Raw genomic sequence first — 69,245 nt, 5'->3', positions numbered from 1 at the left:
AAACAAAACTTGAATTTTGGATCCCAGTTTGACCTGACAGGTTGCTATTAAATGAAAATCATCCCTTCCCTACTGACCTCTCTGGTCCGTGGTATCAGTGCAAAACCCTTTCTTCCCATGCTCTGCATGTCTGTTTTGCATTGAAAAACAAAGACCAATATTCTGCCGTCCTTAATCAAACCAAACTTCCACTGATGTTAACAAGGACCCTTCTCTTACTGGAGTCAAGGGCCAAGTGTGATACACTTATTTTAAGGCCCTGATCCTGCTCCATCAAAGTCAATGGGAGTCTTGCCACAGGGAACAAGCTTTGGCACTAAAGGCCTGAAGCCGCAGGTGGGGCCTGATTCTTTGTTGTCCTGCATGTTGTGTGCTCGTTTACATGAATGCAAATATTGCTGAACAGACTGGCAGTGACTTTACATGCTTTAAATAACTGCACATCATGCAGGATGATGAAGAAGAATGATCAGGACATTTCTTCACACGTGACTAGGAGGCAGCAAGGAACCTGGACTTGGGCATTTATTTATCCTCAAGAGTTTCCTAATGAGCAGAAGCAACGGGGGCAAATCAAATGCAAAAGAGAGACCTGGAACAGTCTTAGACAGGATAAAATAATCCTGAAAAACAACCATCTCATTCAATGCTGCAGAAGTCTGGTGGCTTTCTCTACTCTGCCAAATCCTCTCGTGGCTGAGAGTTCTGGCAAAGGCCATTTCTCTTTTACTTCCTGGCTGTTTTAGAGAACTGGGTCCTGGTCCTCCATCACTTGAGTGCCCCAAATTCCCATGGAGGTTTGGGGTGTGCAAGAAATGAAGGCTCTGTGGATTTTTTTTATTTTATTTTTTTAAGGCACAAGCAAAAAAAAAAATGGCAGAATGGGTAAGGAGGAGGGAATCTTTTCAAATGCTTTGCTGAATGAACTCACTCAGTCATCATACATTTGGAAAAGATCACCTTTTGGCAAAGAGGGGGAAAAAAGCACAGGACTTATCGCAAGAATCTGGCTCAGTTTTCCAATAACTTGATTTTTAAATAAGTAAAATTCTAGCTCCTGCACAAACTATGGATTTCACAGCTGGCCTGTTGAAAACAACCGCTCTGATGGAATAGCTGGGCTATTCTGATGTTGTTGTTACCTAAATTTTTTTTTTTTAAGCAAGAAATGCATTACGTATAAAAAGGTATCACTGTGCTAAAGAAACTTAGCAATGGGAAGCCATAGCGCTAGCTATCTGGTGGATCCCTCTTACAGTAAATCCAAATACACTGAAATGTATTTATCATAATAATCTCTGCTGTACTGAGACACTGTTGTAGAGAATTTACGATTATATTCTGCTGTGCAAAAGGTTTTATGGGGGGTGGGGGAGTGTCTGTGGAACAGTTGTAGAGAAACATCCTTCTCTCTCTTACACACCTTAGCTTTTCCTACACAGTTGTGTGTGTTGAAAATAAAATAAAAGTCAAAGATTTTGTCTGACTACTTGAATGAAAATAGAGACTCTCATGTTTTGTGATGTGGAAGGTTGGAATGTCCCTTTGTGTGTGTCTCTCTTCCACCACCCCCTCCTTAAAAAATAAAATCTAACTCTGTTCCATAACTTTCAATTCCTACTATGAAATATTAATACAGAACATAAGATGCCCAGGCGTATGAAAAAGGTGGCATTCTCATGCATGAAAGATTCATCATCTCAGCTTCCCCTACCTGCTACCCACTGCAGATTGACCCACAAACTAATTGGTCTGGTAAATCTAAATTAAATCAAGGACTGTGCTTTTTGACTGGCATAGGCTGTAAAAGGGAGGCTGCTATGCAGGGTAGCCTTCTAGACCAGAGCAAATACAGTAGAACCTCAGAGTTACAAACATCTTGGGAATGGAGGTAAGAAAAATACTGGGTTTTTTTTTTTTTTTTTTTTAGTAGTTTACATTATGATTTAACACAGTACTGTACTGAATTTGTTTCTTTTTTGGTCTCTGCTGCTGCCTGATTGCGTACTTCCAGTTCCAAATGAGGTGTGTGGTTGACTGATCAGTTTGTAACTCTCTGAGATTCTACTGTATAACAATCTTGAAGACCACTCCTTGTTCATTTCCTGTTATTAGTTTAGTAGTGGAACCATTAACCATGCTAACAATATAAAACCACAGTTATTATCAACAAAAAGGCTCAATGCCCTATTGCTGAGCGGCAACCTAATAGTTCTGAAGTGAGTTGTTCCAATGGTGAAATACCCACAGTGTTAAAAATTTGCAACTTATTTCTAGTCTGATACACAATGGGATTTCGGTAGATGATAAATGGAGCAGCATGTTGCTAATTCCTACCTAAGGCAGTTGCATCAGATATGGAGGTAGGTGGGGAATCAGATTAATAAAAAGAAGTGCCATAAAATAACATCTAGACCTTCAAACCATTTTGTTCTCTTCCCAGCAGCAAACATTTCCTGCTTTATCATATTAGCATCCACTTCCCCTGTTGGATTTTTGAAAGATGTGATCTATCAAGCAGAACACATTTGCATGCAATGTTTTTTAACAAATATGCCTTGAAAAGTCTAGTATGTTGGCTGTGAATTACTGGAGCTGATTAACTGCATGCAGTTAATGGACCCCCTAAACCAGGGGTAGGCAACCTATAGCATGGATGCCGAAGGCGGCACACGAGCTGATTCTTCAGTGGCACTCACACTGCCCAGGTCCTGGCCACCAGTCCGGAGGGCTCTGCATTTTAATTTAATTTTAAGTGAAACCTCTTTAAACGTTTAAAAAAACCTTATTTACTTTACATATAACAATAGTTTACTTATATATTATAGACTTATAGAAAGAGACCTTCTAAAAACATTAAAATATATGACCGGCATGCAAAACCTTACATCAGAGTGAATAAATCAAAACTCCAGCACAGCACTTCTGAAAGGTTGCTGACCCCTGCCCTAAACTCTTTATACTGCCAGCTAAAATCAAGGTGAGGTCAGAATTAGGTCCTTGATCTATTAAGAGAGGATTAAAATGTTTGTGATAACCTGTGCCATATTCAACTGTGCTTTCTCTTTACTTTTATGGTTAATAGGTCTGGACTATTAACGCTTTACCAACAGCAATGATACTGGCATGCTTGAAACTTAAAGTGACAATGGTCAAGTTAAGGAGCTCCAAAATTTGACCTTTTGCCTTATACTTAAATTTGATACCAAGAACTCAGGAGCAGCCCTATAACAACACTTCCATTGATGGTTCTGTGTTGTGTTGATGCAACTGGCAGTAACTTACCTGTGTTCAAGTCACAAAATACTTTGATCTCAGCTTTTATAGCTTTAAAAAGAAATCTATTACTAGCTGTTATGTTCGCTATAAACAAAATCAATTTTGTTCAGGCAGCGGACCAGACTAGATGGTCTAAAAGGGCTTTTTCAGATCTACCTGCTGAAAACTTTTGACCTTTAGCAACTACCTATTTCAAAGCAAGAGGGAAGACTACCTTTGCCTGTGTTCTAGCTTAGCTACGGTATCTGAGCACCTCACACTGTTTAATGTGTTTATCCTCACACCACCCTATGAGGTAGGGCAATCCCATTGTACAAATGGGGAACTGAGGTACAGAGAGGCTAAGGGCATGTCTGTAGAAGACCTATCTTCAAGTCCCTCCTTTGCCAAGTCCTAGTCTAGCACCCTATGCGCTGCCCCAGCTGTGTTCTCTCTTGGGGGGTGAGGAAAGCAATTGGGGTACAGTGGCACTACCAACCTCCCTTTGTCCAGGTCATCCTCGTGCCTCAGAACAGGGGCTGAAATGACTCACCTTTAGAAACAATGGACTTTCCCACTAAAGCACAGGAGTAGATACTGATTTGTAAAGAGCATTTACTATAAATTTCATTGGAGGCACTGGTGTGATTAATTGCTTTTGCCAACTGCTGATAACAGAGACTGCAGCTGCTTAACCTTGAATATGGAGTTCATCTTCAGCTGTGCTCCTAGAGAGAAAAGAAAATCAATTAAACAGCATTAACTTAGATTGCTAATGGCCAAAACTATATATGTTTTACTGCCATAGAATAATAAGAACAGCCATGCTGGATCAGACCAATGGTCCATCTAGCCCACTATCCTGTCTTCCAACAGTGGCTCAGTGGCTGCTAGCAGATGCTTCAGAGGAAATGAACAGATCAGGGCAAGTTTGAGTGATTCATCCCTGACATTGGGTGCCAGCTTCTGGCAGTTGGAGATTTAGGAGCACCTGGAGGATGGGGTTGCATCCCCCCTGACCATCTTGACCAAACAGCTAAGTTTATGGAGGAGAGGTTTATCAGTGGCCAATTCTTTTTTGAACCCAGTTGTACTTTTGGCCTTTACATCATCATCTGGCACCAATATTTAATTCACATATAAATACTATCTCTGCCCATCACAGGTGCATGTTCGTATAAAAAATTCAGAAAGGCTTGAGTCTCATTTAACTAAGGTCCATTTGTATCCCTCTAGCAGTGCAAATGGGCTTTAAAGGAGTTGTAAATCAGGCCCTAACTGTGTGTTCATAGCCACACCATTTGGTGCCCCTTTCACTTTACACAATAACAATATTAGATTCTAAACTTCTTAAACAGCTTAAAGTCTGCATGCCTACAACAGTCTAGGAGGTGGAACACAGAAATACCTGATCACTAGAGTCAGCAAATTTTGGCGAGTTTTAATAAAAAAAGACATTGTCCAGAGATTATGTAATGGCCATGTTCAGAAATTTAAAAATAAATAGGCCCTGATCCTGAAAACATTCATGCTGGTTGTCCTGTTAAACAAATACATAATGTTTCTAGGGTGAGGCCTGCAGCATCTCAGAAATGTGTTTTGCAGAAACTTATGCCCATTATAAGTAGCTTCAACTTTACTCTGCCCCTGTTCCTGCAGACACCCACCAACATGAAAAATGATTAACCGCCTACAATCAGGCCTATTACTATTAACAACTCAAAGAATATTGATTCCACCTATTGCCTGTACTGTACAGAATGTACTGACAGTCATTATAGCAAAGGAGGCTAATGCCTGGTGATCTCGCTGGTTAACCATTAAAGTAGTTGAATCCACCATTGGACCTCGTAGAAATTCTTGTTTCAAACTGTCTTTTTCCCTCTATTTTAAATGTGTCACGGTAATTATGTGTCATTTGTTCAGCATGCTGATGTACTCATGGCTGCACAGTACACAAGCACCCCTTACCTCAAAGCACTTATGTAACACACTGAGGGTATGGCTACACTTGAAATTTCAAAGCACTGCCGCAGGAGCACTGCCGCGGCAGCACTTTGAAGTGTGAGTGTGGTCCCAGCGCTGCACATATTCCACCTCCTCATGGGGATTAGCTTGCAAGCACTGCGGCACTGTTTACACTGGCACTTTACAGTGCTGTATCTTGCAGCACTCAGGAGGGTGTTTTTTTTCACACTCCTGAGCGAGAAAGTTGCAGCGCTGTAAAACGCCAGTGTAGCCATGGCCTAGCAAGAGTAGCATGTCATACTCCCTCTAGTGGATGATCCCCTAGAGCAGTATTTCCCAAACTTGGGACAGCGCTTGTATAAGGAAAGGCCCTGGCGGGCCAGGATGGTTTGTTTACCTGCCGCGTCCGCAGGTTCGGCCGATCGCGGCTCCCACTGGCTGTGGTTCACTGCTCCAGGCTACTGGGAGCTGCTGAAAGCAGCGGCCAGTATATCCCTCGGCCCATGCCGCTTCCAGCAGCTCCCATTGGCCTGGAGCAGCAAACCGTGGCCCATGCCACTTCCAGCAGCTCCCATTGGCCTGGAGCAGTGAACCGCAGCCAGTGGGAGCCGCGATCGGCCGAACCTGCGGACATGGCAGGTAAACAAACCATCCTGGCCCGCCAGGGCCTTTCCCTATACAAAGGGCATCCCAAGTTTGGGAAACACTGCCCTAGAGGATAGCAGCATACTACTGCTACTAGCTAATGGGTTAGCTCAGGGAGATATATGCCGAAGTGCTGAAGCCTGCTAATCACTCATGTGTGGGGGTAGGGTCATTTACACTTAGAATCTGAAAGATTCAGGGATGATAGGATGCACTGGGAAACCTAGAGGTGGAAATATTTTAGCAGGTTGATTAAAAGATGCTTTAGTGCCCATAAAATGCCTTGTAAGATATGCATCCTGACACCCAGAATCCCAGTCCATGCATCCCTAGACTCTGTGGCTGTGTGCTCCCAAACTCCCAGCACATGCCTCCTGGATATCCTGCCTGTGCTTCCCTGCACTCCCAGACCATGCAGCCTGTATACCTTGTCCATGACTCTCCATTCCACACCTGTCCTATGGGCATGTGGCAGCCCCAGCCCATCCTCACCTCAAGCTGGGCGGCCTTTCGGATGCTCTTCCATAGCCCCTTGAGCTCCATGCGGACTCGTATCCAGAAGCGCCGAGCCTGGCGGTACCGGGCCCGCCGGATGTCCCTGACAGCACACAGGTAGGGATTGGGGGCATCGCAGGTCACCTTGGCATGGTCACACTCACGGTGCTTGTGGCTGCACTTGCAGTGGCCATAGCTGCAAGCCACACGCTGGAAGCGCAGGGCATTGTAGTTGTCCAGATCCAGCTGCAGGCCAGGCACCGTGTAGACAATGTCCCGCACCCTGGACATGCTACCCATCTCACAGTTGCAATACCACTTGCTCCATGCCAGCCACTTGTAGCGGGTGTCTCCCACGCCGATCACTCCAGAGCCCGTGGTGTTGCCCAGGATATCGTTGCCCATGGTGACCTCATACCCTCCGTTGCTGCCAGTGATGACCTCATACTCTACACCGTTGGCTGTGGTGAACTCATAACCTACACCGTTGCCCGGGGTGACCACTTTCTTGCTTGAGACCTCCAAGGTGGTGGCCCTAGCCAAGGCGTCAGAGAGTGTCGCCATGGCGGTCGGGGCTGTCATGCCATTGATCATGGTGGAGGAAGAGTGGGCGGTGGCTTTCTGGGGCTGGTCGTGCCCCCCTAGGACTTCAGCCAGGGCCATGGCCACATGCAGGGCAAGGAGCAGCGCCAGGGCATGAGGGAGAGGCCCCATTGTCATGTGGGGGGGGGAACCCCCCCTTTCCACAGGCTCCTCTGGGAGGGGACTGGAGTACCTCACAGGGGATGGGGAGACCCCAGGCTCCTAGGAGACTTATGGGCCGGTGGGCAGAGACTCTCTGGCGTGCGGCTCCCCAAGCCTCTGGGAGGGGTTGGGGGGGGGCAGAATATCACTCAGAAGGGCTCAGGCAGGTGGGGGGTGTGTGCAAGTGATCCCAGATTCTGGGGGTGGGGTGAGCTCTCTCAGGGGGCTCAGGTAGCTGGTGGGACGGAGGGGAGGCCAGGCCCCTGTAGGAGGCAGTAGCACTCTCGGGAGAGGGGGCTCAGGTAGCTGGGGGGGGAGCAGGGGAGATCCTAGGCCCCTGTGGGGGGGGGAACAGAGTCTCGGGGGGGCTCAGGTAGCTGGGGGGGGCGCAGGGGAGATCCCAGGCCCCTGTGGGGGGGGGAACAGAGCCTTGGGGGGGCTCAGGTAGCTGGGGGGGCGCAGGGGAGACCCCAGGCCCCCGAGGGGGGGCAGAGTCTCGGGGGGGCGCAGGGGAGACCCCCAGACCCCTGTGGGGGGAAGTCGCTCTCGGGAGGGGGCCGGACTCCCACAAGCTGTTGCGAGGGGGGCGGGGCGGCCGCCGCCTTCCCAGGCTCCCGAGCGTCGGTCGAACTGCGGAGGGGGCGCGAGCCTAACCCCGGGGGGCGGCGCGCGCCTGCGTCGCAGCGACGTTGCAAACCCTGGTGCAGCGGGCAGAGGCTCGCGCCGCGCCGAACGCTGGGGAGGAGGAGGCGGGTGACCGTGTTGTGTATGTGGGCGGGTTGCGTGGTGCTGGCTCAGCCCGGCAGCGCTGAGGAGGAACCGGCTGTGCAGGGCACGGACGGGTTGGTTGCATTTTGCAGGGCAGCACCCGGGGGGGGCGGGGGTGACACACGTTTAGCCCGCTGCTCTGCCAGGGACCATGCATAATGCATTACCCCAGATGCAGGGTTGGCTTGGAGCCTGGACCAGAACTGGGGGCGGGGGGAGGATGGCGTTTGGTCTGGAAGCGGGGCGGCTGGGAATCTGTGGCTTTACCGGAAGGCCTGGGAGGGGCGTGGTGGATTTTTTCAAGAGTCTCCGGCTGGGGGCGGGGCGGGGAGGGAGGCAGATTTTCAAGGGGGCCTGGCGGAGCTCGGTAATGTAACTGCAGCTGTAGTGGAGGCCCTGGGGGAGAAGGGGGTGCTGGCTTTGTTCACTTTGTTCTAACAGAGCTCGGCGTTCCAGAGGTGGACAGTGCGTTTTGTGACAAAAAATACGTTCTTGTGTTTGCTTTAACCCTGCTCACTATTAGTTTCATTTGGTGGCCCTTTGTTCTTATGAGGAGTAAATAACACAACACTTCCTTATTTACTTTCCCTATATCACTCCTGATTTTATAGCCCTCTCTTATATTCCCCTTAGTTGCTTCTTTTCCAAGCAAAAAGTCCTAGTGTTGTTATTCTCTCCTCATACGGAAGCCGTTCCATACCCCTAATCATTTTTGTTGCCCTTTTCTGAACCTTTTCCAGTTCCAAAATATCTTTTTTGAGATGGGGCGACCACATCTGCACACAGTATTCAAGGTGTGGGCGTACCACGGATTTTTATACAGAAGCAATATGATATTTTCTGTCTTCTCATCTATCCCTTTCTTGATGATGCCCAACATTCTGTTCGCTTTTATGACTGCCACTGCACATTGAGCAGATGTTTTCAGAGAATTAACCACAATGACTGCAAGATCTCTTTCTGGAGTGATAACTGCTAATTTTGCAGCCATCTATTTTTGCAGAATGAAGGCCTGCTTCAGGTATGTTTCAAATCCAGGCTGATTTCACCCAGCATCGCAGCAAATTATGCTCAGCATTTGAGCTGCTCTGCACAGAGCACATAGATGGACAAAAACATACGTGCATGTTACACTACATTCAAACAGAAACAGCCCTATTCAAGCATCAGTGCTGTCTGCCTGTGATAAGGGAGTATCACCATCTCATTGAGGTTTTTGCCTACACTAGACAGACTTTCTTAGTATCGCTGTCTCACAAACCCTCCTAGCGATGATGCAGCTTATACTTCTGCTGGTATAGTTTATAGCAGTTTCCTGAAGGGAATAAGCTATACAGGCACAAGGACTTGGTCTATCTGCGTTTTGACTAGGGCTTTGGCTGGCAGAGCTGTGTCGGTTGGGGTGTAGTATTTTTCCCTGCACTCCTGACATTAGCTACGCTGGGAAAAATTTAAAGTGGAAACCAGGCCTTAATGGGTTTTTCAAAAAACACAGTGAAGAGCAGCAGAGAGACCCTGGGGAGAATGAGTGCAGAGCAGGGTAGTGGGGGAACAGGAGGCAGATTGGGGGGGCAGAAGGCAGGAAGCCAACAGAAGTAGACCTGTGGTGAAATCCCAACATAGAGAGGACAGCTGTCTTGCCTCCGATAGGTTAATGTAATTTATTATGTATGGAGTGCAGTAAGATGCAGATCTCTGTCCCTAGTAGCTTGCAATTTAAGGCCTGGGGTGCACAGAGGTTTTGTGCTGATAATATTATGTCAGGAGTGTAATTTTTTTTACTGATATCATTATACTAGTACAAGCCATAGTGTGGCCACAGGCATACTGGTATAGAGCTGCCGTATACAGAGATAGTGTATTCCCCTTCCTGCACAGGAATGAGGCCAGGTCTACAGTCAAAGTTAAGTCACCCGCAGCTCTATCGCTCAGGGGCATGAAAAATCCACCTCGCTGAGTGGCGTAGTTAAGCTGACGTAGCCCCAGCTGTAGATGGCTTTAGGGCAAGAGAAAAACTCCTGCATAGACTTAGCTATTGCCTCTCTCAGGGATGAGAATTAACTGCGCCACCGAGAGAACCTCTCCTGTCACTGTAGCGTCTACACTGAAGTGCTCCACAAAGCATTTGTGGAGTAGACAAGCCCCCTTCCGGGATAGTTAAAGCGCTACAACTTATGTTTCTCTACAAAGGTACCAGTCCCAGAATGACCTCTGCAAGGCCAGACCCACACAGTGCCCCATTGACTGGGGGCTCTGCACAGAGCTCATTGCAGGACTGGTATCTAAGGCCTCAGCCCTGCAAACGCTAATGAACACAGTTAATCTAACATAAGAACAGCCCTACTGGATCAGACCAAAGGTCCATCTAGCCCAGTATCCTGTCTTCTGACAGTGGCCAATGCCAGGTGCCCCAGAGGGAATGAACAGGTAATCATCAAGTGATCCATCCCATCACCCATTCCCAGCTTCCAGCAACAATTGCAGTTGTCAGCAGTTGCTGTTGTGATGGCAGGGAGGATGCCTGGGTTTTAAGTCCACCTCGCCATGTGCTCTGAGGAAGAGGAGCCAGGACATTTGGGTCTGCACAGTTTTGATTTTTAGGAGTCAGCAAAGTCCCCCGCTGTTGCATAAGAAACACAGAGTTCAGAACAGGTATGACGGCTGGCCACTCTCTACAAGACCCCAAGGAGTTGGGATACACCTGTTGATCACTTCTGCCTGTGGCCCAGAGCTTTGAAAATGCCACCTGGCCACCGGTGTTGACAGAGAAACTGGGCCAAGGAGCCAGACATGCGTCCAGTCACTTTACAACAATGAAACAAACATCCAAACTTGGTACAATAAATACAGTGCCCATAGCGTTGGCGCTAAAATGCGTCCGCGTTGAACGTGCAAAAAGTGCAAGCACCAGGCTGTGCAAGAGCCTTTTCAAAATAGTTACTGCAGTGCCACGGGGGCTGTCCAGCTGTGCAGCATGTGTCTGCCATGCTCTGGGAGGGATAGGATGGGAGGGATGGTACCCAGACTCTCAGGGGAAGGGAGTGCTATCCGCCGTGCTCAGGAAACCCCCTCCAGCTTACCCCAGACAATAGGTACATCTACACTGCAATAGGTATGTCTACACTGCAAAATAACCTCCAGATTGGCTGATTCAGGTTCAGGGAGTTAAAAATTGCAGGGTAGATGTGTGAGCGTGGACTAGAGCCTGGGCTCCAAGACCCCCATGCAGGTCCAATCAGGCCTATCGAGAAATTTGGGGCCCCATCCCCTCCCATTTCACCTCAGTTACAGACATTTTAGGAGTCCCCCTGAGCCCCTTTTCTCCCCTCATGTCATCCTTGATGTGTACAGTGGTTGGGCCTAGCAGCCTGGGACCCCATAGTGCTGGCGCTGCAGAAACAGAACAAATAGTCCCTGCCCCAAAGAGCTTCCAGTCTAAGGCATAGTTCAGCAGCTGCTATATTTACATCAAAGAACACAGCTGGGGTTTAGATCAAGGGTAACATTTTCAAAAGCCCCCTAAATGACTTAGGAGCCTTGGGGCATTTTTAAAGGTACTTAGGTGCCTAAACGTGCAGATAGGGACCCTCGTGGGAGTTTCAGAAGCACCTAGGTGTCTCAACTCTAGACCAATGGGAATTAGGCACTTTTGAACCTTCCCCAGCACTTCTGTGCACCTTTTGGCTCCCAAGTACCTTTAAAAATCTGCCCCTCAAATCCCATTTTCAAAAGAGACTAAGGCACTTAGGAGCCTAAATGTCATGGACTTTATCTGAGACTTAGGCTGGGATTTTGAAATTTGAGTGGCTCGTTTGGCGGAGGGGGGGACGACAACAGCTTGAGATACTTAAAGGCCCCTGCTTTTCATAAAGAGCCAAGCACCCACCCTCAGAAAATCAGGCCCCCTCAAATCGGATCCCCAAAATCACCAGCCCCTTTTGAAAATGTTGCCTAAGTCACTTTTCAAAATAGAACTTGGGGTAAATTTTCAAAACCATCTAAGCAACAGGAGCCAAAGTCCCATTGCTTTTCAGTGAGATCGAGGCTCCTCAGACCCAGCGTCTCAGAGATATTTAGTGCCCAGCTTCCAGTGATATGCAGAGAGAGTTATGCACCTAAGCACCTTTGAGGGTCTGGTCTTAAGGCACTTGAAAATGCGTCTTAAGTCCTTTTGGTGCTTATGAAAATTTGACCCCTTTGCAGTACTGGGAACCCAAACACAGCAGCATCAACCAGAAAGTGAACCTGCTTGGTACAGACCCTCTGCCTCAACCAAAGTGAAAGGCAAAACAAAAGAGAACAGCAAGGAGGTGAAAAGTGACATGCTAAAGCCACCCAGGGCTGTTGGGCACCCAGTGAAAGTCAGTGGCACCTGGGGAGCGAATTGCCAGCTGTGCCTTGGAAAATCTCCCTCTCAGCTCTGAAAACTTCCTGCAGCTTTGACAGCCTGGGGGTTTGTTGGTAATGTGGCAGGCCATTTGTTGCTTAAAAATGTCTGAGTAACATGGGATTAACTCTGGCAGCTTCCTCGCCCCCATGCGTGCAGTAGGGCGACCAGAAGAGACATGTGAAATATCGGGACAGGGGAAGGGGGGAGTGCTGGCGGAGGGGAAAAAACCCCAAGAGCCGCTGGAGCATAGGAAAAATTGGTGGGGGCTGAGCACCCACCGGCAGCTCCATGCCCGGCCCCCCCCCCCCCCCCCCCCCCCCCCCCCCCCCCCCCCCCCCCCCCCCCCCCACGAGCTCGCCCTTCACTCTGCCTCCACCTCCCCTGAGCTGACTGCTGGATCCTGCTTCTCCGCTCTCCCTCCAGCGCTTGCGCCGCCATACAGCTGATTAGCGCAAGTCTGGGAGGGAAGGGTGAGGAGGAGGAATGTGGCATGCTTGGGGAAGAGGCGGGGCCAGGGCGGGGATTTGGGGAGGGATCTAATAGGGAGGTGAGGGGGCAGGGCCAGGGAGGCGATTTGGGGAGGGACGGGCAGGGCCGGGGTGGAGTTGGGGCGGGGTGCGTGTGAGCCCCCTCTGCGTGTGCTCTGGAGGGCAAAATATCGGGACAATTCACATCCCGACTGATGTTTGTCCCGCATCCCGATCGAACAAATAAATATCGGGACAGTCCCGATAAAATTGAGACATCTGGTCACCCTAGCATGCAGGGTGGGGGGCAATGATATGCAGGGCTGAGGTCACACACCCAAGGGATCTTACATGAATTGAGGACTAAGGATGCATGCCTGGACAGCAGACAGAGACAAACAGCAAGGAAGTGTAGCCTGCGAAAGCTAACTGCAAGGTTATAATGGGCCTGGGTGTTGGGAGAGCTGGTTAGTTTCCTGCGTCAGACTCCTGACAGTAAACACTTGGGAGAAAAACGCTCTCTGTGAAATACATTCACCCTTGTCCCACTACCCAGCTTGCAGCATCCCGTCACTGCCTAGGGGGAGCTATGGCAGGATGCAGAGTGAAGTCTTTTGACACTGGTCACGGTATTTCCAGCCACCTATGTCTTGGCTGCTCTGGTGCCATTTGCAAATGAAGACACTTTCCTTGAAAGGTGCCAGGAATTAACAAAGCTAATGGTGCCACACTGCTTTCCCCAGCGGGTCCCCGTTCTCCCCTCTCCCTTCCAGGCTAACCTGGAGCTGGTCAGCATACAAACTGGAGCATCACTTTTCCAGCTGCCAGGACCTGGACGTTATATGCATCTTGGGAACAGAATTCTGCAGCTGGAGCCGAAGTGCCGATCCCACAAGAATGCAGGAGGCAGAACAGAATCCAGCGCCTTCTTCCAGAGCTGGATCAGCTCTTTGGGGCTCAAAGGAACTTCTGCTCCTTTGGCCAGTGCTGCGCTAAGGCAAAATTAGTCCCTCTCCCAAAGCTGTAGCAGCTGTGCAGGCAAAAAAAACCCTTATTTCCTTCCATAAAGCCAGCTGGGATCAGTCCGAGTGAGACCAACCGCTACTCTGGTTTTAGATCCACAGGGGTACGTCTACACTGCGATAAAAGCCCTGCAGCTGGTCTGGGTCAGCTGACTCGGACTGCGGAACTATAAAATTGTAGTGTAGACACTCAGGCTCTGAGGGATTGCAAGACCAAAAGGGACAGTTAGATCATCTGGTCTGACCTCCTGTCTCACAGGCCAGAGGACCCCGTACTGAGCCCAATAAGGCATATGCTCCTACGGTCCCGTTTCTAACTGTAATGGCATTCACATAAAAACCTGTGTAAGCCAAGTCCTCCATTTAAGTCAGCCTAACCTTAGAAGCCCCCCAGTGTTTAAACCAATGCATCCATTTAAGCTGGACCTATTTACAAAGCCCCGGCGGCAAGCTCCTTTCCCAAACCCGGTCGCTTCGGTTTCTCCTTTAAAAGGAACACTGGTGGGAAGAAGTAACGAAGTTACAGAACTAACCAGCGCGACTGCCCCCTACTGGCGCTGGGGGCTGCTGCTGTGCAGTATCACCGCTTTGTGTCCCTGGAGCCGTTCCAGCTATGATCCAGTCTAGGGGAGAAAAGAGGAGACATAAAGGCACTGATGTGGCCATTGGCCCAGATTTTGTCCTCTGCTCCAGCCCCTGGGCCAGGGGAGAATTCCCCCTAAAGTAGGCCCAGTGTACCTAGTGACCCCGCATATGGGGCATGCCAGCGGTGGCGATCCAACCCATAGGCAGCTGGGATGGGCCAGGATGCTCTATGTTACACCAAGGGGGTGTTCTGGCTCTAGGGTGACCAGATGTCCCAATTTTATAGGGACAGTCCCGATTTTTGGGTCTTTTTCTTATCTAGGCTCCTATTACCCCTCACCCCGTGTCCCGATTTTTCACACTTGCTGTCTGGTCGCCCTCTCAGGCACCTGGAGCAGTGCAGAATGCAGCAGGAGCAGTGGCAGTGTAAAGTGGTGCCATGCTTCTTGGGCCTGCAACACAACATGGGACCCAGACCTGAGATGAGAGGTTGGCTCAAAAGGGGAACAGGGATGATTTTCCTTTGTAAACTCTGGCCTTGTCTGCATCAACGCGGTTTTGCATGGGGGTGACATGCACCAGTGCAAGTCGCCGGCACAGGCATCTGCATGACTGGTCTGAACTGGGGCAGCTACACCCGCGCAAGCCCTCTCGTGGTGTAGCACTGGGAGCCAGGTTCTATTCCTAACTCACTTCCCTTCCCTGTATAAGGGGGTAATAATACTGACCTACCTACATGTGAAGAGTTAATAGCCTCCCTGGGGTGGGGGGCATGGCAAATATTTTGGTGTGGAGGAATAAAAAGGGGAAGAAGGTGACTTGGGGGTGGGGGGAGGATTTTAAAGGCTTCCACTTAGTCCTCACTCCCCTGGAGGCGGGTGGATCCAGAGCCCCTTCCCAGCCTAGTCGAACCCGCCGCACCTCACAACCAGCCCAAGGGGCGCCAGCCCTCGACGCGAGACAGGAAGGACGCTCAACTCACTGTTGGACGCAGTCAGGGATGTGCACTTGCTCAAGAGGAATCTGTTGCGACAGCTCCCACAGGCTGTCCACGAACTGCACTTTCCTGCCAAACTTGGAGCTAGGAGAGGAGGCAGAAGAGGGGGTAGGTTATTCAGGTCGCTCGAGTGGTCGTTTTCCCATCAGAGTGTCTCGCAGGGCACCAGGATGACAGCCCTCTAGTCTGGTCTGTTCTACCCAGGTTCCTAGCCCGCCCCCAGCACCGGGGCACCTTCCACAAATGTGTTAAGCAACATGACTTACATCTCACTAGCCACCCAGCCATGCCCACTGCCTGCCCAGTGTCCCATCTCCAGATGTGGCCAACCTCTGCTGTGGCAGAAAAAAAACAACCACATCCCCAAAACACATCCGGCCAAAATTCCTTCCTGACCCCTGCAGGCCAACAGCTGAAGCCCTGAAACATGAGCTTCCCCATGCATGCTAGGGAAAGCTCAGTGGGTTTAGGGGTTGATATGCTGTAGCTGTCTATGGAATCTCCCTGGGCTCCCCCCCGCGGCCACGGCTGATACATTATTGCCAGTTAGTCCAAGTGCTGAGTCCTAACAGCTGATTGCACACAGGCCAACAAACAGCCATGGATCCCAAGCTGGATTGGCACCAGCAACCTGTCGGCAAAAGGCACTCTGGTGTGGTGCAAATGAGTGTAAGCTCACGGAGCTATGCCAGTTTACACCAGGCAAGAATCTGGCCCTTTTATCTCATCCCCAACCCCTCGTGAGCCAGGTCGGCACTTTTGTGTGGCGCATTCGTTTCACACACTACGAGGGAAGGGTCTCCTTATGATGCATTATGGCTAGGCATTCTAAAGAAACGTTACAAGTTAAATACCACCTCGCAGCACTGCTACCACCACAGTAAAGCTTTCAGGGGGCGAGAGTGAGGAAAAAAAGCCTGTAAAGACCTTTGAGAAGGGCATTCGGCTGCAGGAATTAGTCATGCCTTTGAAAGCCACACCCCCCCCCCCCCCCCGAGCCAGCTGCAGTCCGTGCTGGACCAAATCGAATTAGTTCTACGTTGATCGAAAATGCTCTGTGCAGGAAGGCACATGGGTTTTTCTGTTTTGTTCACACTTGGTGCAAATAGTGCAAGCTCACACACAAATAGGTTAAGGTCAGGACTCACATGCATACACACACAGAGATAGGTTAAGGTTAGGACTCGCATACACACACACAAACAGGTTAAGGTTAGGACTTTTGAAACTGACTAGTAATTTGAGGTGTCTGTTTCTGGGGGCCCCACTTGACACCCCTGAAAGAGACCTGATTTTCAGAGGGTTGGGGCAGCGTTGCCAACTCCAGGCATTCCACAGTCATGTTAGGCCTCAAATCCTGAGATTAGCTTAAAAATCATGAGATTTAAAAACAAACAAACAAGTTCCTTTTTCTTTGTTGTCTGGTCTGTGAGCCTTTACTCTGCACTGGGTCACATGCCAAGCTTTCTTCTCCAGCCACGAGGGCAGAAAACGCCTTTCTTTTCCCAAATGAAAGCCAAGATTTTTCCTGTCATCACCTAACTCTGGGAGCTGGGGCTTTAAGACAAACATCAAACACAGAGAGAGTTGGCAGCTCTGCTAGTGCTCGATGCGTTCTTAAAACAGGCTCTTTTTGGATGCCTCAAATTGGGCCCCTGAATCACAAAATCATTGACCTGAATTCTGCAGCTAGCATGTATCCACCCCTAGTGGCTGCATGGCAAGGGGCCTGTATCTGACTTCCAGCTGTTAGCCTTGCAATCTCAGCTATGCTCCCTCCTGCTGCTGTTCTCTGCAGGGACTGGAATACGAACTGGTACCTGTAATGTACAGCGCTGCCCTCTGCTGAACAGCATGTGTCAGGCTGGCTTCTGTTTACTGGCACCTCACTTTGCTCTTGGTGGGCACTTCCCCAGACTGCAGAGCTGCTTCCTAGGTAAAGGCCTGAGTTTCTTGGGTAGGGGGGACAGGGAACCACTATGACACAGCTGCCGCTGGCAGGCGAAATCCAGGTCTTTACACGATGCCCATTTTCGTGGTATCTGGGCACCTAGGGAATGCTGGCAGAGTGCATCCAAAAAATCCTGGGCTAGCCTCTTACGCTGTGCCTGCCCCCATGGTGTCTGGATGCATAGCGGATGCCTGCTCCATGCACCCGTGTAGCTAACAGCGCTGTTCTCTGGCCTGCAGAGTCCTGGCCTGCACTGCTAGCAGCTGCGTGGAGGCCCAGGCTCAGGGAGGAAATATTGCTGAAGGCATAAAAAGCTCTCCGCATGGAACAGCCTGTGGGGGAGGCAGGGCTCTAGCCTCTCCAGCCAGCGAGGTGTTAAGATGCTCAGGTCCTGAGAGCAAGGGGACGCACCAGACACTGTGGCTGTTCCTAGTGCCCTCTAAGGGTAGCAGTTGCTCTTGCAGACACTGGCTCAGAATATTGGAGTGTGGTGAGGCTCAAGGATGATCTGATGCTAACAACATGCATCCCACCGGGCTTATGAGCGGTCTGGACACGATCTCCAGGGGTGCTCTGATACTGCAGGCTGGGTGGCCGCCAACCCCCTCAAGCACACATAATGCACACGCACCCCTCTGTTAGTAGCCTCCCCCCAGGCCAAGTAAAGCATCCAGCTCACATTACCTGAGGAAGGGGCGGAAAACGGCCATCAGCACCTTGACGTACCAGGTGGGATGGACAATAATCATGGCCTTCAGGTTCTTCCGGAGCCTGAAACGATGCAAAGAACACAGGACATGAGGTACCGATTAGCCAGTGGAACTCACCGCCACAAGATATCCCTGAAGCCAAGAGTTTAGCAGGATTGAAAATAGGGTCAGACGTTGATCTGGCTAACGAGACTCCCTCCCTTGTTACAGTCGTCAGTGCTGAGGCCGGCGCTGAAGGAGGCTAAGGGGAGTCAAGGAATCCCACTAGGGTTCAACCGGAGCCTTTGAAAATCCTAGCTTTAAAAAAACCAGGGCTTGCAAGGGCTATAAACCATCCTGCTTCATGGCATTAGCCAACATCTAACTATTGAGAGCCAGTAGGAGGTTTCTGGACGGGGCCCCAGGTCCAAGGAAGGGCCTCTGAAGTCCTGGAGTTTTTCTCCTTTAAAGGTAGCTAAGGGCTTGTCTACATGGGGAAACTGACCAGGGTAGCTCCCCATATGGATACTCCATTCTGGAATAAAAAAAGCCCTTGATCCTGGACTAAATCCTGTGCTTACAAAGCCCAGAGGCTGGGAGATGTGGTGCCAGAGAGAGCCGTAGGGTCTGCCTCTGTCCAACAACCTCATTAGACAATTCCCCGCCCCTTTATACTCAGCACAGCCCAGCGCAGTCCCTTCTTCCAGCCCCTCCAAGGGAGGCTGCAGTTTCCATCTTCACCCAGGCTGGGATTTTTATTCATGGCCCAGCCTGTATCACAGTGTCAGCTTCACTGGCCTTCACACTGTGCGAGCCAGGTAGGAAGCAGATGTTTCCCTGTTGCCAGTGACTATGGAGTGCAGATTCTGGCTGGGATCGGGGGTATGTGTAGGGAAAAGGGTTGAAATTGCAGCCAGCCAGAGCCACCGCTGAACTGAACAGGAAACCCACCCAGTCCCAAGTCCTCCATATGGGCGACAAAGCAGCCCTGGATGGGGAGCGGAGTCTGTGAGTGCAGATGGCTCAGTATGAAAACCCCTGTGTTCTAGTTCCCCCTCCGGGAGGGAAGGTATTTAGGACTCCTGGGGTCTGTCCACACCTGTGGTGACATGTGGGGCTGGACTCCGGAGTTCTATTCCCCACCCCCGAGGAGAGAGGGCTCTAGTGATTAGAGCAGGGTGGTTGGGAATTCGGACTCGTATGTTCCGTTCCCAGCTCCTCTGCAGGCTCCGCATAAAGTCCTGGCTCACCAGCGGTTAGAGTAAGCGGGGGAACGGAAGGGGGATAGGGCTAACAGCGAAGAGCGAGCACCCCCTTTGTGGGCTGGGGAAGCAGCGGTCCCCTGCTGTGTCGTACCGCCGGTCGATGGTCCGGTAGCATTGCTTTATCCAGCTGAATGATGGGACCTGGCTGCGGAGCGTGGCACCGTTCAGACACACCAGGATGTAGCTTTCTGCCACCATCACCTCCAGGGTCCCGATGATGTACCTGCCGGGATAGCAGAGAGGAGGCCTGGAGCTAGCCCTCCTCTAGGCACAAAGCGCCTCCACACTACCGTCTTGGATTTAGCTTCACATCACGTGCGCCCTTCCCCCCTCGCCCTCTGCAGTGAGGTAGATTGTCTTACTCCCCATCCCTAGTTCACAGATGGGAAACTGAGGCACAGAGAAGGGCTGTGACTAGCCTACAGTCACACAATGAATAGGGAATAGAATGCAGGAGTCCTGACCCCCTGTCGCTTGTGCTAATCAATAGCCCACATTCCCCACCCAGAGCTTGGCAGAGAACCCGGGAGTGCTGCCCCCAACCCTCCCTCCCCTAACCACTAGACCGCACTTCTCTCCCTGCTGCAGAGCTGCGTAGAGAACCCAGGAGTCCTGATGCCCAGTCACCAGCACTAACTACTAGCCCATATTCTATATTAGGCATTCACAGAGCTCCCATTGCTGTAGCATTTAATCCTTCTGGTGCCAGCAGCTTCCCCATCCTGACTAGTGCACTGACACTCCTTGTTTACAGAAGAGACTGAGTGAGTTCAGAAGGGGAACAGCCCATGTTCCTGTTGGCAGCGCTGCCGGCAGCCAGGCAGGGCTGAGGAGACTGTTATGAAAGAGAGGCTTGTTTTAAAAGATGGTTTGGGCACTTTAAAGGTCGATTTACCAGGACAGCAAAGGGTCAGAGAAACAGTTGCGATGGCATCCCAGTCCCTCCTGATGTTTATGGGGAGATTCCAAGAAGCCCAGGGCAAAGGCACCCCCCCACTTACCCACAATGGACTTCAGGCCTATTCAGGGGTTTATCCATTCCCGCTGCTCTCGGCACTACGGCCGATCTCCAGTTACTCTGTCCCTGAACTCAGGGTGAGGATGGTTTTAAGCCACCTTTGGCTCCCGCATATTCCGGTGCCGTGGAGCAAGTCAGAGGAGCCTTGGGAATTCTACCTGGAGCAGGGAACAGCCAGAGTGCACTGTGCTCCGGCCACACGCCCAATCTGACCGCGATGCCAGGGCAGGGTACAGGGCCCTTACATCGGGGACGTTTGCACCCACTTTAAGGCTCCTTTATGCTGCCAGGACAGCCTGAACATACTGAGCATCTGACGCCGGCTCCCCTGCCCCTCTGTGCTGCGCTGAGCCCCAGAGGAATTGAGACCAGGGTGGGGGGAAGCCCAGCCCGGCCTGGGAATGTACCTGATGCAGAGGCTTAAGGAGGCAACATCCCTTCTGCCCCCTCCAGTGACTGCAGCTTTATGTCGGTGTCACTTTCCAGTGGGGGGCCCAGAGCCACCCCCAGCCCACGGCCCGCTCCTCCCCTCCCAGGCTGTTACCCATGTGGTTTGTCCATTAGCCAGCAGGGGGCAGCATGCTCACCTGAACAGGTGCTCCATCACGTACTCATAGTCAGGGATGCTGCTGTGGGGCAGGTAACAGGAGGCAAAGAGGATGATGGCGTTGAGGCCTTCCCCGTAGTACCCTGGAGCAGCAGAGCAGAGCAAGTGGGTCCAGCTGGCACAGGCCCGCCCCCTTACACCTTGGCACACCTGTGTTCCTCCATGGGGAAGCTCCGTGATTGGCCCAGACCAGGTCGATTTTGCTGCTTTGCTTGGCACCCGACCCATATGGACGGTGCTGCCATTGTGAACGGCGTCCCATGGTGCTCTGGGGGGCACAGACTGAGCAGAACTGGGTTTAGAACAGCAGGCTCAGACGCCGGGGTCCCGTAGGGCTGGGGTCGTGGATTTCTTGGGGTAGGAGCTTCCTCCAATTGGCTGTGTTTGCCATGCCCCATAAAGTGCCTGAGGTACTGATGGGCACCATGTAAATCATAACTCTGGGACCCTACTCCCAGGAGAACCCAGGAGCCCTGACTCCCAGTCCCCTTGCACCAAATTCCCCTCCCAGAGCTGGGAATAGAACCCAGGAGCCCTGACTCCCAGCACCACCTGCCCCCATCTAACCACTAGACACCACTCCCCTGCAAAAGTCAAGACTAGAACCCAGGAATCCTGCTGCCTCCCATTCTAAGCACCAGAACCCCAGGGCTACGCGCTCCCCCATTACCCCCATGGGAGATGACCCTCTTGTAGGGCTCGACGACGCTCAGATCCACTTTCTGTTCCCGCTCGTCTGTCAGGAAGATCCTCCACTTCCGTCCATCCTTGTCCTCGACGTCCACAACGCGCCCCTCGCCAAGTTTCTCCTCGAGCAGGCTGCTGTCGAGGCGCCGGGCCCTGGGCAGTTCGTCTGCGGAGGGGAAGGGATGGGAGGGGGGGTAGTATTAGGAAAGGCTCCTGGGCTCTTTTCTGCCCTTTTACCAATAACCAAAGAGAACCTGGGCCCTGCCTTGTGTTCTGCAATGCATGGCCCCCGCAGGGCACTGGGGTGCCCATGAGACGGGTGTCAGTGGGTGTGGGAGAATGAGGCCAGGAAAAGGAGAATAACCCCCCAAATGACCCAGTTCCTTCCCAAACCTTCCCCCCAAGTCCAGCTCCCCTGGAACCGTCCAACCAAACATTCACCCCAAACTGCAACCAACCACCCTGACCCATCACCCCCCAACCATCTCCCAATTCTCACCCCAACCAGCCCTCAACCCTCCAACCCCTCAACCACCCATCAAAACCAACCCCTCACCCCACCAACCATCCCCCAACTCCATCAAACAAACAACCCTTCACCCCAACCAGCCTTCGACTCTCCAACCCCTCACCAGAACTAACTCCTCGACCCCTCACCCCAACCAACCTGCCCCTCGACCCCCCCAACCCCTCACCCTAACCAATCCCTCAACCCTCCAACCATCCCCCAACTCAATCAACCAACCAACCCTCAACTCTCCAATCCCTCGCCATAACCAACCCTCAACCCCCAACCCCTCACCCCAACAAACCCGCCCCCAATCCCACACCACAACCTACTCTCCAACCCCTCAATCCAACCAACCCTCGATCCCCCAAGCCCTCACCACAACCAACCACCCCAACCCCTCAGTCTCCCAACCATCCCCCTACTCCCTCCACCCCTCACTCCAACCAACCCCTCGACCCCTTCCCCCCCACAACCAACCCTTCACCCTCCCACCCATCCCCTAACCCCTCACCCCCCAACTCCATCAACCAACCAAACTCTCAACCACCCAACCCCTCGCTCGCCAACCAACCCCTCACCACTCCACCCCAATCCCCTACTCAATACTTGAACCTCCTCCTCAAAGCTCCAACAAACCCCACCCCTCCCTTTAACCTCACCCCTCAGGCCCCACTCCCTCCCTCCCTCCACCCACTCCAACCCCTACCCAGCCTCAAAATGATGTTGCACTCCATATGCTTTATGGAAATATACTTATGACTGTGAATACGATGTAACTGGAATATGCTTTATGCAAAAGGTCTCTTGTAAGGTATCATAAAGGTTATAACCTACTGAATATATTCCTTCTATTAGTATGCATGAATCATTCTTGTATCTGAAGGTAGAAATATGAAGTATAACTCTGAGGTCCTACTGTAATTATGCAAAGTGTGGGCCATTAATGGTGGTTTAGAATCTTGATGGCTCCCATTAACTAGGACAATTGGTTGTAAACGGCTCTGTTGACTTGCAAACCTTCCTGTGTACATGTGGGTCAGCCTGTGGGTAATGAAAAATGAGGTCTCACCGGACATGTGACCAGGTCACATGATACTAGAATCCATCTTAAATCTGGTACTTTTCCATTTAGAGGGAGGGGTGGGGACCCAAAGAGACAAAAGATTCCAGTCTTGGGCCAAAGCTATAAAAGGGGGAGGCCAGTCATGAGAAAACCCCTAGTTTCTGCCTAAGATGTCTGCTGGAATTAACAAGGACTGTACCAGGGAAAGGATTGGCCCTGGACTAGGAAGGAGTCTAGTCTGTGAAAGAAGCTTATTGAAACATCTCTGAGGGTGAGATTTACTTGTATTCAGTTTCTTAATGTATTAGGGTTAGACTCACGTGTTTTGCTTTATTTTGCTTGGTAACGTACTTTGTTCTGTCTGTTATTTCTTGAAACCACTTAAATCCTTATACTTCATAAAATCATTTTTGTTTATTAATAAACCAAAAGTGATTAATAACTGGAGAAGCAAACAGCTGTGCATCTCTCTCTATCAGTGTTATAGAGGGCAGGTAATCTATGAATTTACCCTGTTTAAGATTTGTACAGAGTAAAACGGATTTATTTGGGATTTGGATCCCATTGGGAGCTGGGTGTCTGGGTGCTAGAGGCAGGTAACCTGCTAAGCTGTTTTCACTTAGAGCCTGCAGTTTTGGGGGCATGGTCCAGACTCTGAGTCTGTGTTGCAGCAGGCTAGCGTGTCTGGCTCAACAAGGCAGGGTTCTGGAGTCCCAAGCTGGCAGGGAAAACGGACTCACAGGTAATTTCAGCACATCACGTGACAGTCCCAAGGGGGTCCCTGTGACCGAACCTGTCACTCAACTTCCTTAGAACCGTCCCTCCAAATCTCCAGCCAGTCCCAGCCCTCTCTGCCAAGCCTGCCCCCCATTTCCACTCGCCCTTCCTGACCCACCACTCCAACTCCCCTGCCGATCCCATCCCACCACCTCAGCTTTGTCTAAGCCCCCTGCCATTATGAGCCCCACCCAGGCCTGCTTCCCACCCATCCCTGCACCTCAGCCAGACCTGCCCCCACTCAACCCTCCCCTGCTCTGACGCCCAGCCACAGGCACACTCTCTCCGGCCCCACCTTCCCACTCGAAGTCATGGCCGCCTTCTGGCCCGTCCAGCAGCTCGCTCTCGGATGGTGTCTCCAGCTCGTCCACGTTGATGTCCAGGCTGCCGTCTGGCGTGTGCTCCGGGTAATCGCCCGACTGCACTGAGCCGTCGGCCCGGTCTAAAGACAGGCTGAGATCTGGCGCTGGCAGCCGCTTCTTCATATGCCGTTTGCCGCACAGCTCCAGGGTTTTGGGGGCGACTGGTGTGTGTGTAGGGGGGGAGAAGGATCAAGACAAACAAAAGCAAGAGAAAAGGGACGTGAAACAGAAAAGAGAGAGGGGAGAGAAGGAAAAACTTATCGTCCAGAAAACGCTGCTGCTTATACAACGATCGCTGGCTTGGGGCCGAGTGGACAAAACCTTCCCACCCAGGCCAGCTGTTCCCTGGGTGTGTTTCGGGGATTGGGGATGCATGGGGACGTCGCCCTTGCCCTGCAGCACCCCCACACCCAGAGCCTTCCCTGATGGTGTTCTTGGGGTCTTACCTTCCTACCTTCAACCGCCCCCTGGACACGGCCTTACCTGGGTCGGGCTCCCTGCTGAAGTCTTCAAGGTCCTCCTCAGAGACCTCCTCCGGGAGAGGCCTGGAAGACGGGAGGATGAGACACTCAGGGGGATGGGTCAGGGACGGCTAGTGTTTCTCAGTGGCCGGTCCGTGGACAGGCACCGGTCCCTGAGATCTCCCTGATGCAAGCCGGTCCCTGGTATCAAAAAGATTGAGAAACACTGGGCTGGAGCATCCCTCCCAGCTCTGAACTAGGAGTCAGGTTCTATTCCCATCTCTGGGAAGGGAGCGTGATCTAATGGTTAGAGCAGGGCAGGGCAGGGGGAGAGTCAGGGCTCATGGGTTCCATTCCGGTTCTGAGAGGGGAGGCAAGTGGCTAGAGCCAAGGTGGGGGCTGTGTGTTCGAGTGAATGTTATGTCATCACACTGGGCCTCAATTTCCACATCCGTTAAATGGGAATAATGACACAGACTTAGCTCCAGAGCTACCTACAGTGGAGTCAGCTGCAGAGCAAGTTTCACACACAGGAGGCTCTGCTGCTGAAACCTTTCTCTGCTGTCCCTGTTATTCCAGCCCTGAGCTGCCCATGCACAGCTCTGCCGATGCCCCTCAGTCCCAACCCACAATACCCCCTCCCCACCTTGCTATTCCAGGGCTTCTCTTCTCACACCCACAGCTCTGCCAATGGCCCTCTGCCCTCTCACGTCCAGGATGAGCCGGACCCGACAGCCGCACAATGTAGTGGACCAAACCAAACCCATGGGCTGAGACCACACAATTCACTTCACATGAGGATTTGAACCCAGGTTCCCAAGAAGGCTTTCGCCCTGGCTCTCAAACCCCACCTCATGTCATTTACAATGCGGATCCTTTTCTGTCCTCTCTCCTTCCCTCCCTCCTCCCCCTCTCTCGGAAGGGCTGCATGCAGCACCGCACGATCACACAGAATAAATACAGGACAGGAAAAAACCTCTGGTCNCCCACACTACCTGCTGGGTAAACAGCAGAGCTCAGCCGGCACAGCTGTGCACCATTCGCACGTGACCGCTGGCAGCAGCTGCCTATCGGAAGGAGGTGGGAATACAGTTCCTGCGGCGACACTGTGGCAGGCATTTGGCGTGATGGATCCAGTCACAGACATCAATTGCACTTGCGTGTGCTCAGAGTGTCTGTGCCGGGTACTTTCCACAGCGGGGGTTAAATAGAGACTTTGCTTCCTCTTTATGGTCAACTGTTTGCTAGTTATTTTGTCCATTAATCCCCATTCTATGGGGGGGGAGGGGAGGAACTGAGGCACAGAGCCAGGAAGCAACTCTCCCCAAGTCACTGGCAGAGCTGGGCACAGAACCCTGGAGTCCTGGTTGCCTGTCCCCCATTCTGTCCACTCGATTAGTGCATTCCTTGCCCTGAGTCAACCACAGAACCCAGGAGTCCTGAGATCGCCAGGCCAGGGGGCTATCTGGGACAGTTGCCCCCTCCCATACTCTGAACCCCTTGGCTGTGCCCTGAGCTTCCTGGCGCCAGCCGCCTCATTAGACCAACACCTGTTCAGTATTTTCTCATCCTTCTGTTCCCCCATTAGCTCCACTCCTTCCCTCCCCACCCCCTCCTCCAAATTCACCATGGTGGCGCCAGCCCTTTGGGGTCCGCCAGGGGCAGTGATGTGAGGGGGGCAAGGGCCATCTGTGTCACCTCCCATTGCTCCCGGGACGGGGCGACAAGAGACGGGGGGAGGATCCCAGCCAGCACTCCCCACTCTGCAGTGCGGTCCCCCCTCCCACTGCATCTCTTACTCCGGGAACTCCTCGTCATGCCACTCCTCTTTCAGCTCCATGTCCTGGATGGATACGGCTCCCTCCTCCTGCTCGGCCAAGTCCTGCTTCTCCAGATCCTTTTGGTCCCTGCAATGCCAACGGAGGAGAGTGTGGGCTGGAGGCCAGTCCACGACTGGGCAGGAGAACGCATCTAAACGGGGTGACCCCAAGGGTGGTGCCATTCTCAGGGGGAGGTTTGGCCTGAACTGGGGTTGCGGCCTTCCTGGGGCCAGGCCCCCCGGTCTATGATGGAGCCCGTCCGCGGATCAGACCCAGCCAGGCTCCTAGGAACGAGGAGCTGTTACCACCTCCCACGTGGAATGAGTTTGGTGGGGCTCAGCCTGGTCCCCGCCCGAGCTGGCACTAACATCGGCAGCCCCTCACTGGCAGCTTGGGCACAGAGCCGCAGGAAAAGGGGGTCCTGTCTCGCCCATCGAGGTGGGCCCCTGCAGGGCAGGGCTGAGCTGTCTGGCCCTGCCACTGGGAGGCCTTCCCCAGGCTGTGGATCTTTCCCCAGAGCCCCGGGGGGCCTCTTGCCCAGAGGGACCAGTGTCAAAGCCAGCAGTGCCAGACCCCAGTGCAGCTGGCCTCTGCTCCCCCCTTTGTCCCTGCTGCGAGTGGGCAGAACATGCCCATCCCTCAGCGAGGGCACCCTCTGCCACGGCACGGCTCCCCTCTGGCCTTGGTCTGGCATGGCCCGATACGGCCCCTGGAGGGCGCTCTCGGTGCCACACCAAGGGAGGGTCGCCCGTTCTTCCAGCTCTTCTGGAGCAGGGAACTCGCTGCAAGAGAGAGATTGTCTCATGGCTACCTTCCCCTACCCAGGCACACAGACTCCATCCCCATCCACCCACCTGGGCACCCAGGCCCCACCTCCCAACCCCAACCCTGTCACCTGACCCTCACCTCCTGCCGTCTTGGCCCTGCGTCACCACCGGACTCACACCCCATCTCCTCCCTTCTCATCCCCCCACCCCAGGCCATCACCTATGCCTCCTTGTGGGGGGAGGGATAGCTCAGTGGTTTGAGCATTGGCCTGCTGAACCCAGGGTTGTGAGTTCAATCCTTGAGGGGGCCATTTAGGGAACTGGGGTAAAAACCCATCTGGGGATTGGTGCTGCTCTGAGCAGGGGGTGGGACTTGATGACCTCCTGAGGTCCCTTCCAATTCTACAATTCTCCCCATCTCTTTCCCTCCACCTCCCACACAACCCTGTTGCCTGACCCCCATCTTCTGTCACTCAGGTCCATCGCCCGTGTCCAGCCCTTCCTATTCCCCGTCATCAAACACCCCCCCAACCCTGTTGCTACCGTGGGTGGGCATCTGCAAGGTGGAAACAGGATGGCAGAGTTGGCACCATCTGACTGCTGGCGAGTGCCCCCCACAGAGCTCAGCTTGGCTCTTCCCCTGCCTACGGCGCCTTGGAGATGGACTCAAGGATTGAGACTGGGACCCAGGTTCGCATTCGGATCCCACCTCCCCGAACACCAGAGGGTGCTCAGTTCTCCTGGATGCAAGAGCACTGAGTCTTCAGCACAGCCACTGTCCCCATCCCCCACCCACACAGTCCCCCAAAGCCTGACTTACACCCCCGCTGCAGCTGGGGAGGAACCGAGGCACCCACCCGCCCTTTCCATGACAGCCTGGCTGGCAGAGTCCCTGCCATGCCCGGTCCATGTACCCTGGTCCCGAGGCAGAAGCCCTGTGTTGAAACATACGCGGTGATCACAGCTCCACCTCTTTGATCGTCCATCTCCAGCTAGCACCGGGCTAGAATCACCTCGGCTGGCGTGTAGGGGATCCCGTAAGTGCCCCCGACCTCTTGTGGCAGTCGGCAATTACAGTTACAAATGCGTCCGGCTAGCCCCACTGCTGCTTGGGCCCGTCGCAGGGAAGGCAAATGAGGAGCATTGGAGCGGCTGCTCAGAGTCGGCAGCTTTCCCTTTCTCGAGCCAGCTGACATCAGCCCTGTACCTGGCGGCACTCGCTGGCACACCCAAGAAAATCAACCCAGCGCCACCCTAGCAAGCCCTGCAGTCTAGCACAGGGCTGGTCCTGTTTACACAAGCCAGAGACCCAGCCAGCACCCAGCCTCTCTGCGTCTCTACAGAAACTTAAATCCAGCAAGCAGGGGGGTTTAGAAAACAGGTGTCACTTTGGGCCCGCTTTGGGATCGGGGACTAGGAATCTTTTGTCAGCAGTAGGGGACCCCATTAGAAAACGGGAACGAAGGTGGATTGGCACTGGCGAACAGGGGGGAATGAATCTGCTTCACTTCCTTGCAAAGGGGCTTCTGAATTAACTCACCGAGGCCGGGGGGTTGGAAGGCATTCGGCATCCAGTTCCCATCGGCTTTCGATACCGTTTTGGTGCCTGACTCCCCGTGGCGCCTCTGCAAAGCCTGAGAGTGAACATGCTCTGTGGGGCGGAAGGGCTTTACAGCACTGTTTTTGTAATGACACCCTGCAGCCGGGTCCTCAGTGAGTTTCGAATCCAGGCCATTCAGAGCTAAAGGCATGGACCAGGAGAAACAGCTCCTGGCCTAGCTGCTCTTCCACGGACCTTGTCCAGGGGGACGCTAGTCACCAGCCGGTCTAGCCAGTAGCGGCAGATGGAGTTTGACGCTGCTCGATTTGTTCTGCAAGATAAACAGGCAGGATCTTTATTGGCCACTGCAAAGACTTGATGCTGCAGCCGGCCCTGCCTCCTGGATGCTTCATTGCTAGGCACAGAAGAGTTGCTGCATTCGCCAGCCCAGCTCCCCACTTTGGGTGATGCAACAACACAAACTCTCTCCTCTAAGAGACGCTGCCGATGGCCTTCATGTTGGGGTGAACTTCCAGTGAGCTCACCTCCTTGTGCCAGCTAAGTGGGTTCAAGCTAATGGTAATACGGCGAAGAGGCCTTGCCAGCTGGCAGTGTGATCTAACAGATAGGGCACGGGGTTGATTTTCTGGCCAATGCAGTATGTTGTGAGGCAGGAGATCTGGGTTCTACTCCTGGCTCTGACCTGTTGTGTGACTTTGGGCCAATCACATCCCTCTTGTGTATTCAGGCTATAAGCTCTTTGGTGCAGGGGCTGTGGCCTAGCCTAGGTATTACAGTCATATAAAAAAAACAATCAAGTGTTGACAACTCTTGCGATATTTGGTTCTCTTCTTAAAGCTAAAAGTACATTTCTAGCCTAGTGGTTGCAGGAAAAGAAAACTTGAGAACAGGACCCGAGCGCGACCCTAAAGGCTCAGAAGCCAAACAGCAAAGAAAAAGACCCCAATTCATTTTTCAATAGAATCTTATGAGTTTTTTAGGGCCTGACTCCATAATTTGAACAGCTGGGGCTGGTGATGCTCCAATCACCCTCACAGGTGCAGGCAGAACAAGGAAAGGGAGGGGGATTTTCTTTGAGAATCAGTGGGAGCAGCTTTGTTGAGGTTGGTAGAGCTAATATCTAGCTCAAGTGCTGGTTGAAAATTTACCGACAAAACAGTTTCCTATCAGAAAATCCTGACTGAACAAAATCAAAATGGTTCCCGAGAATGTATCAGCGGATAATGGAAAATGATCCAAATGTTTCCTTTCAATAAGATCCAAGCACTTTGTTTTCACTCTATCGTTCTGACGTCTGTGTTGTTTTCTATCATACTGATGATATATCTTCTCTCTTGCCACGTCGCTATTCTAGGCCAGCGACTTTTATAGCCTTCTTCCAAAACTCAGGATTGTACTGTGATTGGCCGTGATGCAAATTCATTCTCTCATTAACACAAAAGTCAAAATGAAGCATTTGGAATTTCAACTCTTCCTGCCAATTTGCGATGAAAGAAAATTTTGAAAGGAATTTCCTGCAGAATGGAAATGGAAAGTTTACCAGATTTTTATCCACAATCTGCTGGCCGTGCGTTGTGTGAAGAATGTCCTCATGTTTGTTTGAAACCTGCTGCCTATTAATTTCGTTGGGCCAGGCCAACTTCTTGGGCCCTGCTTCTTGGGTTCTATCCCAGTCCTGCTAGTGCCCAGATGAGATTATCCATCAGAGCTGTTCCCTGGACGACCCTTAACATTTAGCTCAACATAGCTACAGCGTCGAGGGGTGTGCCAGTCTCACTCCTGCTGTAGATGCGGATGCTTGAGGAGATCCAATAGCAATGAAATGCCCACGTCTGTCCCTGTAGGAAGCAGCCACACTACAGCACCCTACCTGTGAAGCTATAGCACCCGCAGTGTAGACAGGGCCTTAGCTCTGGATACATGGGCTAAGACCCTGCTCCCTCCAGTCTGTCTCCAATAACTTCTGCTGTGTTGCAGTGGGATAGGGATTCAGTTCCCTCCGGACCCTGGGGGCTCTGCCCTGAAGCACAGAACAGCTGGGCTGGAGGGAGCCAGCGGACCAGGCCTGTGAGGACATCAGCAGTGTAGAGGCATGGGACGAAAACGCCTGTGTCAGCAGAAGGGAGGGGAGGAGGCAGTGGAGTGAGGCTAAGAGCCAGGGGTAATCTCACGCAGGGATTGGGGTGTCTTCCCCTGCCCAGCCAGCCTCTCTCATCAGGACATGATTGGCATCTTAATGTGCATGACAACACCTTCCCTGCTGCCATCACATTCCTTTCCAGTGATCTGCGGCTTCTGGGCACACGTCCTGCTGCTCCGACCTGCCCTGGGCCGGGAGCTCCCAGACAGGCTGGCGCATGACTCTGTTAGCGGGACCCCATGGGGCCAGAACTGTGTGGTGCATACAGATGGGGCGAGAGAGTGGGACGGGCTCTAACACAGCTGGGGCTGTGGGGAGGGGGTGCTGTCCACGGTGTCTACAAGGCCTGGCTTCTTTGCTATTATGTTGTCATCAAAAGTTGTGCACTCGTCATAGATTCCAAATCCACAAGGGACCATGGTGACCATCTGGTCTGACCTCCTGGATCGCACAGGCCAGAAACCTTCCCCAAATCATTCCTGGAGCAGATCTTGTAGATCAACATCCAAACCTGATTTAAAAACTTGCCAGTGGAGAATCCACCATGATCCTTAGTAAGTTGTTCCAATGGTTAATTGCTCTCACTGTTAAAAATTCACCCCTTAGTTACAGGCTGAATTGTCTAGTGTTAACTTCCAGCCATTGGATCCTGTTACCCCTTTCTCTGCTAGATTGAAGAGACCACTAGTAAATGTGTGTTCCCCATGTAGGTACTTATACCTATAAGTCATCCCTTAACCTTCTCTTCGTTGAGCTAAATAGATCAAGCTCCTGGCGTCTCTCACGGTAAGGCAGGTTTTTTAACCCTTAATCAGTATCATGGCTCTTCACTGACCCCTCTCCACTTTATCAACATCCTTGAATTGCGGGCACCAGAACCCCCAGTGCCAAATACAGAGGTAAAATCACCTCTCTGGCTCCTCCTCGAGATTCCCCTCTTTCTGCATCCCAGGATCACATAAGCCCTCTTGGCCGCAGCATCGCACTGGGAGCTCATGTTCAGCTGATTACCCACCACAACTCTCAAATCTCCTGCAGACTTGCTGCTTCCCAGGATAGAGTCCCCCATCCTGTAAGCTGTGTCTGGGCAGCTAAGCAGGGACAGACCTGGTTAATATTTGGAGAGGAGACCTCTAAGAAGCAGCCTAACAGTAGTGCCTGCCTACCCTTTTTTCTCAGTAGGTCTCAAAGCAAGTCAATATCATTATCCCCATCTTACAGGAGGGAGAACTGAGGCATGATGAGGCAAAGTGACTTGCCCAAGGTCATCCAGCAGGCCAATGGCAGAGCTGAGAATAGAATGCTAGTCTCTTGAGTGCCAGGCCACTGCTCTTTCCATTAGACCACACTGCCTCCCTGCTCAGTTCTTGGATGGGAGACCTCTAAAAAAAAGCCAGGCTGCTACAGGAAGCGGTGTCTGCAATGCAGCAGGGTACACTCTCTGCTTGTGAGCAGATGGCACTAGGTCCTGATGGAGGCACTATCTTTTACATGGGATATAAAATCCCCTGGCAGGTGTGATTTCCACCATTCTCGCTTAAAATCCAGCTCCTACAAAATCACCTCCCACATGGCAAAGCTGCTCCTGTGGTTCCAACCAGGTGAGCTCTGAAATCTTCGTAAAGCGCTTTACTGCTGAGTGGCACGTTGACTCTGAAGCCTAATGGTTGTTAACATTTGCTATTTCATTGCTGCTCATTTTATAGGGGAAAAAGGGGATTTTGGGTGGGGCATAGGATTGTGGACAGAGCGTAAAGTCCCACCACTTCCTCCTCGCCCTGCCTTCAAAGGAAAGAGGCAGAGAGACAATGAAAAATCCACCCTCTCTGTTCAGCAGCAAGGGTTTGGGTGTTTTTCTGCTCCACCCTCCTTCAAAGAAAAAAAAACAAGCCATGAAGCAGCCTCGCAAGCTGGAGCAAGTCCCTGTACAATTCTCCAGTGATTATGCCCCACCTGCCTTCTGAACCTTAACATGGGCTCTCAACTCTTTTCACCACACCAGGAGCAGTAACGGAGCCTTTTCCGACTCCAGAACGCCCTGCTAATCCAAATCCATGGATTCTACACCCAGAAGGGATGCCCTGATCATCCTGCCTAGCACAGACCAGAGATCTTCCCCCAAATAATGAGACAGACCATCTCCACCCTGAAGATTGTCCAGTCTAAACTGACAAGCCAGCCAGAGGGAGGGCAAAAGGAAATATTTAAGAGGATTAAAAATCTTTAAGCAGCAATGATCATTTAGAGCTTGTGACCTTTGAGTGGGAGGCATAAGCAGCATTCACCAAATCCACATGTGTTATATAGCATATTGGGGCAAGGACTGTCTTGCTGTTCTGTTTGTAGAATGCCTAGCGCACCGGGCTCGGGGTCAAGATCAGTGCGACCACAAACACAAATCATAATAGAACTGACAGCTGTATAAATCCTTGTCATTCCATTGGTGCCACACCCTGTGATCTGACCCCAAGCTGCTGGAAACGGACAGTGTTTCAAAACACCATTTCTCTCCTTAGCAATCCTGAATCAGCTTCCATGCTGCTTTTCCGCATCACAGAGCTCCAGTCCCGTCTTACCCACCAGCCTGCCTACCCTTTCCCCGTCAAATCCCTTCTCAAGGCCCACTTCTTCTACAAGGTCTAAAATAATTAGCCAGCTAATAAAAGTCAGGGTATTATTGTTGTTATTTATATAGCATGGCAATGTCATGGACCAGAATGGCACGGTGCAAGGTGCTGTACGAACAAAGAACAAATAGACAGTCATCACTCTCAGATCCCAGTCTAAGCAAGGGTAGAATGAAACCAGGGATATATGGGCCTCAGTTTTCAACAGGAACTAGTGATTTTGGGTCACCAGTAAAATTAGAATTCTCATGCTATTTGGAGAGGTCGGGGGGGGGGGTCACTCCTAAAAGTCTGATTCTGAAAACACTAGGGGAGTAGCAGCTTACAGCAGCACACATTCCACTGCACTATGGCCTGGAATTTCAGCTCAACTCCCATGCAGGCACATACATAAGTTAGTGCTGAGATCTTCAGAAAGTCTGGTCCCACCTGTGGTTGCTACACACTGAAAAACCTGGGCCTGGCCCTCTGCATCTCTACAGGATCAGGCTCCACTTTCAGAAACCATCCACTTTCTGAGCTGGATTTATCAGCCTGTCTGAAAGGCCAGGCACGGTATGATACAGTCAGTCAAATCACAAGCCAATAAAATCACAAGGACAACTCATGCCTGATTCTCCAGATGCCTCCCGCAACAACCCCAAACAGTGTCTCTAGACCCCACACTGAGGCACTACCAGGTAAACTCAGGAGAGAATCCTGAAGCTGCCTATCTCATTGGGAACCTGAATCTACTAAGCTAGATTCAAACAGCGTGGGACACTTTGTATCTCATTTACACTGGAGTGGAGTCACTCTGGATCAGTGGCTCTAAACCTTCCCAGACTACTGTACCCCTTTCCGGAGTCTGATTTGTCTTCCATACTCCTAAGTTTCACCTCACTTAAAAAACTACTTCCTTGCAATAGCAGACATAGAAATTTAAGTTTCACAGCTCACTGTTACTACAAAATTGCTGACTGACTTTCTCGTTTTTAACATGTACTTATGAAATAAATCAGTTGGAATATAAATATTTCATTTACATTTCTGTGTATAGTATACAGAGCAGATAAACAAGTCTTTGTCTCTATGAAGTTTGAGTTTGTACTGATCTCTCTAGTGCTTTTTATGCAGCTTGTTGCAAGACTAGGCAAATATTGAGATGAGTTGATGTACCCCCCTGGAAGACCTGTGTGTACCCCCAGCAGGGATACACAAGAATCAGTGGTCTGGATTAACGGAGATCAGAATCTGGGCTGACTGGGGTCAAAGACACCCATCTGGGCTACTCACCTTTGAGGCTGGAGTTTCTCATCACAGTCTGCATAGGAACCCATTGTTCCAGCCCTCAGAAAACACTGACGTTAGCTAGGTTCCCACTCCCCTGCTTCTTTGGGAGCCAAATCCCCAGTGGATTTTCCCTCCTACGGCTCTCAGGACACCAGTTATGGCCCAGTGTGCTGCTCATCCCAAACTGGTTTGTCTGCATTAGCACCTCCTGATCCACCTGATGAGAATTCACTGGGTCCTAGTGCCCTTTGTTCCGCCACTGCAGACAAAACTCTGGAGTGGCAGAAGGGCCAGTGTGTGTGCCGGTGGGGGAAGGGGAGGATTGCTCCCTTGCACCCCTAGTTTGCCTGCTGCTGTGTGGGCCAAGGAAGGTGGGCCCAGGCACAGGGCTCCATCATAATGAAACATCCTCCAAGCACAGCAAATCTCTGGATCCCAACTGGCCCCCCAACCTCAGGGCAAAACTGGGGGCTGCAGCTCTAGATAACTCTGCAGCAAGCTTAACCTGTCCTGGCATTAGACTATAGGCACAGTGGGAGCAGACAAGCAGCCATGTCCTAAGGACCTGAGAAAAAGGGCCCCCCTCCGGCCGCAGGGGATAGTTATCTGAGACAGAGGAACTCCAGTGTCCTATTCCTGGCTCTGCTGCTGACTCATTCCCCTGATTGGCTAATTCTAAGCACACTGCAGCTCCTTCAGCCCTCTGTCTGGGATGGGAAGCAGAAAAAGGGGTACCAGGCATTAGTCACAATTCACACACCCCCCTCCAGCCAATTGAGGAGGCAGCACTAAGGGATCCAAACTCCAAGGCATCCTCTGTATTCCAGTTGTGCCTAGATGTGCTAGGCACTGTACAAAGAGAGAGCAAAAAGATGGTCCCCACCCTGAAAGAGCTTGCAGACTCTGGCTCCCAGCCTCTCTCGGGGTCAGAAACCCCAGGATGGGGGAATATGAGGCCCCAGCCGGAATTTGAGCCCCGAGCAGTTCGAATTAAACTCCCAACCTGCTCTCTCATGTGTGGGCTTGCTGTGCGTGCGGGTGGGGCAGCATCTAGGGGAAACGACCAGGGCCGTTAATGACACCGACAAACTCTCCCTCGGCCTCCAGGCCTGGCTCAGCTTTTCCATTGACTCAGAGGAGCCTGGGTTGCTGCGAAACGCCATCGGCAGCTGCCAGGAAGCACACTTGGCGTGTGGGTTGCCACAGCGACACGGCTCCCCGACTTCCCCTGCTCCAAGGACCAGCCACTGCCTCACCGGCTTCCTGTTTTCACTGCCACACACTTCACTCCAAACCAGTCAGGCCTTTGCCCTGGCTTTTGGGATTTTCCAGCATCCCTGTCCTGTACATAAGGGGACACACACTGTACTGAAAAGGAAAAGCAACGGAGCGCAGAACAAACTCACCCCTGGGCTCATCACGGAACCCCCTTGCCCGTCTGTGCCGCTCACCAGGCTGTCGGACAAGAGGGCTTTGAGCAACTCAGCTGGAAAAAGCTCTAATTCAGCGGTAGATCTGCCTTGGGGCTGAGTCAGGACCTCTGCATGCAGTTCCCAGCTTTGCCACTAATTCCCTGTGGGACCTTTAACACATTGCACTGGACCTCAGTTTTCCCATCTGCAAAATGACAACTAACTATAAGCCGGTCTTTGCCTATTTAGACTGGGAGTTATTTGGGGCAGAGAGTGTCTCAGGTTGTGTCTGTGCAACACCCAGCACAATGAGGCCTTGATCTCGGTTTGGGCCTTAAATTGCTCTGGTAATATAGATGAGTCTAACAAATGCTGTTTCTGTTATGCAGCATTTCAGGGGTGGATTTTCCCCAGTTTCATTACAAACAGTCCACAGTTCATATCTTCCAGCAGCCCTTTAAAATAAACAACACACACACAGGGTAATAGGGTGAAATTCTCCAGCCTCTGTTATACAGGTCAGACTGGATGAGCTAATAGGCCCCTCTGGCCATACAATCTAACACACACCTGTGCGCATTCTTGTGCACAAACAGACATATACCTTCTTCAGTTTACATACAAGGGAGATTTTTCCAACCCAGGCATGATCTGATCATTGGCCCCAGGCATCTGTCAGCTGTGTCTGCATCTGCCCTCAGAGAGACTGCTCTGCCAATGAGAGCGGGCTTTGATGATCTCATGTTTCCAGGGTGGAACAAACTGATGCTCATTGAGGAACTCTGGGAAGATGGATTTTTCTGCTTAGATGAGCCTCCAACCCTCTTGTTCATGTAGCTGAATTGATTAATCAAAGCAGGGATTTTTTTCTTTTCTTTTTTTTTAAAGAAGAACCGTAAAGCTTTCAAAGCCGGCCATCCCTGCTTTTGCAGGGCCCAGTGATATCGACTGAGTGTTTTTCAGCCTTTAAGGATAGGGTCAGACTGTTGTATCTTTAACAAAGGAAGTTTTTCTCCCCCTGTCCCCGATCAGGCCTTTGAGTTAAATTGGCGTTAACAACAACTAAAACTTTGACTGAGCCTGGATAAAAGCCGCTCCCCATTCCACTCCAGTTTCATTATTTCTCATGGCACAATCTTGCCAATTCTCCACTAGTTCAGGAACAGGCCTGTAAAGATTTTTCTGCTCCCCCCACCCCCCTGGCTAAGCAATCAAAGTGCATGGCTGGTATAAGTATGGGAGAGAGAACCCTGCTTAGCACCTCAGCTATTGTGTTTTGCCGTTCAAGTTGCAAAACCAAACATTTATTTTCCTCATTACAATGTGACGCTGCCAGGAACTATTAGGTAAACACAGGAGCTTTGGTTACACATTTGACTGAAAAAAAGCAAGTCGAGGCAAAACTTGTGTTTAAACAGTGATTTGACAGCAACAAAAAAGAAAAAAAAATCTATCTTTTTTAAGTCTTAGTTAAGCACTTGAGCATATGCTTAACTTTAAGCATCCTTTTAAAAAAAATCCATTTAACTCAAATGCTCGGCAAACAACTGGGAAGAATGCTCTCTTTGTTAAAGATCCTTCCAGCTCCCGGAAGGCTGCTCCCAACTTAGTTCTCTGAGTCCCTCCAGCAGAAGAGAGACTTGACATGTCTGATATTTCTAAAAGCATAAAACCAAGCAGGGACCATTTTAAAAGCCTCTCAGGCCTTTAAACAAAACAAGGCAGGAAAAATATGGGTGTGAGCCCAGTTTACTTTTCCATTTACAAGTGACCTTTAACCCAGCTCTGCCAGGAGGAAAGGAGTGTTTAGACTGAGATTTCCAAAGAAGCCTTTGAAATGTCGCAGGGATGTGGGTGCTTAACTGGCGTAGGCCCCTGGGAAAACCTCAGCCTTTGCGCTTTTATGGTGGTCACCACAGGCCCCATTCGCCTTTGCCCAGCACCTTTGTGCTTGGAGTGTCTTGAAACAGTTTAAAAGTATAAACTGCTGCTTTAAATTTCAGGGGTTTTTCCTGGTTCTGCTTGTAAGAGCTCTGTAGGGAAGCACAAGACTGGATCTAGCAGCAATGGTCACTCTAGGTGGAATGAGCTGTACCTCTGTTTTAGGTTGGGTGACCATATGTCCAGATCTTATAGGGACAGTCCCGATATTTGGGGCTTTTTCTTATATAGGTTCCTATTACCCGCCCCCCATCCCGATTTTTCACACTTGCTATCTGGTCAGCCTAGTTTCATGGAGCAGCCTGTTTTGCCTCTCTCTGTTTTGTGGTTCTTATGTATTATCGCTCTGAATGCTAAGAAATACAGTTGTGTTGTTATGACCTTCCAGTAAGAGAATTTATGTTTTTATCTAATGTCTTTGTGTTCAAGCCGTGATTGCAACACGGCTGTCTTTTACACCAGTGCAAAGTGAGTGCAACAATGCTACCAGTGTGATGCAGCAGCGTTTCACATCCCACTCTGCAAGGAGGTGGCGAATCAAGCCTCATGGAGAAACTTTCTCCACTTTGAGGAAGGGGGCTGCTCTGTGCACCACTCGTGTCCCCTGTGCACATGGATGAATATCACCCTCTGTCCTGCTCTTCAGGTTTATCATGGAGGCAGCCCTGGCCTTCAGACACACCCCTCAAATTTGTGAAATGGGTGTGAGGAGATCAGTGTGGCTCTTTAGCCCTCTCCAGTGGCTAAAGAACGGAGCCTGATAAATCTGCTACTGCCTAAAAGCTAATGACGGCTGGTCTACACTACGGGCTAAAATCGATTTTAGATACGCAATTTCAGCTACGTGAATAATGTAGCTGAAGTCGAATATCTAAAATCGATTTACTCACCCGTCCTCACCGCGCGGGATCGATGTCCGCGGCTCGCCATGTCGATTCCGGAACTCCGTTGGGGTTGGTGGAGTTCCGGAATCGATATAAGCGTGTCAGGGATCGATATATCCCGTCTAGATCAGACGCGATATATCGATCCCCGAGCAATCGATTTTAACGCGCCAATACGGTGCGTAGTCGAGACGTGGCGTGAGTCACGTGGTCTTTTAGCTCAAGCTGGAGAGGCTGGTGCTTTTAGATCCAGAAATCCTGGGTTCAGTCTCTGCCAACGATCCATCCGTGGGGGTCGTCAAGCCACTTGCATCTAAGCAAGAGCAGAATTTGTCACAAAAAGGGGTGTTCAGTCTTTTGTGTTTGATTATGATCTACACAACAAATACCATGAATAAGGCTAAGTTTTAGTCACGGGTATTTTTAGTAAAAGTCATGGGCAGGTCACAGGCAGTAAACAAAAATTCATGGACCGTAACCTGTCCATGACTTGTACTATACCCCTGACTAAAACTTGGCCGGGAGTGCTCTGAGGGGGCGGTCCGGAGACACCACTGGTTGGGGCGGGGCAGTGCCTCTAGGCAGGGGCAGTCTGCAGACCCCCCGGCCCCTTTGCCTAGGAGCTAGAGGGACATGCTGGCCGCTTTCAGGGAACCCCTCTGCCCCCGAGAGGGAAGCGCCACCCCACACCCCAACCCCCAGCCCTGAGCCCCCTCCTACACCCAAACTGCCCCAGCAGTGGCTGGTGCAACTGGCCCAGGGGCTGCCTGATCTGCTTGGGCCACCCCAAAATCAGCTGCACTGGCTGCTGCAGAAGTCATGGAATCCTTAACTGTGAATAGAGGGTGGATGGGTGGGTTCTAAAATATACACCACCATGAGCAGGGGGAAGTGTGTGTGTGTGTGTTAAAGTACACACACACACACACACACACACACACACACACACACACACACACACACACACACAACACAGCTCAGGAAAGCACACACATTTAATCCTTAAAATACAAGATTATCAGAATTACAAAAACAAAAAACTTTGGTTACGTAGTATTTCTCTCTTTTCATACAATTTTGAAATTAATTTTGAAACACAGCATATTTTAGTAGACCTGTGGCCTAAGTAAAAACACAACACTCCAAAAGTGTTGGAAGGGAAATTACCATATCAAATAATTAAAAAAAGACTAACAAAACTGTACCATCAGAAAGCACTGCCAGCTGAGAGCAGCGGCCCATCCTGCCGCAGATGGGCTTGCCAAGAATGGAACAGAAAGGCTTACGGACCCACTGCGACGACTCTGAGGTTCTCATTGGTTCTCTTGCTAAAATGTGATTTATACAATGCTACATTGGATGAAAAATCAAACCACATTCTCTTCACTGTGCCCCAGACCCCTCCATTTAAATAAAGCTGCTTCTCATCTTATTTTGCCATTATTACATACTGTATATTACTTCAGCTGATGTCCAGATTAACAGGTGAAACTGACACCCCCCTCCAAAGACACGTCCAACCCCGATTCAGGAAAGCACTTAGGCACGTGTTTAACTTTTAGCACCCTTCCCGAATAGGGCTGCTTTCCTAAATCAGGGCGTGGAGACCAATTTTGCTGGCTTATGTGATGCATTAACCTTGGTGCTGCTCCCCTAACCTTGCGCAAGGGTGAATTAAACCCCAGCTCTGATAGAACTGAGAGTTTCCCTACCCTACGCCCCACAAGTTCTATATCTTCCTTCCCTAACCCCTCACACAAAGCAGATTTTCTTTACCCCACGGATCGCAAACGCATCCTGGTTCTTTTGATTACCATGTGGGACAGCCTGAGCTGGGAGCTCCTGAATCATACCCCAGTGGACACCAACTCGATGGCAGGACAGATCCCCCGCTGTGCCTCACTTTCCCCCAGCTGCACAGCAAGTATAATGACCACACTCACCCAGAGGGGTGCTGCAAAGACTAGTTCGAAAAGGGCTATGTAATGTCACCCCCAACTCTAGCATCCAATTGTACCTGGCAGATACTAAAGCTTTCATTGAACCCTCCAGGGCCTTTCTGCCTCCCTGCTCTTTAGGGCAGATTTTCTGTTCTGTGTTTTTACGGCGCCTAGCACCATGGGGTCTTGGTCAGTGACTGGGGCTCCTGCATGCCACTGCAATACACATAAAGAGGGAGATCACACCCTGCACACCTGGTTCTGTCTTATTTCTGGTGCACGATTGACAGCCTCTGAGCCTGAACCTCTCGAGGCGTCCTCCCTAAATAAGGATGCACGTTGCTTTCATAGAGACAGCATTACAGCTACAAACCCGAGAGGGATTCAGGCACAGGGTATCGGCCATCGGTGCAGCTCCCAGGCCCACCTGTTCGAGCCTTTGCTTGTGGGATATACAGACAGACACAGACAGTAGTGTAGGAGGCTCAGGGCTCCGCCACAAGAGGGTCTCTCTAGGGTGCATGTCCGATAGAGACGTACCGTGGTTAGATCATTCACAAGACGAAAAGGAGGAGGGGAATTCATGACGCACTGAGGAACGTGTCTGGGATTTTAGCACCCGAGGCTTATTGACAGCCACCACAGACAAAGGGGTTATACGGGGGTCGGACTATGGGATCAGGGAGTTTTTCCCTTCATGCAAGTGCCCCGGAGAGTGGACCTGGTTTGGGGGCACACGTGGTTACTTGCTAACCTGCAGTGTCAGTACCTGAGGCCTTTTTAGGAGTCACAGGCCATTACAGTTATCACGTGAGAGCCCAGAATGACAATTCTGGGGAACACCAGTTCCTGGGTGCCAGGTGCACCAGAATCACCGCCCCAGGATGAAAGTCCATCCTTAGCAATGAAAGCACCAGCAGGGTGGTGGACAATGGCCATTTCCAAGGAACAGAGCCTGGAAGAGATTTCGAGGCCAGATTTTCTGGTTTTTGCAGGGTTTGCACTGCTTTAACAATATTGGTTAAAAAAACAATTTAACTTGAACTGGTGCAAATTTCCCATGTGGACAAGGCCTCAAGCAATCTGAGCTGCCAGCCCACAGAATCACAGACATGAAACCGCCCCTGAAATCAAGTGAGCCCACACCAAAAGAGGCCGAGTTAAGGGCAAGCTGATAGTGTGGCCCCTTCGATAGTTTAATGAATAGTCGCCACCTAGAAAGTACCTTGTTCGTCACCTTCAACTATCAGCAAAAGATTAACGGCTACTTTCCAAAGGCAACTATGCGAGGTACGTGTCTAGGTACCGAACATGCCCCCGGGAAGGTGAGCAGTAGCGTTAACACAACTGGCTTTACCAATTAAAGTGACATTAAACAGAGACAGTAAAAATGACCCGAGCTGTGGGTCACAGACGCACCCTGCCAGTCCCCCCAGAAGAAACGGACACACTGGGGCATTCTGCATCATCCTTTCCCCACCTGCAGGTCGGACCGTGCCAAGGCACGGGGAGCTCACTCTCCAGCAGGACGGTAAAGACAACAGCCTGGGATTCTGGGGTTACTCCCTCTCAGTGACTCGGAAACAAACACGCTCAATTCACGAGCGCCGAGGAGTTTTTTTTTCTCATTGTGAGCTCTGCAAACTCAGCCAGGGCTCCAAAAGTCAAGGCAGGCTCCTTCCTTCTTGTGCACCCACCCCGGGGTGGGGGGAGGAACAACAGAAAAAGCCCCCTAGAACCTGTAACTGGAAATCAGTAACAATTCCACAGATGATGCCCAAGGAGGAACAGACCCCAGCCCCCTCCCTGCAGAGGCAGCCTGGCCCCAGTTTGCTAACAGGACCCCAACCCCAGGGGCAGCTCCAGGCACCAGCACCCCAAATGTGTGCCAGGGGCGGCAAGCCGCGGGGGGCGCTCTGCCGGTCGCTGCGAGGGCGACAGGCAGGTTGCCTTCGGTGGCATGCCTGCACAGGGTCCGCCGGTCCTGCGGCTTCGGCTGACCTCCCGCGGGCTGCCACCGAATCCGCGGGACCGGGGTGGCCTGCCTGCCATGCTTGGGGCAGCAAAATACCTAGAGTCACTCCTGCCCAACCCTGTTTGTCCTGGCTGTGGGACCAGCCCCCTTTCACAGTCACCTTCCAGGGCAGCTTTAGGAACCAATTCAGAAGAAACTCTTTCACACAACCCCTGGACGGCTGGCTGGAATTCACTGCCCCAGGGGGTCAGTTTCCAAAGCCATCCAGCCAGGGTTTCAAAGGGATTGGACAATCACGACCACAGATAAGGGGGAAGTTGTGATGGAAGAGTTTTCACAGCTGACTGGGTCACATGGGCCGGGGGAAGAGGAGACGGGAGAGAAGTTCCTCTCCTTTATTGCTGTTCCCCGAGGGGGATTCTGGATGGAAACAAAGCTGCCAAATCCACAGAGGGTTCAAGGAGAGTGTGGCCAAGATCCCTCCTCCCACGATGTCAGTCCAGGGACAGGGATGCACAGGGTAAGCCTGTGCACACAGAAATGGGACATAGCGTGGAATGGGACTCAGTGGCTGCTGAACCTGGGCGTTCTTCCACATAACACGGCACAACTGCTCATGATGTAGGGCACAGCGACGCAAGAGGCGGCTGCGGCTGCGCCAGGGCAGAGTTTAAAGAAATCACTGTAACAGAGAAGGAGGTGGTCCTTGTGGGCACAGTCCGGTCAGGATCAAACCTCCGGGTGCCTTTAAAGTGGAGCTGCACTTCGCACTGGGGGGTGCCACTCTGCTGGCATTTTGTTTGGCTTTCCTATGAAATCCCCTGCTGGAGAAGTTGCTCCACAGAGGTCAGTTCCAGAGCATCGCTGACAAAAGAGCCTGCATCTGGCTTTTATTGCTGAGGCCGGGGTCCACGTCAGACAGCTGGACGTGTTTCGTCCACACACAGAAAGAGGCCGCGCACCTAATCCCAGAGTGCCAGGATTGCAATCACGTCGCTGAAACCCGAGCAGGCACCAGCCCCGGTGTCATTTCTTCTCGGGGCTGCTGCTGGTGGAGGGGCGCACCACCATGATGTGGCTGAACTTCTCGAAGATCGCCTCTGCCGACAGCTTGGGCAGCCCCCTGTCCAGAGGGCACTCATCTACCAGGCTGTTCATGGGGGTGGGAGGCAATGGGGCATCGTCCTCCAGCAGGGCATCCCCATGCCTCGGGTATCTGGCAGGATCTCTCCTGCCCCTTGGCTCGTACTCCGGGGCACCCACTTCGCCAGCCACATCCGAGTCCTCTGGGTTCTCGTCACTTTCGCCGCAACCGGCAGAGGCGTCTTTCGGCTCCGGTCTCGTCGTGCCACAGGAATCTGTGTCCGCGGGATGCATGGGGCCAGCCGTTATGCCCTGCTCCCTCAGGAAGTCTTTAAGGATCGGGAGGACTTTCTTACGCGATGCGACTGTGTTGCCTTGGTGGTAGGCACAGATGTTGGGGTAGAGGCTCCCCAGAGGGGAGAGGTCCAGGGGCGGGTTGTTAGCGCACTCCAGAACGCCACACACCTAGTGGGGACAGAAACACGAGGGGGTGAGGAGCCGGCTGGGAACCAAAGACCTTCCCAAAGGCTGAACCTGCTGTCACAACACAGCCGGGATGGGATCATGACATGCATAGTGACAGCAAAGCTGGAGCTGAGGCTCACCCTGTCTGTTCTGGGCTGAGCCCCCATAGTTCCCCTCCTACATTTCTGCCGCTTGGGGCACTAGCCATGTAATTCAGATACACTCAGGGCCAGAAGAAGGCTCCGGGGGGATATGCTTGCTCTATATAAATATATCAGGGGGATTAACTTTAGGGAGGGAGAGGAATTATTTAAGCTTAGTACTAATGGTAGACACAAGGTCAATGGGTACAAACTGACACTAGGAAGTTCAGACTTGATTAGATGAGGTTTTTAACCATTAGAGGAGTGAAGTTGAACGCTTCCAAGGGGAGTAGTGGGGGCAAAAGACATATTCTGGCTTTAAGACTAAGCTGATAAGTTTATGGAAGGATGATATGAATAGGATAGTTTATGTTGGCAATTGTTCTTGGATTATCAGCAGATAGGTCGCTCATGGTCTGCGATGGGATGTTGGATGGAATGGGAGTTACTGCAGAGAATTTGCATGACTGCTGGCTGGGAGCCCTGCCCACATGCTCAGGGTTAGCTGATCGTCAAATTTGGGCGGGGAGGCGAAATTTGTCCTGCCGGGCAATGTGGCAGAGGCTCTGGAGGTTTTTCGCCTTCCTCTGCAGCGTGGGGCATGGGTCACTTGCTGGTGGATTCTCTGCTTGGGGTTTTTATAGAAATGGGTGGGTGAGATTCTGTGGCCTGCTTCGTGCAGGAGGTCAGACTAGATGATCATATTGGTCCCTTCTGACCTATGAGTCTATGAGATCCTCCACTGGTGTAAACTGGCACAGCTCCACAGATTTACACCATTTGAGGGGAGATGGAATTATAGAGCTTGCCTCACACTGATTGGACCCTGGGCGAGAGCCCCATTCTGCTGCACCACATCTGCAAAGCCAGGTGTGGCCCCAGGGTGTGAGCAGAGCCCAGAGCTAGGGTCACTGCGCTCAGTGCTCCCAGCCGGGCCCTTCTGATCCCAGGGCTGCTCTCCCCGCAAGCTTGGATACAGCTCCCAGGGTGCTCAGTCTGTTGGACAGCAGGCCAGATCCTCAGCTGGTGTCAGTCAGCACATCCCAAGAGAGCGACGCTGATTTACACCAGCCGGGGATCTGGCCCGTGGACTCCAATGGCGCTGTGGCGGATTTACAGCAGCCGGGGATCTGGCCCGCAGACTCCAAAGCAACTACACTTCTTAGAATAGTTGAGCGTCAGAGTCCAAGTTTCCTGTGCCTGGGCAACCGGACAAACGAGAGAAAACGCACGCGCCCCCCACAGCCCAGGGAAAGGTTTCACGCTTGCCCAGACAACACGGTCGCTGTGGGGTTAAGCGAGAGGCACCATAAGCATAGTGTTAAGGAACAAGTGCAATCAGTGGACACTAACTGGGAGGGTAGATGTGTGTGTGTCGGGGGGGACGACAGGCTGGGTTCGAATGATCGACAGTCGGCTTGTATCTGCCCAGTCCAGCCTCTGGATTCAGCCTCCAGAGGCAAAGCACCGGGTGCAGCAGACTCCAAGGGTACACTTCAGGGCAGGATCACACGGAGGGCATATCCCTTTGGAACAGAGCCAGTTGAAGGGATGAAAAAAGGAGCCTCTTACCTCCCATCTCTCAGGCCGCCATCTCCCGCTCGGTCCCCTCAGCTGCTGTGATCTCTGACCCACCCGGGCGATTAGCCTGCGATCCCTCCCACGGCTTTAAACCTTTGACCACAGTTAATGAGTGACAAGTGATGGCGCAGGATCCAACGGAGGGGAGGGGAGCCGTTGCTGCACAGCAGGGGATGGGGGGAGTAAACACAGCCTCCTCCCTCACTCTTGTGGTATGTTCTCGCCGGGCTCTGGGAAGCACTGAAGCAAACTCTGCAGGCACGTGGGCTGCTGCGTTGGGGGCAGCTTCGGAGCCGAAGGGTGAATGCCGACGCTGGCACAGCTCATCAGCTACCCCACCGGCTATGGGAGCAACCGTGGCATGAACAAGCTCTGATGGGCAGGGGATGGGGGGGCTGCAGTGCTGAGTCTTGGGGGAGGGGGATTCGGAGAGACCTAGAAAAACCCACCAAGGTGGCCGGGGGAGAAGAACAGGGCTCTCAAGCAGTTTTGCTTCCACTTGGGTGGAGAGTGACTCGGCTGGGAGCTTGGCACATCAGGCGGGTGAGCAGGTTTCAGAGTGGATGGTGCTTGGAACCTGACAGCCGTGGAAGGTGCTGGAACAGCTCGTGCACCTGGGCCCCGATTCAGCAAAGCGCTTGGGCGGCTGTTTCGTAAGGCACTGACTCCCATAGGACTCCAATGCTCTGCTGAGCCGGGGGCCGAGGCCGCAGGAGGGTGGGGACTGGTGTAACCAAGGGAAGCATCTCTGGGAAAGCAGCGGGCTGGGAACGCCAGTCCCCTCTGTGAGATTTCTGTAACGCCTGTCGCTGTCAGAGCTAAAGCTGTCTTGCATCTGGACTCCACTCAGAAGCATCTCAACTGGGCAGGCACTGAACAGGTCACCAATGCTTTTTTGGCAGGGTAAAGAGTGTGCTGGTCCTTTAAGGGAAGCTACAGCCCAGCATGCTGATCTGGAAGACCAAGGCTGAGCTGGGAATTCACAAGTCCAGGAGCACCCAGAGAGTCTGATACCCAGTGGGGGCTCTTCCTACAGGCAGCTCTCTTGTGTTTTACATTGGACAGACAAAACCCCCAGATCTCAAGCTTTGGCTCCCAAACCCCTGTACGCTCTGCCCCATTTGCAGCGGGAGCAAATTGGTTTCTGCTCTGGGCTCTTTGCAGAAGCAACTAGCCATGGTCCCGTTCCTCCCCTTGCTGCATTTCTAGGAGGTTCCCAAGGTGAGGGCGGCAGGGAGGGGCAGCTTTGGGGGCAGGGATTATTGAGGTCAAGCAACGGCCAGACTAGAGCAATCGGCCACTATGAGAACAAGTCAGAGAAGTGCTTTACTGGGTCAGAACTTAAGACACACATGTCTAGAAAACATGACCTATGAGGGAAGACTGAAAAAATTGGGTTTGTCTAGTCTGGAGAAGAGAAGACTGAGTGGGGCCAAGATAGCAGTTTCCAAGTTCATAAAAGTTTGTTACAAGGAGGAGGGAGAAATATTGTTCTCATTAACCTCTGAGGACAGGACAAGAAGCAATGGGCTTAAATTGCAGGAAGGGCAGTTTAGGTTGGACATTAGGAAAAACCTCCTAACTGTCAGGGTGGTTAAGCGCTGGAATAAATTGCCTAGGGAGATTGTGGAATCTCCATCACTGGGGAGTTTTAAGAGCAGGTTGGACAAACCCATGCCAGGGATGGTCTAGATAATACTCAGTCCTGCCACAAGTGCAGGTCACTGGACTAGATGACCTCTCAAGGTCCCTTCCAGTCCTACAATTCTATGTGACTGAAGTTAAGCACCTGTTTAAATGCAGTGCAGGATCAGGACGCAAACAGGGGATTTAGCGTTTGCAGGCAGGAATCACAGTGTCTTTAGTTTGTTATACGCATGGGCTGCTGAGACTGGCCACTGAGAGAGGGTGCCCGGCTCTGGAATATCCCTTGAGAATGTGAGGGCAGAGCCCAGGCAGGCAGGCGGCATGCCCCAACTATGCTTACCGCTGTCCGCACCGCCGGGTGCTGGCTGTACACCGCGAGCTGCCGGAATGGCTCGTTCCACTCATTGAAGGATATCGTCATGGCTACCAACCCGCCGTAGCCGTGCCGCTGGCAGAAGGCGCACAGGTCCTGTTGCAAGCCAGGCCGCTGCAGGAAGGCCTAGGCAAGGACAGCGATTGGCGTCAGAGTCCAGAAGGCACAGCCACGCAACGGGACAGGATGGCTGGCAATGCTGCCAGCTCCTCTCCATCTTACTACCCTGTCCTCCTCCCCGCCCCCAGCACCACCCCTCTTGTCTCATGGACCTGCTCTGCCTGAACTGTTCAGACTGCAGGCTCCTTGGAGAAGGGATGTTTATTTGGCAGCAGTGGGGTCTAGTGGATAGGGCGACAGACTGGGATGCATGAGACCTGGGTTCTATTCCCAGCTCCGCCACTAGCCTGCTGGGTGACCTTGGGCAAGTTCCCTCGCTGTGACTCAGTTCCTCACCTGTATTATGGGGATAACAGCATTGCTCTGCTTCAGAGGCGGGTTGTGAGGGGAGGTGCTCAGATACTACACAGACCAAGTACCACAGAGAGATAGAAAACCCTCCACTGCCCTGCAAGGTAGATAGGCAGCTTTATCCCCACTTCACTGGCAGAGCTAGGGAGAGAACTCAGGAGCTCACAATCCTGGGATCAGCTTCTTCCCACTTGCACAGGGTAACATTTAAATGGCAAAATGCACAGACACCCAGTGGACGAAAACTGCTTTCACTCCTGGGCTCTATTCTCAGCTCCGCCACCGACTCCCTCCATGGTCCGGGGCAAGTCACTTCACTTCCCTGTGCCTCGGTATCCCCACGTTGCATTGATCCTTACCTCCAGCGTCACATACACAGCACTGATGGCAAGAACGAGCCCGTCACTCGACAGCACCTTAAGGTCCTTTCGCAGCATTTGGTCTGTAGTGAGCCCTGGAAAAACGAGAGGGGCAAGCGTGAGTGAAGAGGGACATTCGTTCCCACCGGGAGCTTGGATCACTTCCGGGGAGCTTTGTGTTTTGATGCTCCAAAAGCCTCAGACAGCACTCACAAACACAACCCTCTGACCACACTGCTAGGTGGATTCTTGGACTGTTTTCAGATTAATTCAGATACTCGTCTGATTTAGTGCCTCCAACTATCTAAGCTCCATCCAGCCCCTGCCCTCCCCATCCGTCCCATTTGATCCCCCATCAATCCATGAAAAGCCGGTACCTGACACATCAAACTTGGCTGTCTGCAGAGCCTCAAACAGGACGTTCCTTTCTGGGAGGTCTGGGAACTTGGATTCCAACAGGGCCACGTACTGAGTGTCTTTGGGAGTCACTTTCCCAGCTTCTGGAGTCATATTGACACAATCCAGAATTATTGTACCTTTGAAGCAAAGGAAGCAGCAGTTGACACAGAAACACAGTGTGCTGTGAGCCAAGCCGCGAGAAAACAGAGACCATACACAGTTGTCGTGGTCTTAGACATGAGCTGGGAAGTTAGAGCCTCTGGGTCTAGACAGGTGCTTTGAAATATCTCCCCTAGGCAAAGCCATGATGCAGTAAACTGGCCTTGCAAGAGTCCAGGATTTGCTGCTTCCTGGGTTGGTGCAGATGCAGCCCTGCTGAGCATGCTGCTGCTTAGGGGCCGGTTTTACAGCCAGCAGGATACAGCCTGGGGCACGGGCCTGGTATTTGCGGCTGTGGGTCTCCGCCCCAGAATGCTACACCCATCCCTGAACATCAAAGCCTGCTGGCACTGCTCTCACCATGCAGCAGGGCGGCCGTCTGTCTGTCCAACAGCTCCGCTGGGCCCTGCACGATCCTCTCCGCCACCAGTGTGGCACAGGAGCCCACCAGCTCCGCGGTGACTCTGCACCGAGGTTCCCTCTCCAGGGGCCGATGGTCGATCACCTCAATCACTGCCTCCTCCAGGGCTGCATCTCCGCTGGGCGGGCGAGATGGGAAAGTGAGCGGTGCCGCCCATGAGAGCGCCCCTCTCTGGAGAGACGGATGCAGGCCAGGAAAGGCCCTGGTTTCGTCCCCAGGCATTTCTCTCTGCAATTTCTCTCCCCACCCCCGCCCCAAAACAAGGGACTTACGGTCAATAGAGTCACCCCAGGGATGGATCCTGTCCTTTTGGCGTCACCATCCACCCCAGAGCATCCAAGCGCGTTATGGCGCACCCTGGTGGGCGTTATTGTGTATTTATAGCATCACCCTGGGGATGGACCAAAAATTCCTCCTCTCTCAGGCTCTTTTCCTGCTCCCCGAATCAAAAAAGGCCAATGCGGGGAGCTTATTTCCTCTACACTGAAAATATACTGACATACACATGCAAAGGAGCTGGGCTGAAGGTGGTCCTGCAGCGAGGGGAGAGAGGTTTCAGCCCCTAAACAGAGAAAGGATGGTATGGCACCTGGGGGGTGTGGGGGTGAGGCTAGGGTAGCCGTGCAGAGGGGGAGACAATACACAGAGCATGGGCAGGGGTGAGGGTGGTGGCAAGGCGGGCACAGGAAAGGCTGGTAGACGCATGTAGAAGATGAAGGGGGAATGCCATCATGCTCAGGTTCCCAGCGATGCAGGGGAAGGCTGTGCAAACCAGAGCACCCAGGGATGCAGAACAGCTGTGGGGAAGCCGCAGCTCCTGTCTATAGGCCCCTTCCAGCCATGAGAACTCTCCCGGCTCCTCCCAAGTAATCTGAAGGGCTCTTGAGCTTGTCTGGACGTCAGATCCACTCTGGTGGGTAACAGTCCACCCTGCCCAAGCTCTCTGTGCCTTGTTCCATGCTGACCTCTGTGTGCAGAGAGCTGTCCCTGGGAAAGACCCGTCTCTTTCCCAGTACCCATGAAACGTGAGCCAACTGCAAGATTAGGAATATTTTAAAGCGAGTCACTCGCTCCTCCCGGGGTTCCCACTGCCCCTTGTGTACCGGTCTTGCATAATTCAGCAAAGATGCCATCCACTCCATGGACAAGACAGTCCCTCTGTTTATAATGCTAAGCAATTTCATCTACTTCGATTGTAAGCTCACTGGGGCAGAGGCCGTCCTCCTGTTCTGTGTCTGTACAGCGGATAACACAACAGGGTCCTGGGCCAGGATTCTATCACAATACAAATAATAACATCTTCATTTGCCCACCATTTACTCCCCACTCCCATCCTGCCTGGAGCCCTCACCAGGGATTTAATGATAACACTGAGCTGCCGTATCGTGCGTTCCATCCTTAGATCTCAAAGCACTTTAAAAAGGTGGCTCAGTGTCCTTAGCCTCATTTTACAGATGGGGACACTGAGGCACAGAGAGAAGTGACTTGCCCAAGGTCACCGAGTAGGTCGGTGCCAGAGCCAGGATTTGACAACCCCCACACACACCCTCTGTCTCCTAAATCCCCTGCACTGTCTCTCCACTTGCCTCGGCAGGATGTGGTGGTCGACCAGCGTCAAGGAGAGGGAGCCAGCCCGGTGCAGCGCATGCAGGTCGATCTCATCCCGGAAGATCAGACAGGTGTCAGGGATCTGCTGCTCCTGCAGGAGGAAGGAGCTCTCTGTGCGCAGGGGGAACTCCGAGCGGGGAATGTTCAGCACAGGGACAAATACCGCCTTGGACTCCAGAGAGGTCTGCAGGAGAACACAGCAAACCACAGGAACAGTTAGCAGCAGGCCTTGGCTACGGAGAGCATGGCCCAGGGTGGGTCCAGGCATCACACAGCAGCTCTAGCATACATTGGTCTCAGTGCTATGTGGCCAGCAGCCCAATTTCCCCACATCCCCCCTTGCACAGAGAGATCCCCTTCCCTCCCCATCCCTGTTAAATCCACCTCAACCAAAGCAGAGCTCCAAAGCAGAGCAGGGCCGCCCAGAGGATTCAGGGGCCTGGGGACTTTGGCGGTGGGGTCCCGGGGCAGAAGGACCCCTCGCTGTGGGTCTTCGAGGCACTTCGGTGGCGGGTCCCGGAGTGGAAGGCCCCCCCTCCCCCCCGCCACTGAAGACCCGGAGCAGAAGAAGCTCCAGGGGCCCAGGCCCCACGAGAGTTTTCTAGGACCCCAGAGTGAGTGAAGGACCCCACTCCAGGGGCCCCAAAAAACTCTTGTGGGGCCCCTGTGGGGTGTGGGGCAAATTGCCCCACTTGCCCCCACCTGGGCAGCCCTGAAGCAGAGCCAAGCCTCAGGGCAACACTCACCTTTGCCAAGTAATAAGCCAGGGCAAGCGCCGACACCATGGAGTCCAGATCGCAGGCTTCATTCCCCAGCACCACGTGAACTTCCTGCCTGTGCTGGACATGTTCCTGCCAAGAGACAGGAGACTTTGAATCCCAGCAGAACAGGCCCATTGCCGCTGGCATGGGAAAAAGACCTACTCCCATGTGCTGGGTTGCTAACAGGGAGTTTCGCAAAGGAGTTTGGAAGGGGACAAGGTTCACTTGCCGTTCTTTAAAACCCATAAACTAAACTATATTCAAAACTTCTTGATTTAAACAAAACCCCTTCGTTAACTAGGTAGTGCAGGAGACAATGCAGGCAGAAGCCCAGCAGCAGAGTGGGGGCTACCCAGTTTATTGCGCCGAGTGCAGCATGTATGATTACCTGCCCTGTGGGCGGGTGGCGTATGTGTGCATTCGGTGCAAGGAGCTCCTGGCCCTCAGAGACCACGTACGGACTTTGGAGGCCAGGGTGGTGGAACTGGAGGAGCTAAGAGATGCAGAGAGGTATGTTGATGAGGCTTTCCGGGACACTGTAGAATTGTCCCACCTCCGGTCAGACAGCCCCTGCACCGTTGAGGAGGATGAAAGGCCCAGGGAAGCAGAGCAGTCAACGGGAGTTGAGGGAAACCTTCCCATAGTTGGGACCCTCCTTTCAGATGGTGTTGGGGTATCCTCTCGCACTGAGGTTATCTCTCCGGGGGAGGGAACTCCAGTCACTAGGAAAAGGCAGCTGTTAGTAATGGGAGATTCAATCATGAGAAACCTAGATAGCTCGGTTTGTGATGACCGGGAGAACCGTATGGTGACTTGCCTGCCTGGTGCGAAGGTTGCGGATCTCTCAAGATATCTAGATAGACTTATGTGTAGTGCTGGTGGTCATGGTCCACATAGGTACTAATGACATAGGGAAGGGTAAGAAAGACGTCCTGGAGACCAAATTTAGGCTGCCAGGGAAGAGACTAAAATAAAGGACCTCTATGGTGGCATTCTCAGAAATGCTCCCAGTTCCACGCACAGGGCCAGGTAGGCAGGCAGAGCTTCAGAGTCTCAATGAGTGGATGAGACAATGGTGTAGAGAGGAGGGGTTTAGATTCATTAGGAATTGGAGAGACTTTTGGGATGGGGGAGCCTATGCAGGAGAGATGGGCTCCACCTAAACCAAAGTGGAAATGAGGGGGTTAGTTAAACAGAATTTAAAATGTACAGTGACTAAGGTTTCCAGCAGCCTATAACAAAACAAAGGCAGCCAGATCTCAGCACTGCATGCTCCTAACATAGCAGGCCCATAACAAGTTCATCAGAGACGCGATCAAATCTCCAGCTGCTATCGATTCTCTTTGGTTCTTAAAGGCAGGACATGTGCAAAGAAAGCTGCAAGAACAAGCTCTGGGCCAGATTCTCCTTTTACTCTTGTGTAACTCTAGTTTAGACCAGTGTCCATGAGAAGATAAGCAGGCTCCTCTGGTTGCAGACAGAAGTTCAGATGCAAGGAAAACGGAAAGGGATGAAGATGGGAGTTTAAAACTGAGGGGCATGATTCTCTTTGCTATGAAGTCATTTACAACAGTGCCAAGTATGCTGACCTGCCAGCATTTTACAACGGCGTACGTGACTACACAAAGTGCAGGGCAAATGGAGAATCAGGCCCAAGATGTTTGAGGTTCAACGTGAATGTGGGGCGAAGGGCTGGCTGAGATGCTTATGGCCTCTCGGAGCGAGCTCTGGCGCTCCAATCTCTACACTGGCCCTTTTGCTACAGTGCTGAAACTTGCCAATGAAAAGTGAGCCTGGAAACTACACATGGGCAGCTAGGTCTTGCCAACCACTTATGAATGAAGCTTTTGGTACCTGTAAAAGCAAACGGATGCAGCAGCCAAGAAGCCCTCCTTGTCAGACAGCAAACAAGGTAGATTTGCACCAGCTCTTTAAAAGCTATTTGCCATTCCCCGCAGGTGCTAAGAGGCAGCATCCGTTTCCCAGTTACTGTCAAGAGAACAGGCAGATGCACTCCGCGCAGGGTTTGAAGCCTGGCTGGCCAAGCACTTTACATAAGCAAGGCTGGGACAGTGCATTTATGGAGTAGAGTTAAGAGCTGCATGTTACCAAGCGAACATGCAAAACAGCAGCATATGGCCCCAGGGAGGAAAGAAAACAGCCTCACTGAGAAATGCAAAAGCAATTTGCACTAAAAGGCACTCAAAGGCCTTGGAGAGGGATGCGAACAGCCTTTTCAAAGCTAATTTACCTTCACACTAACTGGGAATGGCAGCTATGTCCCAGCCATTCCTGCAAACACATTAAATCAACATGACGGGTCTGAGCCATTAGGATTGTAAGAGACACACTAGCACCTTCTGGAATCAGAATGGATTGGGGGGGGGCATTAAAATGGTCATTCCATCTAAATAATACAATCATCTAGTCTGATCTACTACATTACCACCGGGCACAGAACCTCACCCAGTAACTTCTGCATCCAGCTCAGACCTTCTGCCTGGGCAAGCATGTATCTTGTACAAAGACACCCCACCTTAACTCAATGATTGCACTACCATGACCCTAGGAGAGTTGCTTTGGCCTAGTCAGCACTGACTCACTTCTATAACACCCGGTGTATCTCGATTTGAGATCCTGGGACTGCAATCTAAACAGTAATAGCTATAGCAATGGTAGGTCTCTTCCTGGGATACTGGATTCAGTTCTGGCCCCGCTATTTCCAGGAGGAGATTGCCAGAACAGAGACGGCCTTATGGGAAAACATCCAGATTGAAAAGGCAGAGATGGTTTCGTTTCCAGAAGCGATGTGAGAAGGAATATGATTGAGTATGTAAAATAGCAGACAATGGAGAGAAGAGAACTTGGGACAGTCCTAGTTATCTTCCCAGAACACAAGAATAAAGGGACATTATTCAGCAGAAGGCAACCAGTTAAAGACTGTGGAAAGGAAATGGTTTTATTTGTATACAGTGTGCACCAGGCTTGTGGGACTCACTGCCACAAGATTTCAGCAAGGTGAACAGCTCTGTCAGATTCACAAGGATTGGATTTTTATACTGGTAATGAGGGCCTCCACAGCTAGGTGTGATTAAAGAAAAGATTGGAAGGGAAATAGACTTTCCTGCTTCAGGGCATACACTGACTAAGTGAAGGTGACAGGAAGAAAATTCCTTTACAAGCAGGTTATTCCGTAGCGTCCCACCGCAAGGGTGGTTTGCGCCTGCCTCTGAAGCAGCTGGTACTGGCCTCCGTGGGAGACAGGATAGTGAGCTGGCTAGAGAAAGGAAGGATGGTGCAGTGGTTAAAATGCTAGCCTGGGGCTCAGGAGATGTGGGGTCAAGTCCCTGTTCTGCCTCAGGCTTCCCTGCACAATTCACTTAGTGGCACATTTTCAAAAGCACTTAAGTGACTTAGGAGCCTAACTCCCATTTTCTAGAATGACCTAGACACCGAAGAGTCCAAACCTCATCAACTCTGAATAAATCACTTGGGTGCATTAGCACATTTTCCCCTTTGCCGCTCTGTACCTCAGTTTCCCCTCTATACAATGGTGATAATACTCATGCCCTGCCTTGCAAGGGGGCTGTGAGGATAAGTACATCAGACTGGGAGGGGCTCAGAAGCTGCGGGGATGGTGGTCAGACCCAGTCTCGCAATTCCTATAATCCTAATTTGTGCGATACAGAAGGTTGGGGGGGGACAAGAAAAAAGTTCACTTTTGAGCTACTTCTGCAACTGTAAATAGAAAATGCCAATGGTGCAGACCTGTGGTGATGGCAGAATCTGCTGATGAGGAACTGAGTCAAGGTCTGACTCATTCATACTAACAAAACACGAGGTTTATCTCAGGCGCTGCGTTCATCTTTTGGGTTCAGAACTGACAGAGGATGGGGAAGCCGAAGGGGAACGGCAGCTCTGGAGAGAGAGCCACAAAAACAAGTTGCGAGGGGAACATCTGCAGGGAAAGTAAAAGAGATCCCAAGCCAGGTGGCTCACAGAGCCTTGGCCAACAACCCGCCAAACTACACCAGAGTTTCTCCGTACACCATGAGCAGCCAGACACTGTGGGGCTGAATGCCAAAACGTCGGTCTGGGAGAACAGTGGGGAAAAACAGAGGTTATGTCTACACTGCAATTGGAGGTGTGACTGCAGCTAAAACTAGCAGTGAAGACGCAGTGACACAGGCTTCAGCGCGGGCTGGAACAAGCCCGCGAGGGACCTTGGGTATGCGGTCGCATTGCTAGCTTGCACAGGGGTCCACGCCGCTGTGTCTTCACTGCTAGTTTTAGCCACACTAGCTAGTGTTGACATACCCTTAGTAAGAGCCCAGCGTGGGAGGGTGCCTACTTGAAAAGTCTGCACCCAACAAGAGACAAAATCGCTGCTACTGTCTGCCCACAGTGCAATCCTCAGCGATTTGAAGGGGTAATTCACAGAAACAGTAGCATCGCTATATATACGCAGCACACACCCAGCAGGGGACTGGAGAGGGCTTGAATCTTCTGAAGAGCTCTGATGAAGGGAGGTCACAGACCCACCATTGCAAGCCAGGGTTGTATTCAGAGCTATTTACAGCAGTGCCTAAAGAGGTCTGCACTGAGAGTGGAACCTCACTATGTCAGGCACTGACTCCAAGACAGTTCCTGCTGCGAAGAGCTTGCAGCCTAAGTTAACAAAACAGGAAGGGAGGGGAAACTGAGGCAGAGAACAGGACACTGATTTGCCCAAGGTCACTGGCAGAGCTAGGACTAAGCTTAGAATCCAGGACTACTGAGGCCCAGTTCAATGTGCTATCCCACTGGGCCAAGCTGCCGCTCAGGCTTGTAGCATCCTTTTCTTCTGGCCAACTTTTCTTTTTCTTTTTTTAAGCCTTGCAAAGGTAACGCCCATTTTCTCACACCCAGCCTGCAGGCAGTGTTAATTTGTGGGCCCAGCAGCAGCGCAACTTCAGGCGAGTCTCAAGCAAATGCAGAAGACTTATTTTTGTGGCAGGCAAAGACACACACGAATGGCAGCCCGACAACGTCACCGACGCACTCAGTGCAAACAGGCTGCACTCAATGAGCCGCACACAGAGGCTTGTTTATGTGCAGCCCCAAACAAACAGTTATTATGGAAGAACACCCATCCTGCATTCACCCTACCAGCTCCTCTCTGCAGACAGCAGAGCCCGTCAGGCCAGAAGAAAGCAGCTTTTTGTGCCGGTTCCCCACACTTCCACCCCCTCTGTGTTCTGTTTGATCTCTAGAACAAGGAGACCCCTTCACCAGGTCAGCATTTAGGTTACGCCCCACCACTGAAGCTTTGTCTATGTCCTGCCTTGTAGCCACCGGAGAAGTTATGCTACTGCCCATCGCTAGTGCAGATGTAAACGAAGTCTTGCACTAATGCAGTGTGTGTGTGGTATGGGCCGCATTCACCCTAGTGCACAGTCTGTATAAACTACTACACCGCACTGATTCAGCAGCGAGGCAGATTTGGGTACATGGCTAGGGACCTATTTACCAACAATCTCCTTCTCCCCAGGTCCTACTGCCACAGATGTGGTCAGAGCAGGGTACTCCTCACTCTCATTAGAGAGATGGTGCAACTGGTGGAACTTTCTCTGTGAGGACCCTTTAGTTTTGAATTTGTTCCTTCTGCCCTGGTCATTAACAGCCCTGCCGGGGCACGGCTGCCAGGTCCATTTGCTTTTGGTAACAGAGACAACTCCAGCTGAGACCATACAGATGAGAAATACGGTTCTAGCAGCTGGTAATGATTTACGTTAACGATAGGGCGAAGGAGGCTTCCTAGAGCAAACCATGCATCATGAAGCACGTAGAACCAAAGACACATGCTGCTTTTTCATAGTTTCATGTGAGTTTAAGGTTGAAAGAGACCGATTAGATCAGGGGTCGGGAACGGCGAACCGAGGTCACTGGGAGCTGCAGGGGGCCATGCCTGCAGACAGTCAATGTAAACAAAATGTCTTGGGGCCCTGATGGGCCGTGTGCCAAAAGTTGCTGACCCCTGGATTAGATCATCTAGTCTGGCCTCCTGTATAACACATTTCACCCCAATATCAAGCCCAAAGACTAAACCAAAACATTTCAGCTCTCAGGAGACTAAATTGTGCGCCACAGGCAGAGAACAGGAGAGACCAAGGTGCCACCAATGGCAGGGTACCGATTAGGTGGAACATGCCATGGGGAGGAAATTCCTTCCAAACCTGAATGTGTGAGCTAGACCCATCAGCCAGGCGTCTAAGAAAAAGAATTCTTGGTACCACCTCAGAGCACTGACCCACCCCATCCAGTGACCCGTCTCCAGCTGTGGCCCATCGCTGATGCTTCAGAGGAGGGCAAAAATAACCCCAGCATACATGAAGCCAATTGTGCATCAGGGAAGAATATTCCTTTTTGACCACCCCTTGCATTTTTACAGCCCTGAAAAATAAATACCTGATACTGAAACCTGCACCAGTGTCAGTGATTGCACACGGTGCAGAGCAAAGAGAATCAAGCCTGAGGCAGTGGACACAATGCAATACAGCACTGGCTAAAAACCCTTGTGTTAAATAAGGCCTTAAACCCACAGCTAGGTCCTCTCTGCTACCCAGTGCAGAGAAGCAGGCCGGTCAGTGAACAGCACAGGCAATGATGCCAGGCAGCGGGGGGGGGGGGAAGGAGAAAGGAAAAGTTAAGTCCCAGCCCTCCCCTCCTCACTGTAGCACTGGAAGGTAGGTTTATAGAGCGTCACTTGCCTTCAAGACTCTAGCAACATGGAAGGGTGGGGGACTGTCCTTCAGCAGAACCTCCATGGGACAGGAAAACAGGAATGGCTGCCTCACCTTATAGATGCCCTGCGCTTCTCCCACGAGTGTCACCAGCCAAAAGGCAGCAGCTTCAGGGTCACCCCAAGGAGCACCTCCAGGGACAGATGCAGGGGGCATAGACAGATCGCAACGAGGCAGTTTTAGCACTAATGCAAGAGTTCTTTGGGTATTTGTTGATGGCAACACCCTTGGAGGCAGACATGTGAAATGCACTCAGTCCATGACCTAGCATTCAAAACACGCACTCAACACTGGGGAAGATGAGCCACTCCTGGAATGGGTAAGACACCATGTTGCTAACCTATCCATTTCACTGGGGAAAGCAGGGATAATTCTTCATAGCACTTTGTAACTGTGGGGAGGAAAGTTGGTCTTGCGGCTAAGGCACTAGACTGGGACTCAGAAGATCTAGGTTCTAGGAAAGTCACTTAAATCGCTCTGCACCTCAGTTTCCCCATCTGCAAAGAGGGGATAATCTTCTTCCTCTGTTTCTTACTGTGTGTGTGTGTGTGCAGCGGCTGGCACAATGGGCCCCTGATCTCGGTCACTGTGTGTGTGTGCAGCTGCTGATACGACAGACCCCTCATCTCACTTACTCGGTATCTGTGCAGCTGATCTCAGCTGAAGCCTCTGAGTGCTACCATACTACAAGTAATAGCAGTAAGTTTTAGTAACAAGACACATCACTGCATTAGCTTTGCTATTCATTTCCCCTTCACCCCCAAGAACTGAGGAGGGTTTTCAGAAAGAACAATCAAAGCTGGGGATTAGCCAAGAAATAGGGAGGTTCTACCGTATATTGAAATGTCAAGTAGATTTTTTTTTTTTTTAAATCTCAGCTGATATTTTTAACACCTCTGAGCAGAGAGAGATTAAACATATTACTGGCTGCTGACTAGCTCATGTCTCTCCTCAAAGAACTGCATAAAAATACTCATCTATAATTTCCTTACCATAACAAGGTATCAATGTCGAGAAACATGACAGCGCTACACTCTGGTTAGGAAATCTAAAGCTATTAGATGAGAAATGTAATTTAAATTGCATAGTAAACAGGATCAAAATAGACAAGGCTCTTCTGTCTTTCATATCTTCCATTGCTCCTCAAGCACACTGATATTACCACAGCCTGTAGCTAGCTGAGTGACCTAATTCTCCATTGCATCTATTAGAAGCTCCCTGAAAAAAAGCATTGTATCATGTTATCTAGGTTTTGCGGCTTTTATTATTTTTTTATCCCTTGACCAAATAAGATGGATGACATTTTCCAGATGCAGAGAGACATTGGAGCTCGTAGCATGAGAATTTCCGCCCAAACACAAACTCGTGTCATGGCCAGGAACAGCATTCGGATGTTAAAACTCATTGCATGAAACTCTCAGCATGAAACACTCAGCAATTATCAAACCTGCTTGCATAGAACTGTTGCCTTCACTTGAATTTTGGCACACTTGGGGAAATGGGAAGAAACACACTCTATTGTAAGAAGCAGGCAATCTTCTATTTGTATTTCCCCACCTGGATTATGCTCTATCCCAGGGGTCAGCAACCTTTCAGAAGTGGTGTGCTGAGTCTTCATTTATTCACTCTGATTTAAGGTTTCACATGCCGGTAATATATTTTAACATTTTTAGAAAGTCTCTTTCTATAAGTCTATAATACATAACTAAAATATTGTTGTATGTAAAGTAAATAAGATTTTTAAAATGTTTAAGCTTCATTTAAAATTAAATTAAAATGCAGAGCCCCCCAGACCGGTGGCCAGGACCAGGGCAGCGTGAGTGCCACTGAAAATCGGCTTGCGTGCTGCCTTCGGCACAGATGCCATAGGTTGCCTACCCCTGCTCTATCCAATAGGTTCGTGCTAATCACAACATCCCTAAGCTTCTCAAGTATATCACCATCTCAAACACCTCAGAGGCCAGTGATGCCTGTTCTATTGCTATCCCAGCTGTACTAACTTATTCCACATAAGCAAAGCAAGACAGGACTAGGTCTCGAAAAGACAAGCAGCGCCCTGAGGCCAGAATGAATCCCCAAAGGAGGGCCCACTCATATTCATTTGACTGACATATATTCATCCATAGGGTCCTTTTGAGCCTACTAATTAGTGCTCACAGCACTCTTTGCTAACCCCTCTCAGAAAAGGTTGGTGCAAAGATATACGACATCAGATGTTCCACTCCCATGGCCCTATGCAATAGGGAGGTGTTGTACAGATGGGGAAACTGAGGCCCAGAGACTTGTCCAAGGTCACATGAGACATCTGCCACAGGAACAGAACCCATGTTTCCTGACTCGCAGTCATGTGTCTTAACCACAAGTCTTTTCTTTTGCCACTTTGCTCACAGGTCAGAATGCGCCACATTCTACATGTCAGCCTGTGACTGCTGTTGGACAGTTACAAATTGGTGAGGGTGCCCTAGCCCAGTGCAAAGAGAATTCTCGCTAGACTCACAGTGCAGTAAAGTCTCAGATCTGACACACAACTTCGCCCTTACCATGAGTTTATAGCCTGGGCAGAGATCATATGTAAACTAACAAGCTAGACTTTTGCTGATTTTCAAATTAGTGGAGCTTAATTTCTAAAATGTCTTAATTTCTAAAATTTATCTTTTAAATGTTACAGCCAAGGTCTACTTCGTTCCTGGAGAGAAGTCTACAATACAGACAAAGCAACACTAAATTCGAACAGGTCTTTATCACCTCTATTTTCTGCACTTATTTTGACACTGTAACACGTTCACTTTAGCGCTGTGCACAGTTGCCCATCACAGCAGAACTGAAAATGCTAAAGAAACAAAAACAACAGCTTCTCCCTCAGGGCAAAAACTGGGTCATTTCGTGCATCCACTTCTGACACTCCCTCTCCCTGCCCAAACACACTAACACTAAACATCAGCCTTTGTTTCCACAACTTCAAACTGTTTTCGAAGTGTTTGTCAGTCAACAGGTCCAGGTAAAGGAAATTATATGGGTCCAGGATATGCAACAGCCAGTTTGAACTAGCACCAAAACAAAACATCTAGCCTGGTGGCAGAATTTAAGTCCAGCATCACATGAAACATCAGAATTAGATGCCACTGGAAAATTGATTTGAAGCGGGTATATATATTTCTTATAACCTCTGGTAAGTCACTTTAAAGGTGTATCTTGCTTAAATTTTGTTCTCTACTTAAATTCACCCATGATTTTAGCAGTCACTGGTCCTAGGGGTTCTTAAGACAGCAGACAATGCTTCAAAGTCCAGCACCCCAGTAGCAGAAAGTCTTAGGCGCGGATTCTCCTAGGAACTTGAAAGGAGTTTGGTACCCACCTTTCGCTTAAAGTCAATAGGATCTGGGAGTCTAACTTCCCTGTAACGATCCTCTGAAGATGCCAGCCTCAGTCTCTAACTCTCCTGGATCAGGAAAGATCAGCTGCTAACACCATTTTGAAAAGCCGCAGGGGCAGGGGAAAAGCAGCACAGTAATCAGAGCACTGTGATTTTCAAGGTTGTGGGATAAGGTCAGTTCAGGGACGAATACTTTTTGCTAAGTTCTGGTTTCAGTCCCGTCATCAAACAGAAAATACTTCGATCCCCGGGTATCCTTTGTCCTAGTTCTGCAGGTGTAAATGGGCTACATCAAACTAGGCTCTTCCATTGGTGCCCATCCCTCCAGCATCTGGGCACCTCAGTCTAGATCCCAGTCCAGTCCCAGAGCCAGGATGAGGGGAGATGGAGGATCATGAGGGCAGCATGGAGGGGGGGCCATGGGGTTAGGGGGAGCAGAAATTGAAGGGGGGGATGGGGAGGCTTGGAGGGGTATGGAGGAAGCTGAAGGACCAGGCATGGATGGACGGGGGAGGAATCGGGGGCAGTGGTTGGTGGGTGCTGGGAGGCAAAGGGGACCATGGACTAAAGGATCAGGGAGAAGGCGGGGGGCAGCAATGGACAGGGGTGAGGGTGGGGCAAGCTGTGGAGGGGAGGTCGGGCTGGGGAGCAGCAAGTGGAGGAGGTGGGTTGGGCTGCGAGACATGCAGGACCAGGATGTGTGGTCCAGGGGGAGGTTCAGGGGTCACCAAGGCTGAGGGAGCAGGGGGAAGAGCTGGGGCTTGTGAAGGGGGCGATGGAGGGGAAGCTTTGTGGGAGCCAGATATGACGTTCTGGTCTCCATGTGCCCCCCATGCCCTCCTGAACTCCCTCCAGCCCCTGCCCCCCATAGCTCCGGCTCCTTCCACAGCCTCTCACCCCCCAGGACCCCCTCCTGCTTCCTCCAGCCCCTGTCCCCCCAGCCCCTGTCCCACAACTCCAGCTCCTTCCACAGTCCCTCCCCCCCAGTTGCCTCCCTCCCGCTTCCCCAGCCTCGCCCCTCAACTCCCACTCCTTCCACAGCCCTCATTCCCCCTATGCCCCCCTCTTCTGCCCCAGCCCCTGCGCTTCCACAGCCCCTCATCCCCTCTAGGGCTCCTCTGCTTCCCCCCAGCCCTGCCCCCATAACTCCAGCTCCTTCCACAGCCCTCACCCCAGTGCCCCTCCTGCTCCTCCAGCCCTGTCCCCCATAACTCCCGCCCTTCCACAGTCCTTTCACCCTAGTGCCCCCCTCTGCTCCTCCAGCCCCTGCCCCAACTCTAGCCCCTCCACGCCCCTCACCTAGTGCCCCCTCCGCTGCCCCCCAGCCCCTGCCCCCATAGCTCCCGCTCCTTCACACCCCTCACCCCCAGGGCCCCCCTCAGTTCCTGCCCCCTCCACAGTCCCCCTCCCGTCTCCTATTGCCCTTCCAGCCCCAGCCCCGGCCGGTACCTGCAGGGCGGCCCGGCGGCTCCGCACGAAGCGCCCATGGCGGCGGGCAGCGGGGCAGGAGGTCGGCGGCTCCTTCCTCGCGGTGGGGACCGTCCCGGTCCCGGTCCCGGCCCCTCGGTACGAGCCGCGCGCGGGCTGCGGGAAATGGAGGCGGCCCCGGAGAGCGAGAGAGTCACTGGGTGGGGTGGCCATTGTGAGGGGGGTGTGTGTGTGTGTGTGGTAGGGGGGCGGGTGACGTGGGTTGTGTTGTTGTGTGTGTGTGTGGTAGGGGAGGGGGTGACTGTGGGGTTGTGTTTGGTGTGTGTTGTGTGATGGGGTTCTGTGTGGGTCTAAATTACAGTGCGTGTGTGTGTGTGTGTGTAGGGCAGGTGTGGACTGTGGGGTTGTGTTTGTGTGTGTTTGGTTAGGGAGGGGTGACTGCTGGGGTGTGTTTGTGTGTGTGTGTGTGTGTGTAGGGGAGGGGACTGTGGGTTGTGTGTGTGGTGTGTGTGTGGTGTAGGGAGGGTGTGACTGTGGGGTGTTCGTTGTGTTGTGTGCTGCTGTGTGTGTAGGGGGGTGACTGGGGGTGTGTTTGTGTGTGTGTGTGTGTAGGGGAGGGGGTGACTGTGGGGTTGTGTTTGTGTGTGTGTGTGTAGGGGAGGGTGTGACTGGGGGGTTGTGTTTGTGTGTGTGTGTGCGTGTGTGTGTAGGGGAGGGTGTGACTGTGGGGTTGTGTTTGTTTGTGTGTGTGTGTGTGTAGGGGAGGATGTGACTGTGGGGTTGTGTTTGTGTGTGTGTGCATGTGTGTGTAGGGGAGGGTGTGACGGGGGTTCTGTGTGGGTCTAATTACAGTGTGTGTGTGTGTGTGTGTAGGGGAGGGTGTGACTGTGAGGTTGTGTTTGTGTGTGTGTGTGTGTGTTTGTGTGTGTGTGTGTGTGTAGGGGAGGGGGTGACGGGGGTTCTGTGTGGGTCTAATTACAGTGTGTGTGTGTGTGTGTGTAGGGGAGGGTGTGACTGTGGGGTTGTGTTTGTGTGTGTGCGTGTGTGTGTAGGGGAGGGTGTGACTGCGGGCGCTATGTGTGTGTAGGGGAGGGTGTGATGGGGGTTCTGTGTGGCTGTGACTACAAGGGTTGTGTGTGTGTAGGGGAGGGTGTGACTGTGGGGTTGTGTTTGTGTGTGTGCGTGTGTGTGTAGGGGAGGGTGTGATGGGGGTTCTGTGTGGCTGTGACTACAAGGGTTGTGTGCGTGTAGGGGAGGGTGTGACGGGGGTTGCTGTGTGAGTGTGACCACGGGGGTTGTGTGTGTGTGTCGGGGAGAGTGTGACAGGGGGTTCTGTGTGGGTGTAATTACGGGGGTTGTGTGTGTGTGTAGGGGAGGGTGTGACTGCGGGCGTTGTGTGTAGGGAAGGGTGTGACTGCGGGGTGGTGTGTGTGTAGGGGAGAGTGTGACTGTGGGTGGTATGTGTGTGTAGGGGAGGGTGTGATAGGGTGCTGTGTGGGTGTAATTACGGGGGTTGTGTGTGTGTGTAGGGGAGGATGTGACTGCGGGCGTTGTGTGTGTGTGTGTAGGGGAGAGTGTGACTGTGGGTGTTGTGTGTGTGTAGGGGAAGGTGTGATGGGGTGCTGTGTGGGTGTGATGACGGAGGTTCTGTGTGTGTGTAGGGGAGGTTGCGAAGGAGGGATTCTGTGTGTGTGTGTGACTACGGGGGTTGTGTGTGTGTGTGTTGGGGAGGGTGTGATCGGGGGTTCTGTTTGGGTATGACTATGGGGTCTTGTGGGGGGGGGGTGTGACGGGGGGTGCCGTGTGGGTATGACTGTGAACGTTGTATGTGTGTGTAGGAGAGGGTGTGAGGAGAGGATTCTGTATGGTTGTGACTACGGGGGTTGTGTGTGTGAAGGGACGAGTGTGACTGCAGGGGTTGTGTGGAGGGGAGAGTGTGACTGCGGAGGTTATGTGTGTATAGGGAAAGGTGTGACTGTGAGGGTTTTGTGTGTGTGTAGGGGAGGGTGGACTGTGGGGTTGTCTGTGTGTGTAGTAGAGGGTGTGACTGTGGGGTGTGTGTAGGAAAAGGTGTGACCTTGGGGGGCTGTGATGGGGGAGTGTGTGTGTGTCAGTGGATGGTGTGAATAGGAGAGGGTGTGATGTGAGAAACCGTGAGGGGTTGTGATGTATGTGTTTGTAGTTATGCCTGTGTGTGTGTGGTAACTTGTGATTTTATAGGAGGGTTATGAATATAGGAGGGAGTGTGTCGGGGTGACTGTGGGGGGATGTGTGGGGAGTGTATAGGAATTTGGTCTGAGTGTAGGGGGTTGTGATGGGGAGGGAAAGTAGTTGTAAATGTATTGGAAGGTTATGCATGTCAGAGATTGTGATGTGTGTGTAGCTGTGAGTAGTGTGTAGGGGAGAGTGTTTGTGTGGTGAGTGCGTACGGGATTGGTGTGATTGTGGGGGATTATGATGGGGGAGTGTGTGTGTATAGTGAGTGTATAACGGTTGTGTTGGTGAAGTGTGTAGGAAGGGGTGTGATGGGGCAGTGTGTGTGCTTGTGAATGTAGGGGATTTTCTATGATTGTGGGGATTCTGATGGCAGAGCGTGTGTAGTTGTAAATGAGTGTGCATGGGGTTCTGATCAGGAGTGTGTGTGTGTGTGTAAGGGTTGTGATGGTGAAGTATGTGTGGGAGGGTTGTGTGTGCAGGTTAGGGTATGTAGTTGTGAGTGTATGTAGGAGGGTTGTGAGTTTAGGGGGTTGTGATGTGTATGTATAGCTGAGAGTGAGTGTGTATGGGTTCTGATGGAGTGTGCGTAGGAAGGTTATAAATGCAGGGAATAGAGTCAGGAGAGCCTGTGTGTAGTTTGGTGTGAGTGTAGGGGATTGTGATGGGGTGGTGTGAGTGTAGTGGTTGTGACGGGGGGTATATGTGTGTACTGAGTAGAGGATTGGTAGTCAAAGGATTGTGATGGGGAAGTGTGTGTGAAGTTGTGTATTTGTGTGTAGGAATAAGCATGTTTGCAGAGAGCTGTATGAGGCTGTTTGTGTGCAGAGGAGTTTGGAAAGCATAATCCCAACTATACATATAAAATGATGGGGTCTAAATTACCTGTTACCATTCAAAAGAGAGATCTTGGAGTCATTGTGGATAGTTCTCTGAAAACATCTGCTCAATGTGCAGCAGCAGTCAAAAAAGTGAACAGAATACTGGGAATAATTAAGAAAGGGATAGATAAAAGGACAGAAAATACCATGTTGCCTCTATATAAATCCATGGTACGCCCACACCTTGAATACTGTGTGCAGATGTGGTCGCCCCATCTCAAAAAAGATACATTGGAATTGGAAAAGGTTCAGAAAAGGGCAACAAAAATGATTAGGGGTATGGAACAGCTTCCGTGTGAGGAGAGATTAATAAGACTGGGACTTTTCAGCTTGGAAAAGAGAAGGCTAAGGGGAGATATGATTGACGTCTATAAAATCAAGACTGGTGTAGAGAAAGTAGAAAAGGAAGTGTTGTTTCTCATAACACAAGAACTAGGGGTCACCTAATGAAATTAATAGGCAGCAGGTTTAAAACGAACAAAAGGAAGTATTTTTCACACAATGCACAGTCAACCTGTGGAACTCCTTGCCAGAGGATGTTGTGAAGGCCAAGACCATAACAGGGTTCAAAAAAGAACTAGATAAATTCATGGAGGACAAGTCCATCAATGGCTATTAGCCAGGATAGGCAGGAATGGTATCCCTAGCCTCTGTTTGCCAGAAGCTGGGAATGGGCAACTGGGGATGGATCACCTGATGTTCTGTTCATTCCCTCAGGGGCACCTGGCACTGGCCACTGTCGGAAGACAGGAAACTGGGCTAGATGGACCGTTGGTCTGACCCAGTAGGGCCATTCTTATGAGGGGTGTTCATGTGCTGTGGGGTTGGGTAGGTGAAGGTGGGGGGAAGTACTTTGCAGGTGGGGGCTATATGGAAATACACATCGGCAGCAGATGTGAGTGTGTGTAGTTATGCGATTTGTGGGAAAGGGGTGGGTGAGTAGTTGCTGGAGTATATGGGGATTGTGTGTAGGAAAGGGAAGGGGTTGTGTGTGGATCCAGTTTGACAGGAGTGAGGCAGATCATTCAGGCCAAGTGACGGACAGAGGGAGCTCTGTGAAAGTACTGATGGGGCAGGGGTCTGGCTTTTCGCAGTCATACGATTCCCCATCCCCCCTCCATCTTTCCACACTCTGTAACTGTTGTTGTCTTGAATCCTGATTTGTTGTTCGCTACATTTCTTTAATCCAAAACCTCAGAAAACCACTGCAGAAAACAATATTCCCTGCTACCCAAGGGTGAAAGTAATTTACAGGATTTACTGGTACTGCCGGAGTCCTGAGGGGGCGTGGCCTCATCCAGAAGAGGGCGTGGCATCTTCCAGAAGAGGCATGGCCTCTCAAGATTTAAAGGCCCTGGGGCACCAGCTGTGGCTGGGAGCCCCAGGGCCTTTAAATCAACCAGGGGGCCTTTAAATCAACCAGCTGAAGAGGTGGCTGGGAGGCCCCCAGAGCTCAGGGGAAAATTAAAGGGCCCGGGGCTCTGGTCGCCGTGGGGAACCCCAAGCTTTGCAGGGCTGGGGCAGGGATTTAAAGGGCCAAGAGCTCCTGCCACTGAGGGGAGCCCTAAGCCTTTAAATCCTGGCCCCAGCCCGGCCACCGGAGCTGCAGCTGGGATTCAAAGGGCTCTGGGCTGCCCGCAGCGGTGGGGAGCTCTGAGCCCTTTAAATCTCAGCAGCGGCGGTGGGGGGTTTAAAGGGCTCTGAGCTGACTGCAGCCATGGCATCCCAGAGCCCTTTAAATCCAGCCCCAGCCCCAGCCCCAGCCCAGCTGCCGGAGCCAGGGGCGGGGGGTTTAAAGGGCTCTGAGCTGACTGCAGCCATGGCATCCCAGAGCCCTTTAAATCCAGCCCCAGCCCCAGCCCCAGCCCAGCTGCCGGAGTCACAGGTGGGGGGTTTAAAGGGTTCTGGGCTGCCAGCTGTGGAGGGGAGCCCAGAGCCCTTTAAATCCCCGCAGTGAAAGCTGGTTCGGTCTGGCATGGCGTGCTGGCTCTTGCCGGTACGCTGTACCGGTCTGTACTGGCATACTTT

General features: G+C 51.8%; 4 protein-coding genes across 6 annotated transcripts in view; 1 reads left to right on the top strand and 3 right to left on the bottom strand.

Annotated features, from left to right (window-relative positions):
• The window catches only part of CDC42SE1 (CDC42 small effector 1), a 55,368-nt gene extending 53,867 nt beyond the window's left edge, over positions 1 to 1,501 (top strand). Inside the window, exon 5 of the mRNA XM_032768013.1 lies at positions 1 to 1,501. This exon is cut by the window's left edge and continues 4,377 nt beyond it. The gene's annotated coding sequence lies outside the window, so the exon portion shown is untranslated.
• An 11,132-nt stretch (positions 1,502 to 12,633) lies between these two features.
• On the bottom strand, positions 12,634 to 35,084 carry BNIPL (BCL2 interacting protein like). Of its 2 annotated transcripts, none has more exons than XM_032768009.2 (10): positions 34,921 to 35,084; positions 26,530 to 26,637; positions 24,753 to 24,814; positions 24,203 to 24,430; positions 21,540 to 21,722; positions 20,850 to 20,952; positions 19,336 to 19,467; positions 17,975 to 18,061; positions 15,325 to 15,423; positions 12,634 to 14,380 (listed from the first exon to the last, which is right to left on the bottom strand). In XM_032768009.2, the coding sequence occupies exons 1-10, from the start codon at positions 34,962 to 34,964 to the stop codon at positions 14,338 to 14,340; spliced, it is 1,089 nt and encodes a 362-aa protein (XP_032623900.1). In that variant the 5' UTR covers positions 34,965 to 35,084; the 3' UTR covers positions 12,634 to 14,337. The 2 variants fall into 2 exon arrangements, with proteins under 2 accessions (XP_032623900.1, XP_032623901.1); XM_032768010.2 differs by lacking the exon at positions 34,921 to 35,084 and adding an exon at positions 28,858 to 29,133.
• An 8,136-nt stretch (positions 35,085 to 43,220) lies between these two features.
• Positions 43,221 to 51,321, bottom strand: PRUNE1 (prune exopolyphosphatase 1). 2 transcript variants are annotated; one of them, XM_075071090.1, is made up of 6 exons: positions 51,274 to 51,321; positions 50,110 to 50,288; positions 49,569 to 49,727; positions 49,192 to 49,286; positions 48,329 to 48,487; positions 43,221 to 44,617 (listed from the first exon to the last, which is right to left on the bottom strand). In XM_075071090.1, exons 1-6 carry the CDS (start codon positions 51,282 to 51,284, stop codon positions 44,096 to 44,098), a joined length of 1,125 nt encoding a protein of 374 aa, XP_074927191.1. In that variant the 5' UTR covers positions 51,285 to 51,321; the 3' UTR covers positions 43,221 to 44,095. The 2 variants fall into 2 exon arrangements, with proteins under 2 accessions (XP_074927191.1, XP_032623878.2); XM_032767987.2 differs by lacking the exon at positions 51,274 to 51,321 and having other exon boundaries at positions 50,110 to 50,858.
• A 344-nt stretch (positions 51,322 to 51,665) lies between these two features.
• On the bottom strand, positions 51,666 to 64,335 carry LOC142047572 (exopolyphosphatase PRUNE1-like). The gene is made up of 3 exons (XM_075071381.1): positions 64,144 to 64,335; positions 52,525 to 52,629; positions 51,666 to 51,962 (listed from the first exon to the last, which is right to left on the bottom strand). Exons 1-3 carry the CDS (start codon positions 64,333 to 64,335, stop codon positions 51,666 to 51,668), a joined length of 594 nt encoding a protein of 197 aa, XP_074927482.1.
• Between the last annotated feature and the right edge of the window lie 4,910 nt (positions 64,336 to 69,245).

The sequence above is a fragment of the Chelonoidis abingdonii genome, chromosome 11 (genome assembly GCF_003597395.2).
Source record: "Chelonoidis abingdonii isolate Lonesome George chromosome 11, CheloAbing_2.0, whole genome shotgun sequence".
Lineage (NCBI taxonomy): Eukaryota > Metazoa > Chordata > Testudines > Testudinidae > Chelonoidis > Chelonoidis abingdonii.
This window is presented reverse-complemented; position numbering and strand designations above follow the sequence as displayed.

Bases quoted from the DNA above. Each gene is read 5' to 3' on its own strand.
- BNIPL (XM_032768009.2), bottom strand. From the start codon at position 34,964: ATGGGTTCCTATGCAGACTGTGATGAGAAACTCCAGCCTCAAAG. The intron at 15,424-17,974 runs GTAATGTGAGCT...CTCCTCTCCTAG, and splicing joins GTTTTCCGCCCCTTCCTCAG to CTCCAAGTTTGGCAGGAAAG. The intron at 14,381-15,324 runs GTGAGTTGAGCG...TTTCTCCCCTAG, and splicing joins ATCCCTGACTGCGTCCAACA to ACTGGATCATAGCTGGAACG.
- PRUNE1 (XM_032767987.2), bottom strand. From the start codon at position 50,392: ATGCCTGGGGACGAAACCAGGGCCTTTCCTGGCCTGCATCCGTCTCTC. The intron at 49,728-50,109 runs GTGAGAGCAGTG...TTTGCTTCAAAG, and splicing joins GACGGCCGCCCTGCTGCATG to GTACAATAATTCTGGATTGT. The intron at 49,287-49,568 runs GTACCGGCTTTT...TCGTTTTTCCAG, and splicing joins AGCCAAGTTTGATGTGTCAG to GGCTCACTACAGACCAAATG.
- LOC142047572 (XM_075071381.1), bottom strand. From the start codon at position 64,335: ATGGCCACCCCACCCAGTGACTCTCTCGCTCTCCGGGGCCGCCTCCAT. The intron at 52,630-64,143 runs GTACCGGCCGGG...GTCTCTTGGCAG, and splicing joins GCCGCCGGGCCGCCCTGCAG to GAACATGTCCAGCACAGGCA. The intron at 51,963-52,524 runs GTGAGTGTTGCC...GTTCTCCTGCAG, and splicing joins TGGCTTATTACTTGGCAAAG to ACCTCTCTGGAGTCCAAGGC.